The sequence below is a fragment of the Salvia splendens genome, chromosome 6, assembly GCF_004379255.2.
Source record: "Salvia splendens isolate huo1 chromosome 6, SspV2, whole genome shotgun sequence".
NCBI classification, from domain to species: Eukaryota; Viridiplantae; Streptophyta; class Magnoliopsida; order Lamiales; family Lamiaceae; genus Salvia; species Salvia splendens.
Window position 1 is genome coordinate 27,263,403 of NC_056037.1, and position 65,924 is coordinate 27,329,326.

At 36.7% G+C, this 65,924-nt stretch overlaps 4 protein-coding genes across 5 annotated transcripts in view; 1 reads left to right on the top strand and 3 right to left on the bottom strand.

The window, feature by feature from the left end:
* The window catches only part of LOC121806209 (B3 domain-containing protein Os01g0234100-like), a 4,002-nt gene extending 3,320 nt beyond the window's left edge, over window positions 1-682 (bottom strand). Inside the window, exons 1-2 of the mRNA XM_042206168.1 lie at window positions 98-682; window positions 1-25 (exon numbers count right to left, since the gene is read on the bottom strand). The exon at window positions 1-25 is cut by the window's left edge and continues 71 nt beyond it. Coding sequence (XP_042062102.1) covers window positions 1-25; window positions 98-232 — 160 coding nt within the window. The 5' untranslated portion in view covers window positions 233-682. The remainder of the gene's footprint in view (window positions 26-97) is intronic.
* Window positions 683-6,886: 6,204 nt separating this feature from the next.
* Window positions 6,887-9,917, bottom strand: LOC121809816 (uncharacterized membrane protein At3g27390-like). Its single transcript, XM_042210620.1, has 9 exons — window positions 9,729-9,917; window positions 9,544-9,652; window positions 9,149-9,344; window positions 8,938-9,071; window positions 8,347-8,635; window positions 8,160-8,266; window positions 7,899-8,073; window positions 7,386-7,834; window positions 6,887-7,308 (listed from the first exon to the last, which is right to left on the bottom strand). The coding sequence occupies exons 1-9, from the start codon at window positions 9,811-9,813 to the stop codon at window positions 7,086-7,088; spliced, it is 1,767 nt and encodes a 588-aa protein (XP_042066554.1). The 5' UTR covers window positions 9,814-9,917; the 3' UTR covers window positions 6,887-7,085.
* A 26,666-nt stretch (window positions 9,918-36,583) lies between these two features.
* On the top strand, window positions 36,584-44,976 carry LOC121808660. 2 transcript variants are annotated; one of them, XM_042209260.1, is made up of 12 exons: window positions 36,584-37,052; window positions 37,138-37,239; window positions 37,330-37,410; window positions 38,850-38,959; window positions 39,436-39,571; window positions 40,527-40,625; window positions 42,493-42,595; window positions 42,684-43,090; window positions 43,170-43,346; window positions 43,428-43,625; window positions 44,222-44,548; window positions 44,662-44,976. In XM_042209260.1, the coding sequence occupies exons 1-12, from the start codon at window positions 36,807-36,809 to the stop codon at window positions 44,752-44,754; spliced, it is 2,079 nt and encodes a 692-aa protein (XP_042065194.1). In that variant the 5' UTR covers window positions 36,584-36,806; the 3' UTR covers window positions 44,755-44,976. The 2 variants fall into 2 exon arrangements, with proteins under 2 accessions (XP_042065194.1, XP_042065193.1); XM_042209259.1 differs by having other exon boundaries at window positions 36,585-37,052; window positions 42,493-42,601.
* An 8,797-nt stretch (window positions 44,977-53,773) lies between these two features.
* LOC121806947 (heat shock factor protein HSF24-like) lies at window positions 53,774-57,422 on the bottom strand. The gene is made up of 2 exons (XM_042207124.1): window positions 56,911-57,422; window positions 53,774-54,554 (listed from the first exon to the last, which is right to left on the bottom strand). Exons 1-2 carry the CDS (start codon window positions 57,112-57,114, stop codon window positions 53,946-53,948), a joined length of 813 nt encoding a protein of 270 aa, XP_042063058.1. The 5' UTR covers window positions 57,115-57,422; the 3' UTR covers window positions 53,774-53,945.
* Between the last annotated feature and the right edge of the window lie 8,502 nt (window positions 57,423-65,924).

Consider the following 65,924-nt stretch of genomic DNA (forward strand, 5'->3'; position numbering starts at 1 on the left):
CCTTCGGCTTCCTCTTCCTCTTGCCCTAAATCAACCAGATCCGATACATTAACAGGAGAAAAAACATCCACAGCAGCATAAAGTTGGAAAAACTCACGGAAACAAGGAGCGGATCAAAATAAGGAATCCGATCCTCACGAATCTGCGCCGTCTCCACCGCTTCCTTCTTCATCTCCAGCTCCTCGCCTCCGACGCGGCTCTCCTGATTCTGGTGGACGATTTTGAGCTTCATTTCCGCCTCAAGTCAACAATCCAGGGTTTGAAGTGAACCTCTCTCTCACTCTTCTCCTTCAATTTTCAGGTAGTATATCATTATCATTATCTTTATATTTATATGTATAATAAAGAGAGTGATACAATAACTGGAATCAATAAATATGCAGATATTGTGGAGAAGAAGGCGATGGAGATTTGGGATTCAGGATCTGCAATTACAGGCCGCTTTTTAAAGCATGATTCCAGGGCCTGGAAAACTCTCACATTAATATGGTTTATTTTTTAGCAAAGAACATCAATTTATTTGGAATTTAATTGCTGCCAACTTTGAATTAGAAAGAAATCATTTAGCACAGCAGCTGGATTTCTATTGAGATTGAGACGATGTTTCCTATTGAAAATGGTAACAAAACTAAAACAATGTAGGAGTACCAATTTCAAAGGTTTCATTCTACAACAAAGTTTGCATTTTTATGTATGAGGCCACATTTCATGATTTAGAAAATGGAAATAAGGAAATGTTTGATTCGTTACTGAACCAAGTTTTTGGTCCAATTTCAATCCAAAGTGCGTTATGGTTTCATTGTTGTCTTTTTTGTTGATCTTAGAGTTTATTTGTTATGTTGGAGTGTTGGACTATTATCCATGTCTTTCTTCAAACTCCTTGAATTCCTCCAAATACTCATCTATGATAATCATTTCATTAACATATATGATTAGACATGTGACAAAAGCAATGTATGATCTGAGTTATTTTGCATGGGCGAGCCTTCCGAACCACACTCCCGGAGATTGCTTCAACCCATATAAAGCCTCTTTTAGGCGACATCCTTCGCATGTCTTAAAGCCTTCAGAGAAGTCAGGAGGTGCTTAAACCATGGGCGGACGCAGAAAAAAATATCAATAGAGGCTGTGATTTCTAAATTTTGTTCCAAAGTAATATTTTTAGGTGTTTTAGATTATTTGTAATGACTTTTAGACAATAATTTACATTAAATTTATAGAAGCAAAATGTTTTAAAAATATTTTCATTGAGGGCTTTAGCCCCACCCACCCTATTTCTATATGTGTCTGCCCTTGGGTGCTTTCATATATACTTCATTCTTCAACTCTCCATGGAGAAATGCGTTCGTTACATCGAACTGGTACATGGGTCAATCTTTATTCGCGGCAATCAACAACAGAACAAGGACTGTATTAAACTTGACGACATGAGACAATTCTTATGTGAGTGTGTTGGTTTTACTTTTGTCAAATTCCTTAACTTCGAGTACGGTATCCTTTCCTTAACTTCGAGTGTATCCTTTCCCCCTTTGCTTGCACTTCGGTCACTTTTGTCTCTTCAAGGTTAGTTTCAAGTACACTATCATTATCAAAACGTCAATTCTTATGTGAGTGTGTTGGTTTTACTAACCGAAAAGTTATCATTGAAAAGGTTTTATGTTTCAATGGCAAGAATGTTGAGCTGGTAAGTTATGTGGATGCAGACTTGTCTTTCTAATGGTCTTGATGGAAGAAGAAGCACAGGGAATGTATTTACTTGTGCTGGCAATGCTATATAGTGGATTTCGTATTTGCAAGAGACTGTCGTTTTATCTATTATTACATAGGCCAAATATGTAGTTGTCACGCAGGAAAGTAAGGAAATGGTGTGGCTGTAAAGTTTTTTGGGAAATCAAACATTTCACTTTAAAACCAAGCACGTAGAGTTGAAGTATCATTATATTCGAAATTTGTTGGAGATGAAAATCCATCAAACTTGATAAGATATTTGGAAGCACTAGTTAACATTATTCTAAAAATTATTTTTTATGACGTAAATACATGATGATTTGGTTATGAATCTATAATTCAAATTTTATGTTTAAAGTTGTTCTCTAAGTTTTAATGTTTTTTATATTACTTGACCATTTATTCAACTAGCCTTGGTGTCTTGTTACTCGACTAATCAATTTTTTTCAGATTTTGGTTTTGAAAATTCAACTCTTAATTATGTATTTTAATCAAGAGTTCTTATTAGTTTTATTATCTCAATGAACTTATTTTCTCTCTCTCTATGCGAGATCTGGGCTGGCAAGTTTGGGAAATTGCCATCTAACCTAGGTGCAGAAAAAAAGTTTTACCTATTTAGTATTATAATTGCATGACTTTATCCCAAAAAAAAAAAAGAATTCACATCTATAGCAGATAATATTGTAATTTGTTCCATCAAGAAATAGCAATTGGCTAACTTGGAGATAAAATATCGCTGAGTAAAATATAATGCATCAATTTAGTTTTTTTTTTAAACTTACACTCCAAAACTTGAAGTCTATCATTTGATCAACATCTCAAAGTCAAAAGTCAAAGTCAACAAACCAATACTCCTTCAATCCCCAAAGAATATGTACTTTGGGTTTGGTACGGGTTTTAATGCAAAAATGGAAAAGTAAGAGAGAGGTAGAGAGAAAATATAATTAAAGTATTATTAGTGAAGAATGGGTCCCACCTCATTAGAGTGAAAAGAGTTTACAAAATTAGAAAGTGCATATTTTTGTGGGACCAACTAAAAAGGAAAAAGTGCATATTCTTGTGGGACGGAGAGAGTACCATTTATTATGTTTATTCAATTTTATTTTCTAATATGTAGAACATATGTGGAAGGATGTGATCAATTGCTAACTAACTAGTGGTTGATATAATGTTAAGTGGATTATATTTTAAATTTAAATAATTATTAAATAAAATTAAAGGATATTAATGTTAATTCTATGTTATTAAAATTATCCTAAAACTTTAAATTTACGTAACTCTCTCGATTTAAATTATATTTTCGCAAATATATATGAAATTAAAGGTAATTTTATAAGGATTCTAACGAGACTTCAATTGCATATGTTTCTGACGACGTTCGGATGATGAAATTTGATGATTTTTATTTCAGTTTTCGTATATGTTGATAAGCAGATTTTTTATCAACAAATACATCAAAAAATCTCAATATAATGCATGTCATTGTGTTGGTATTTGTATTACACTATGTTGATATAAAAAAATATGAAAATTATGATATAATAACAGAATGACGATCTTACCCTTTTGTTGATATTTTATCTACTATTTATTGAAATTCGTAAGATTTAATCTCATCCACTCATTTTAAAATCTAAGGATGGGGATTTGGTCTTGATTTTGGATTATGATGCTATAAGCAATATAAGAGGATCTGATACGTGGAAATAAGAGGATACGTGGAAATCCAACGTTAAATCAAGCATTAGAATGAGAAAATGCTAACGCATATTACATATACCAAATTAGAATGAAATAATGCTACAATATTCTCTCCATCCTCTATTATATGTTCAAGATTTTTATTTTGCTTCGCCTCATTTTAATTTTACAAAATAGTGAATTTCATATTTTATTAACTCATATTTATTCACATTTTATATAATGTTATTTCTTTCGTCTATTAAATGTTGTCCACATTTGATATGGCACATACTTTAAGAAATGTGAAGAAAGAAATTTGAAAAAGTTAGTAGAACGTGGATTTCACTTTTTATTAGTTTTATAATAATACGTAAGTGTAATGTTTTGGTGGAAAGTAGGGTCCACTTACCAAAAATGGAAAAAAAAACAAATTTGACAATATTTTATGGTCAGATCGAAATGACAGATGTGATGATGTGAATCCAGATATTCAACATTATAGATTACCACGACAGATGTTTGGGGTCCGAGAAGAAGGTGGAGACATGACAAGGAACCAAGACGGAGTTGGAGGTTTGATTCAAACCGGAAATTGCCTATTAAGATAAAGGCCAAATGCCATTCTCAAGGCACCATTTTCTTCATCGTCTAAAGAGTTTCGCGTGAGTACCTTGAACATCTCAATCGGAGCTCAGATGCTGAAGTTATGGCCGTTTTATGAAAGCCGTGCGTGGCTCTAGAAGAAAAGCCAGACCCGGGCGAAATGAGCCGTCAAAAACCTCCAATCGGGCTATGCACTATTTTTTGCGTTTTTCTCCAGAGAATTCGCCCGGCCGAGCATTTTTTCCGGGATGTGACTTTTTGACCAAGACTTGTTTTGCATTTCAATCTATTGTCGGGCTTAGATTAAATGTTAAGGTATGCTTGCTAGTTCTTGTGTTGCTAGTTGGTGGAGTCATTAGGTTGTTGTTTGTGAAAGTAGACATCGAGTTTTATTTCTTGAGTTTCTTATCTAAATCATAAATTCATATTTTCCATCTTTCTATTGTTATATTTCTTGTTTGGGTTGTTGTATATTTTTGCAAAACAAATCTGGGCAACATGTGTTTCTTGAATTCACATGATTCATATTATGTGGACAATATTTGGTGAACGGGTGAAGTAATATATAAAAGTTAGACCAATTCACTTACCTTTTCAACAATTTTTTCCTTTTACATATCTTAAAACCCGGTTAGGGACATATATTGGGGGACAAAGAGAGTATATTATACCCCCTATGTCCCATCTTGATCGATACATTTTTTTCGATACAAAGATTAAGAAATGTGTATTTAGAGGTTACGTGAAGAGGGAATATGAGTATTAAAATAAATAAATTAAGAGGGAGAAATATATAATAGGAGAAAATAATTTTTTGCTATAAAAAAAACAACTCAACTATCGTAGAACATGGGGAGTACTACTTTATATTCCCTTCATCCCACAATAAGAGTCACACTTTGTCATTTTGGTCCGTCCCACAACAAGAGTCACACTTCATTTTTACCATAAATGGTAAGTAGGTCACACATTTCACTAACTCACTTCACTTACATTTTATTATAAAACTAATATAAAAAAGTGGGTTTTATATTTCACTAATTTTTCCAACCTACTATTCTTTACATTTATTAAAACCCTGACCTGAGAGTATTTTTGGGATGGATGGAGCACTAATGATCGCGCACACATAACTAGGCATAATTAGACATGTTACTCCGATGATCGATAGGTGGAGACATTGTGACTAATGAAAGTGAACTCGAACTATATGTAATGATTGAAATAGGGTGCAAAATGACATGAGTATATGGATTCTGTAAGTGGATAGATTGACGCCACGAATGTATGTCAGGGTCTATATGATAAGTTCAACAAATCAAACCAAATATATCAAGTTCTATTTTAAATTATTTCTTTCATCGCTTAAAGATATGAACTTTGAATGACATCGATTTTAATGTACAATTAATAAAGTAAGAGAAAAATAAAGAAAATAATGAGAAATATTTTGTGGAGAATGAGTTCAACAAAAAGTTTTTCTTAAATAGAAGTAGTACATAATTTAAGCCACTAACTAATATGGAAATAATTTGTAATTTTAAGGAACCTAGTGAGTAAAATTTTTAATGTGAAGTGGATAGTAAATGTCAATTAAAACTCTAGTTCTCGTCTACAAATTAGACTGCACCTAGTCTAGGACTATGGCTAAACTAAGATCTAGGAACTAGAACCACAAAACACAACTTAGAAGAATATTCCCCCCCCCCCCCCCCCCCTCCCCCCACACTTTTGCATTAGGGTTCCATAATTGACTAGACTCGAATTTGTTAAAATGTAAAGGAAATTCAGCTAAAACGGATGATTGAATATGTGTCCTACTTTTATATATTAAGCGGATCATTTTTTTTTGGAGTCCCACCATAAGTGAATCATTTTTTTTAGCAAAAATAATACATTTCCTATCTTTTACTTTATTCTATTATCTATTTTATTATCTCTTCACTCGCTCTACTTTTTTCTCTCTCTCATATTTTACATTTTCTGCACGAATTTTTTAAATCTCGTGCCCAGACTAAGTGCCTTACTTATGTCGAGACGGATAAAGTAGTAGTTTTTATAATAAAATATGAATAAAACAGGTTAGTGGAATTTGAGGTATACTTGCTATTGATAGCAAAAGTGAAAATAGACTCTTGTCATGAGACTGACCATAATGACAAAAGTGAACTCCTTGTTGGAACAGAGAAAGTATGGCATCTCTTATCGACTCATTTGCAAGTAATTATACAAACTTTTAGCATTTTGTTATTTTCTTTCCTACACCTTTTTTAATAAAAATATTTGAATTTTATTTTTTTCTTATTTTTTCTTTAAATAAAAAATTAAAGCAAACATTGTAAATTAAAGCTTATGTGGCCGTAAAAATTACACCGATATAATTTTATTAATTAAAAATATAAATTTAAATTCCACATCATCGCATCTACTTCTCTATCTCTTGCAATACTACACAAGCTGCATAAAATTTCGTGCCACCCAAGAAAAGGGTCATCTTCCTTGTAACGGAGGGAGTACTATATCCGTCCATAAAAAATAGACTAATTTTACTATTTTGGAGTGTCCACAAATAATTAGACCAATTTTAAATAAGAAAAGTTTAAAATAAATACTAACCATACACATCATTCTAAGCGTAGACCCTCCCTCTATCTTGATTGGTATATTTTACCAATCGTGGATTATAATTTGTATCATTTGTATGGACGAAAGTAGTACTAAAACTAAAACTAAAACAACAAGAAAAAGGTGAATGGATAAATGTGAGTGATAGTGATACGAGGTGTCTACAAAACGAAGAGCAAAAGCTAGACAACAACAAAGAGAAAAGAAAATGCATTGAAATCATACCAAACTTAATATGGGGCAAAAATAATAGAACAAATATTGTCATATAAACATTCAAAAGAATAAGTATATAAAAGACTTCTATACTTCTCTACCTTTTCTTCATATACATAATTTCAGTATTAAATAACCATATGATAATATACACACACTAAAGAGACTGCATCCTATGTAAATGGGGACTATGCTAACTAAAAGTAGAAACAAGAAGGCATAATTCTCACTCAGACAATATCAATGGAAGCAACTGATCTCGACGACATCGATCCCATCGAGCCATCCTTCTCGTGAGACGAGTTTATGGACCCGTCTTTCACTAAAGGACGGGTAACTGACATCATCGAGCCCCCTTTCCCACCCGCATGAGCCATTAGTTCCTTCACAACGTGACGGTATCTCCTTCTATAAGTCGGAAACTTGGCTACACTTCTATTCATCCCGATCATCCTGCAATTCATCGACAATAGACTCGAATCAATCACACAAAAAATGGCCTTTCATGTACGATGGTTGTTAGTTGTTACCTACGACTGATCCCCTCGATTTGTGCAGCTCGGAGGGCATCATGAGGGACAAAGCTTCCGTTTTCCCAGGATTTAGCACGACCCATTTTGTCACCGAAGAGCAGCACTTTCTCGAGGTACCTTATCTCGCCCTCTTCCAACTGCATCGCCCGTATCTGCTCCTTCAGGACCATGACCGGGTGGAAAAACCAGTCCAGTAGCCTGTCCTGTGGTCGGTTCAGATGGTTCACCTCCGTGCCATCGAACAGAACCAGCCCGTTTGATCCAGATTGAATGGAGTCGAGAAGAGTGTGCAACAACGAGAAACAAGGCAATCCAATCCCCACGACCGGTCCATCAGTTGAGTGTTTCGCTTTCAACCAGTCTGAGAGGTCGGATTGCGTTATCACGCCTGCCTCCACTAGCTTCATTCCCCTCACTTCACACGCCTTCATTATGCTTCCCCATATCTAAGCGCATAGAGCACGGAATTAGCGACAAACATGAAAGGATATCGTTTCAGAGAGGCCTTACCTGAACCATCTTCACTTCTTTTATCGTCTCCCTGACAGATCTCGATGCAGTCAGGGTCGGAACGAGCACTCCATGGGCTTCAGGGAAAATCGACCTAAACCTCTCGTGTATAGACTGATTACGCCCAACAGAAGGCTCTGATGCACTGGATGGCTTCCTCTTCCTATACCGGGGCCTGGTTGTGAACGACACAATTAGTCCGACTGACGGACTTAAAAACACACAAACCTAAACGAAAAGGAAGTGAAATGTTTCAATTACTTTGGAAGTATTGAGCCCTCGCGAAGATAAAGCCAGTCGTTGGTGTACTCATCGAACTCTGCCACCATAGCGATCACATAGGCAACACCTCGTCTGAAGGACCTTTCCTGCAACGGTATATACATAGAGTCACTGGTAAAATGAACCACGAGCGATGACAACAAACCTGTCAAGGTGGAGCACAAACCTGGTATACTACTACAGATGCATATAACCCGACAAAAAAGCTAGTGAATATGGCCAGCAAGATGCTCCCTACAACAACGAGTGGCCACATGATGATCGCCAAGCCAGCAACGGGGATGCAGGCCGTTTCAAGAAAAGGGCCTTCCCGGCTGATGAGATCATGTAGTAGCCGATGCCACCCCTTGAACAGCATATACGGACTCTTTACTATGGCAATAGCCGTGTAAAGAGGGATTTCAACTATAAGGCCCATTAGGCCAACAATGATGCACGCGGGCACATGAATGAACCTGGATGATAGTTTCACAAGAGCACGGGCGTTGATTACTACCAGCAACCAACTTCTTAGAAAACAATCTTAAGAATCTAATACGTCGAATTCATGGTATCTTTCCATCATAAAACATTCACATACTAGTTAACTACGCAGAGTTCTGTAACAAATCATCACTAAAGCAAGAAATTGCCACTGCAACTCGTAAAAGCAAGTTCACCAAGCTAGACGATGGTCATCTAACACACGAATCTCCCTAGCACGCGAACGAAAGTAGCAAGCTGAATTGCAACATCAATGGAAAAAGTTTATTATTACCTCAGAGGCTGCAGTTCATTAGAAACAGGATTTTCTCGAAGCTCCTTCAAGTAGTTCGGGTAAGAATAGTAACACAAGTCAGCAAAATCACGAACAACGGTGCAACTTCCCTTGATAACTCCCCATGTCCCATCCTAACACATCCAAAACCATATCAAAACAATGACAAAACATATCAGATTGAAGGGAAATCATTCAAGTTTAACCATACCACAAGGCAGTGGTAGAATTTCTTCGATTCATCCTCGAGCCTAAAGGCCTCGAAAGACGAAACCCAAGGAGTGAAGAAGCCATACCCTACTCCCACAAGGCAACTACCAGCTATGCTAAGCCCCAACCAAAGACCAAACAGAGCAGGCAATCCCAACAAGATTGCAACTTTGAGGGGGGCATCAAACTTATGTGTTCTATAAACAAAAAAAACCATTAAATCCACCCCAATTAAGAACTAAACACTAAAAATGAATATTCTTGAAAATGCAATCCCAACAAGATTGCAACTTTGAGGGGGGCATCAAACTTATGTGTTATATAACAAAAAAAAAAACCATTAAATCCATCCCAATCAAGAATTAAACACTAAAAATGAACATTCTTGAAAATTACTTGAGAAGGGTGTAAAGAGTCCAGGCAACATGGGCAGGGAAAAGGCCTAAAATGACCCCTAAATTCCCCAAAATCAGAAGCAAACCGGCGATAGGGCCCACCAGCACACCTGAAGCAGTTAATCAAGAAAGTGATGAGCTAGGAAAAACACAAGAGAATTTATGGAATTGGCAAAAAAAACAAACTTTTAAGGGCGCCAAAGCAGAGGACTGCAGAGAAGGTGAGGAGCACATAGAGGGTTTGGAGGCAATCTTGGAAGGTAGAAGGCATGCTGAGATCAAAACTGAATACCAATTTAACATGAAGCTTTCCAAGAAGGTTTGAAAACTCAATCCAACTAATTTTGGAGGAAGAAAGATGTTTTTCTGATATGACAAACGAAAATGTCAAAAACGCCAGCATATATATATTGAAAAATTCAACGGGTCGGGACCCAAAAATGCTTATAAAATTATTTAAAATCTGGAATGGAAAAAAGAGTAATCTTTCTTGCATGGTGTTAAATCATGTGAAAAGTTGTACATCATGAATGACATATTACCTCCGTGCCCAAAAAAATATACTCCCTCCGTCCTATTGAATATGAAATATTTGGAAATTGACACGAGATTTTATATAGCGTTATTTTTATAAGTTAATTATGCGAGATTAAAGTAAGAGGGATGAAAAAGTAGAAACAAAGTTATTTCTATTTTAGGAAACGTTTCATTTTTAATGGGACAGATGAAGTATATTATTTCCTTCTTGGTCCGTCCCCTAAAAATAGAAACTTTCTATCTTAAGAAATTTGAGTATATTATTTCCTTCTTGGTCCGTCCCCTAAAAATAGAAACTTTATCTCTTAAGAAATTTGTTTTCTCTAATGATTTAAGACTCATTTTTCGCTAACACGTTTTTCTTTTTGTGTCTTTCTTATTTTACTAATTTTATATTTCCTCCATTCCACAGTAGTGGAGGCATTTGTTTCATGTACGAATATTAAAAAAATTGTGTTAAGTGAGTTAAGTAAAAAAAGAATAAAGTAGGAAATGAAAAAAGGTAGAGAGATGAAGAGAGAATAAACTAAGTATGAAAAAATATGTTGATTTTTACTAAAAAGGGAAATAACTTCACTATTATGAAATGTACTAAAATGACAAAATAACTTTACTATTATAGAATGGAATGAGTATTAAAACTCTGTGTTATTTAAAAAAATTTATTTTTAAGGGACGAAGAGAGTATCAGTAGTAATACGGATTGGCCGTGTTGTACACGAAATCAAGATTTAAAGAATTTATACAAATAGGATACATTTATTTTTAAGGAACACCCAATGAAATTCAAGTATACAATGATTCATTATTGTACTCCCTATTTAACAAAAAATATTTGACTTGAGCTTTAATTTTATGGCTCTAGTCGGCCAAGGGCCCAATTAAATATTCACATTGGTCGTGGAAACCATCATGTAAAAGTTTGACCTCCTACCTCTTTTCTTCTACAACTGTACTTGTCTTCTTATTTTGAAATTTTCTTTAAATGTTTTATCTTTTTAATAATATAAGTTCATAAATAAGAGGTCAGAAATAGAATTTCTAATTGCATCTAAATTACATATAAAAAAATAACACTATCTTTGAAAGCATGATGGGTGTGTTATATTACTAATTCACCTTAAATTTGTTAATTATAATTAAATGATAGACATAAAATTTTCAAATTAAGGGTTATGATCATTTAATCCCAAGTATCAATAAGTGTCAATTAACAACCAATTAGTTATAACTAATTTTTAAAAAATATCTCATAATTTTAAATGCACATAACTATCTCAATTTAAATTAGTTTTTCACACAACATATATCAAATTAAAGATAGTTATATAAGGATTTTAACGAGATTTCACTTGCATATGTTTCGATGTCAAAATTTGAAAAAATTTGATTTTTTTTTGTATTTTTCATGAAACAGTTAATGTCAATATAGATATCATAATATGTCAACATAATACATATAAAATGTTAATTCAAAATTGTGTTGACATATTCAAGGCATCATATTAATATGTTTAATAAAATATATTGACATTTTGATCAAAAACCCTAAATTTGGTAGATATTTTCATCTTTTTAAATTTAAATAAGTAATAAAACGAATTTACACATGGCAAATTATAGACCACTTGATCTCTAAAGGTCATATAATCTCTTATTAGTTGTGGTTAGCAATTTGGGTAGAGTTAGCAATTGATCACATCTCAATTTTGATGCATCTGCAACATTAATTGTTCAAGCTTGAAGCTTAGGATCGTCGGTGATCGGAAAACTGCCATTCATAATTCAATTGAAAAAAGCCTAGAACTTCCATAGTTCAAACACATATCTAGAATAAGAATACTTGTATAATTTCATTGCTTGGATGCGTACATTTCCTCCTTCAAGTAGTAAGAACTTCTGTGTGATGCCGCTTGTTCATCGATGATGTTGCATAGAGATCTCTCCCCAATTCTTCCAATTTGTGCATATCGTCGAAGTGCTTAAAGGTTGCATAACATAACTATTTTGACACAGAGTTGTTAGAGAGCTCGTGATCAACAATAACCGGAGAACAACCATTGAGAATTCACTCGAAAAAGAGCTACAAATGTTATGACCAAATATTCGATTGAAAAGTTAAAAAAATTATTATTTTAGTCCTATACTCCCTTTCTCTCCTAAAAATAATTTTTTTAAACGCCACGGATTTTAATGCACAATTAGTAAAATAAGAGAGAGATGGAAAGAAAAAGTGTTAGAGTATTGTTAGTGGATAATGAAACTCATCTCATTAGAGAGAGAAAAGTTTACTTAAATAGATTTGGTCTATTTTTAAGGGACATACTACTAAATAGCAAATGTGGTCTATTTTTAAATGACAGATGGAGTATAAAATATGACTCGCATTCCACTAACTTTTTCTACCATTTTCTTTTATAAAATCAAACAATTTCTTAAAAATCAAGCCGGTAAAAAATAGTACACCTATTGACGGACGATGGGAGTATAATTTTCTACTCACTCTGTCCCTTAAAAATAGACCACATTTGTCATTTCAGGATGTCCTTTAAAAATAGATCAATTCTATTTAGGAAACTTTTTTCCTCTCTAATGGGGTGAGTCTAATTCTTCACTAACAATACTACAATCACTTTTTATTTTTAGCACTCTTTTACTTTACCAATTATACCTTAAAACTCATATTGTTTTAAATATTTTCTATTTTCTAAGGACAGAGGGGGTATTAAATAATTTATAAAAATTGATGTGCAGTTGGACCACTACTCCTTTATACTCCCTCCGTTCCACAATAGTAAAGTCACTTCTTTTCGGCACGGAGATTAAGAAAGAGATATTAAATATATTACGTGAAGAGATAATAAAGTAGGAAAGAGAGAAAAGTAGAAAGAATAAAGTAAGAGAGGGAAAAATGTTGCTTTTTATTGAACTAGTGTTAACACCCGTGCTATGCACGGACCAAGGAATTTTGTAAATAATTTTAAAAATATATCATTATATACAATTTATAAAAAAAAAGAGAAGAATGGTCCTAAACTAAAATATATATTTCCTATTTGAAATAAAATTTAATATATTTGTAATTTGTAAGAAGAAACAAAAATTACTCACACAACTTAGATTTTCAATATACATAAATTTAAGACCACACTATGGAGAGGCAGAGAAAGTAGCCGAGAAAGAGGAAGAGAGTTTGTGTACATTTGTTTAGTGAAATCTTAGAGGTAAGCTTAGTTAATGTAAATAGCAATTGTGCATGAATTAATTTTACACCAACATATTATTATTATTATTAGTTCTAAAGCATAATTTTTAAATAAAGCATAAGAGGAGAATTGAATAAGAAGTATGAAATTAGGGATGTTTAAACCATAATTGAGATAGATTTTGGGATAAAATCTTGTGGAGAATTAGGCTGTGTATTCTGCCGCCCCCTAGTTTGAATTATTAAGCATGTTTAGACAGGTTAAAACTTTGGTTTAACAATTTTTATAATAACTCTGATGAGTCTAGAGGTTTTCTGTTTTTTTATGGAGAATTTAGGAGTTCGTTTACTGTATGTATAAATTGTTTGAACCATATGACCATAAACTGTCGAAATTCTGATAAACTGCCTTATTTTCGTACGTTTTATCATAATTATTCTGGGTACTTGAACTAGATATAAAATCGAATAAATAATTTTTAAATTAACTATATGGTGTCCAGGTGTTCTTGGAATTTTATGATGAATTAAAGAGTAGAAATACCATTTATAAATATTGTTTAGAAAATACTGCCAGAAACTGTCTGATTTTGGTAGTATGTGGGAAAACGAGAATATCTCCCAAACTATTAGGAGTCTTTAAGTGAATCTTGTTGTATTGTAAATTAGACTTCTATTGGTATATTAATATGTTAAGCCAAACCTCTAAATGTTTCCGAATGAATTAATAGCAGTAGGTAAAATGTTGGTCCAGTGCAGTAAGGATTAGAAGCTAAAAGAATAATAATGGAAATACTTTATGTTTTATATCTAGGATGTTAAAATAAGGATAATGAAAAGAGTTTAGCTTATAGTAATATTTTTCTTTATCAATTAAATGTGTACTAATTGTATAGGATCAAGGAACGTAGATCGGGAATCAAGAGCTAGTATTTGACCAGTTGACCTATCGTGATAAGGTGTGTATAAATCACACTTTTAGTTTTACATGTGTTATGTGGTTGATTGTTATATGTTGAATTGGAGTGAATTATTGGATTATAAGGTGTGAAATTGATATGATCATAAATTATTTGATTTTGATGGTCGAATATGATATGAATATTTGATTGTTGAAATGGACATGTTTGTTAGATATATTGGATAATTTGATGGAATATGATATGGATATGTTATTAGTGCAAAGGATATGTTTATGATACCGATTATGTGAATCATTGGATTAAAGAGGATCTGTGGCGGTTTTGCCATGGATCTGAAATCACAGTGGATATATTGGGACCTTCGGGTCGATCATATTGGGACCTTCGGGTCAAATCATATTGGGACCTTCGGGTCAAACATATTGGGACCTTCGGGTCAAATTACAGTGGGACCTTCGGGTCAAATCATAATGGGACCTACGGGTCAATCATATTGGAAATCTCGGGCAGATACCGTGCTTGACTGTTACAGAATAATAAACTGAATAGAGTGGCATATGCATATGAATATGAAATGGTTTGTTTTTAAATTATGTTATATATTGTTTCTGATTATATGTATTGATAAAAGAATATGCTTGATGTTTGTATCATGTGAGATTAAAGGTGGAAATTTATATATACTGAGTTGTGGCTCATATAAACCACTAAATTTTTCAGGAATAAGACAGCAGTAAAGTTTTGACTGACGTGGGTCATAGGAACTCCACGTGTTATCAGGTTCGGCGGCTGACGCATATTGGCAACCTTCTCCTCCTCATCATTTTGCATGTAGATAAATGTATAGTATATAGAGTGGTGAGAAGGTTCCACTACTGTGTAGAATGTTTTGAAATATGTCCTGGATAAATGTTGAATTTTAGAATTATATAATATGGGTGTTCTATGAATTAGACACGTGTATTGATTGCTTTTATGATAAGAGATTTATTTTTTAAAAGAGTATACGTCAGAGGGGTTGAGGTGTGACAGATACAGTAAGATATCTTAGTTATTGCAGGTTGTACTGTATATTCTGATTGTGATAATTTGAGTTTGTTTCTCCTACTTGGTTTTTGTTGCTCACTCATCATCTGAGTTCATTTACTAATTATGTTCATGATTGATTCATTAAGATATCTGAGTGATTGCAAGTTGTACTGTATACTATACTGATACGGGCTGGCAAATACTTGAGTTCTTAATGGATCGACCCTGCTTTTAGCACTTCCTCAATCTATCACACACCATGTGTATGAAACATTTATCCATAATCCTATTTCTGTATGATTTATGGAGTGACCTATGTTTTAACCCTTGCACATTCTCATGTTTCTAATAATATGCTGCATTAAATTTGTATTTCTATTTATTTAAAAGCATGGATTAGAGATATAGTGTTTTATGTCTTGTAATTTGCTAAACTGTTTCCCGGCCCATCTATGCTGACCTTCTACACCGACCCATGCACGACCTGCAGGAAACAAAACAAAAACTAAAATTAAAAACAAAAAGTAAATTCAAACTAGCAAAATAATTCGTTGAAAGAATATTTGTTACTAGCAGGTCTCGCGTCTCCGTGGCAAACACATTTGTGGTGGCTCTTATTCGAACTATGGATGTGCTAATGCCAAATACTTTAGTAGGAAGTATAAGGAAGACATTCGCATTTTCCCCGGGATGAGCATTGATCAATTCATTGAAAAGGTGCATCAAGACATGAAAATCACAATCAACTCGGGAAAAGTGAAACGTACTATCAAATATGCACGTTCTTTCATTGTGTCTGACTTGATACAACAATACAAAAGATTGCATGAGTACAAGGCATAATTGTTAAGGGCGAACCCGAGTAGTACTCGTATTGGCTACCCGACCACTAGATGACGGAAATTAGAAATTTAAGGCTATTTGCATAGTATATGAAGCTTGTAAGACATCATTCAAACTTCATTGCAGACGCATTGTTGGCCTTGATGGGTGTCATCTCAAGGGACAAGCAAGGGGTATTCTCCTGACCGCCATTGGTTTGGATCCAAATGACCAAATATTTCCCATTGCATTTGCTGTTATGCAAATTGAGAATACATATACATGGAGTTGCTTTATGAGGCTTTTGGTAAAAGATTTAGAGATTACTGATTCCAGCAGGTGGACCTTTATCCCAGATAAGCAAAAGGTATAATTATTGTTTATACTTCGTTTTATATTTAGGACTATATTGACAAATATTCTAATTTTTCTTTCGTAGGGACTTACAATGCAATTAAGAACTGTTTTGTGGATGCGGAACACCGAATGTGTGTATGGCATATGCACAACAACTTTAAAAAGCAGTTCCCTTGCAGTACATTAGAAGATAAAATTTGGGAGGCAGCAAGATCGAGTAATTTCACAGCTTTGAGAAAGCAGTGGAAGAAATTAAGGACACAAATGAGGGAGCATACAAGCGGTTGATTGAACACACCAACAAGAAGAACGAGAGTCGTGCTTTCTTTGGATTTCATGCAAAATGTGATATCCTCGTGAATAACATTTCAAAATGCTTAATAGAGTATTGTTATTTGCTCGTGAGAAACCATTGCTTGGGATGTTGGAGTGTATCATGATGTACATGATGGATAGATTCACAATTAGAATGAAGTTTGCTGCAAGGATAGAAGATTGTTTTGGTCCGAAGATAAGAAAGTTTATTGAGAAATTGAAAGAGAAGACATGATTTATCAAGTAAACACGGAGTGGAATGAACAATTTGTGGTTGACTTGAGGGATAGAAGATGTAGTTGTCGGATATGGATGCTCACAACATCCCGTGTCATCATGCAATTACAGCCATAGATATGGCATGTGAGATGGTGAATCAGTTTGTGGATACTTGTTACTCAAAAGAAAGTTTAAAAAAGGTTTACCAACCAATTATTTATCCACTTGAAGGTCCCAACTTATGGCCCAAGACGATGGAGCATGTTGTCATTCCACCTGAAACCACCAACCTTCCTGGCCATCCAAAAGGAGCAAGACATAAAACATCCGAAGAGAGAAAGGAAATACACAACAAAAAGGCCAAAACAAAAAAGGTAAATATGTGAGTTATCACATGGAACGCAAAAGATGTCTAGGAGTGGGATGATGCCTGATTACACATGTCGTAACTGTGGTGAAAAGGGTCATAACAAGAGAAAATGTCCTCAACTCCATCCTCTTGAATCAGAACGTGTAGTTGAAGCTAGCACCCCCAAAGATGCACAAGGTAGTTACTTTTTCTATTCAAAACTTTCTTACTTATATTTAACAAGTATAAACCATTGTAATTCTATGTTATGCACAAAATGCGGGAAAAAGCGTAGGCGTAACCGTCCACAACATTGTAGTTTGTGTTATCAACCAGGTCACAAGAGGTCACAGTGTACAAGTACGGTTGCTGCTATGCATAATAATCCTACTTTTTCAAGTGTGGCAGTTGCATCTTCACGTGGGCAAGCTGCTTCCTCAAGTGTGCCGGCAGTTCCATCAAGCGTATGGGCAGCTTCTTCATGTGTAGCAGTTGCATCTTCAAGGGACAGGTTATTTCCTCAAGTGTGACGACAGCTCCATCAAGCGTACCAACAACTTCTTCAATTGTGGCAATTGCATCATCAAGGGGGCAGGCTGCTTTGAGAACTTCCTCAAGTGTGCCGACAACTTCATCTAGAGTACATGAGAACCTAAGAATATGATTGTATTTTTTTCTAACTTTTTGTGGTGGTTCGTTGGTGCTATGAAACTTTTCTAACTTTTGTATGCATTCAATATTGTGTAAAACTTTTATACATTGGAATACATGTTCACTATCAAATTTCTGTTCAATTTATTAATTTGCTTCATCATTTTTTAGGTTGATGGTTGAAGTAAATTTTACTCAAACAACTAATGTTTTAGTACGTATTAATGAGATTAATTTATAAGATAATTTTTTGTCCAACAAATAAAGAGAATTTCCAGTTATGTAACAAAAATAATTTATAAATTTTTTAATGTTAAATTTAGTAAGTTAATTAAATTCATAATTAAGTCATAAATTATAGTCAAATTAGATTTGAGGTTTAACTGAGGTGTTAACTTTGGGCTAAAATATAATATTTGAGACGAAAAGATAACAGACTTAATGTAAGGGACCAAATTTTTTTTAAGGTAAAATATAAAGGACCAATTATGGAGTTTGGTCAAACATTTAATATATGCTGTATGACTTAATTACCCACTAAGAGCATCCACAATAGCGGACGTCCCGAACGGACATCCGGCCGGCGAGCGGCTCGTCCGTCGATGACGTCCACTATAGGGACGGACGAGCGCACGACGGACTTCTCGGACGGACAAGAGGTCATGCGCGGACGTCCGTCCTCTCGTCCGCTATGTGGTGAGTCGACGGACGTCCCGACGGACATCCATTTTTTATTTTATTTGATTTTATTTTTTCAAAAGCCTACCCCGAAGACTGTTAGGCTCTGATGGATATGCACGGGACGGTGCACGAGTTTTCCGGAATGTTGGGAAGCATAGATTGTATGCATTGGGAGTGGAAGAACTGCCCCACTGCCTGGAAAGAGATGTTCACGACCGACTTCAAAGGCAAGAATCCCACAATGATACTCGAAGCCGTAGCTGATTACCGCCTATGGATTTGGCATGCGTATTTTGGGGTAGCCGGGTAGAACAACGACATCAACGTCCTCCAGTCATCGCCCCTTTTCAACGAGCAGTGCATGGGCGTTGGTCCGGCCATCAATTTCGTCGCCAACGACAATCAGCACGATATGAGATACTATTTGGGGGATGAGATATACCCTAGGTGGCCCGTCTTTGTGAAGACGATCAGATGCCCAACAGATCCAAAGAAGATCTACTTTGCGCAACGACATGAGGCGGTGCGCAAGGATGTGGAGCGGGCATTTGGTGTGCTCCAAGCTCGATGGGCGGCGGTGAAGGTTTCAACACGTTTGTGGTATGCAGACTACATTGCTGAATGGGGATACCTCATGCGGAGGCCGAAAGGGTCCGTGCATTTGCCGATCTTCAACAACATCAAGCCCATATTCGACTCCAACAAGATATAATTGAAGAGTTATGAGCGCGGAGGAGTGCACGTTGAATTTTTTTTGAACTATGTAATTTTTTTTATTGAAATATGTATGTTTTTTTTTGTTTAATGAAATTATTATTATACCTTCTCCGTCCGTATTCGTGTCGAAATTTTAATTCCGTATTTTTGAATTTGTTTTTTTATTGGTATTGTGCTAGGCTATTGAGATGTCCTTGTGCTAGGCTATTATTGTGCAGTGGAATGTCCTTATGACATGACAGAAGGTGTTTTTGAGATGTCATAGTGTTAGGCTATTGTGATATCCGTCCTATTGTGGATGTTTCTCATTTACCATTCCTTGAGAAAATGTAGTGAGGCTAAAATGAAATGGTGTTTCTTGGTTGGTACTAACTAGTAAAGTTGTTTGCTTTCTCATTTAACATTCCTTGCTATTTGTTATATGGTGTTTGATTGGTCCATCGATAACAACCCATCAAGTATGTTGATTTGTCCCTTTTACCCTCATAATTTGCAAATTTAAATAAATAAAATTTTAACTCATATTTTTTTATTTTTAGAATTTCATATTATTAAAATTCAATAAAACCAACTAATAAATAGTTTAATAAACCAGTAATTATATTCCATAGTTCTCGTTAGTATACATTAAATTATATTTAAATAAAATAGATTCATTAAATTGGGCTAATTTGTAAGAGAACCAACTAATTAAATTAGGTTAAAATCATCCCATCTCCAATCTCCATCGCATTCCCTGCGCCTCCTATCGCTCTGCACGTATTTTTTTTCTTCAATGTTTTCTCTTCTTGTAGTATTTTTTGCCTCTTCCTTCCTCTTTCTTATGGTGAGAGCATCCACTATAGGAGGAGGGGGGGACGAAAATCTGGGGCGAGGGTGGGGCGGTAGTGTAACGCCCGTACTTTTAAAGTACTAAATTAAAGCATGTCATGAAATAATTAATATAAAATATTTATGTATGCTATGTTTCTCGTTAAAATGTGCTTTGGAAAATAGTATGGTTTCTATGTGATGATGTGATTTTTTTGGAACGTCCCCTTTTTTTTATGAACTTTGAGAGACATGTTGAAGGTCTCGTTGGAAGAATGACGACGATATTGCTATATTTAGCAAGACGAATGAAATACGTGGAGATGAATATTTTTTTTTGGAAGACGATGTGCGTAAATCGAGGAATGGTTGAAGGGATTATATTTGGGACAACACCAAATATAAGTTGTGCCGTTAAACGTACTTTTTTTTTGGTTGTGTAGAACGAGATAACCAAAATTAATAAAGACCCGTGAATTTTAATTATCGAAGGAAAATACGAAAATATAAAGTATGAACTTATTTTGGGTTTTTCAAAATAAATTAGAGTCCAATTATTTACAAAATAGTTTGGATCCTAATTATGTTAAAGCCACCAAATAATAATAGTATACCAACTTGGGCTTTCAATAATATAAGCCCAAAACCAATTTAATTAATGCTTGAGCCCAACAAGCATGGAATTTAATTAAATCAAGCCCAAACCCCTTTCCCCCGTTCTCTTCTTCTTCTTTTCTTTCTCCTTATGGCCGACGGTTTCCTTCTCAAAGAGGAGACTCTCCATTTTCTCCACCTCTCCATCTTCCTCATCAATGCTACCATCCAAGAGCCACCACCACTCCTCTTTAATCCATTCTCGGACACTTCACATTACACAACAAAGAAAAAAAAGAAAAAAAAGTGAGAGGAGCCGAGAAGGAGATTGCCGAGAGGAAGGGAGGAAGTTTTGGCTACCATCTTTTGTGTTTCTTCTACCAAATTCAACCATTTTGGAGGTATAATTCTTTCCTATCACCAAGCATGAGATTATTATAGCCTTGCATATTTGTTTTTACACCTTCGTATTCCATAACCCAACTAAATAACATCAACTAAGAATCAACCAAACGATCGCCGTACGTAACCAAAACTACGAAAGAACTTAATGAATCGAGTATTCCACCCCTACTTGGACTGACAAATGCACCTGCAGTATTTATGGACTTAATAAATCGAGTATTTCACCCCTACTTGGACAAGTTCGTCCTGGTGTTCATAGATGATGTGCTGGTTTACTCGAAGAATGAAAAAGAACATGAGGAGCACCTAAGGATCACGCTGGAAACACTAAGAACGGAGAAGTTGTACGCCAAGTTCAGTAAGTGTGATTTCTGGCTAAAGGAAGTAAACTTTCTGGGGCATATTGTGACGGCCGAAGGGATTCGAGTTGACCCCGCAAAGGTGAAGGCCGTACAACACTGGAAGGCGCCAAAAACCCCAAACGAGATTCGGAGTTTCCTTGGTCTGGCAGGGTACTACCGGAGATTCATTGAAGGATTTTCTAAAATCGCAAGGCCGATGACTCAACTGTTAGGGTTAGTATACTGAAAAGCATGCTTCGAGCGAGTTTGCGATGTTTCGAGTAAGTTCGCACGAATAAAACGTTGCTTGTATACGGAAAAACTCTACAATCCACTTTTGACCCGATTCAGTATTATTCGAGTCGTTTGCACGAATAGAATCAGTATATTATTACATTATGTTTGCTTGTGCGTTTATAAGATGTTTTATAAACATTTAAATGCATAAGAAGTAAACAAAGCCTAAGTCTTTTGCTTAGTAGACTGGTTGTGGGCATCGTCCACTTTAAGGTACTACAGTCGGTTCTAAGCAATGCTTTGCAAAAGAAAAAGAAGAATTTCACAACCTAGATAGGCTTTGGCTACCTATCGTGAAAGGTTGCAATGTCAGTCCGATTATTTCTAAGCCTTATTGAAATAAGATGACGTTGGTGTGGTATAGCACTGAATGGATCTAACAACAAGACGAGTCTTTATGCTATCTACTGAAAGACGAGGTCTTGATAATTAATTTCTTAATCTACATACGCTAGCATTGAGCATACGACATTGAGTATCTACTACTTTGACTTACCAAAGGTGCGAGTTTTTCGTCACCCAACGATCCAGGTATATTGGGTAGTGGTGATCATTATCTAGTGGTGCTAGGATTGCTATTATGTTGAATCGTGCACGAGGTGAGTCTCGTTTGATAATGTCCTCAAGAGGAGCTTGAACAAGGTTTTATTATTCGGAAACTGGCCAGTTGGAGTTTTATCACTCTATGAATAATAAATAAGTGTTTCTTGCTAAGTCTACTCTTGGAATTAATAAGATGTTAATTAATTAAGTCCATAGCAGACTTTAATTAATTAATGGGCATTTATATCTTAAGCGCGGGAAATAAATAATAAACAAAATGGAAACCCGGAATACTTATAATTTCGGATTTGGATGGGGAGTTCAATATTACTTCTGTAGTGGTTGCTCGTAATATTCCAATATAAGCTTGTATTAAATTGTGGGTTCAATTTAATTAGTAAAAAGCTAATTGGGGGAGCCCATATCCAAAACCTTCCATAGATCCCTGACTGGGTCCAATATGAACTATTATAAATAGGAGAATAAAAGAGACAGAAAACACAATTTTTAGAGAGTTAATTTTCGTCCCCTCTATTATTAAGTGGAGCTCGAAAATTCTCTTAGTTTCTCCTCCGTGAGTTTTTCAGCTCTCCTCCGTGAGAAAGATCTGTCTTCTTTATTCGAGTCCTAGTGTTTCGATAAGATCAGCCCACCCTGATGTCGAGATACAGTTCGGGACACCAGTCAGAAGATCTGTGGTCTAGTATTGAAGATCATCGTGGAGAAGGCGCAAGTAATCGACGATTCTTTGGAGAATCAACGAGGTAAATTGGCTAACTCCGTAGAATTCATGTTTAGGATTTATATTCTATGAGCATGAATTATTTGCGTTCTAGCATGCAATTCTGTGTTAACATGTGAATAGATTAATTCCATAATCGGTCAAATAGATCCTACGTCTGATTTATTTGTTTGTACAAGTCTTCCGCTGTGCAAGAGGCTCCAAAACCCCAACAATTGGTATCAGAGCCAATTTTTAGCTCTGATTATGTGGATTAATTTCATGTTATGTGATTTGGTAATGCATGTTTTTATGCGTTTGTGCGTGGATTGTCCAAATATGATTACATGAAAATATTAATCGATATATGCATGTTTAATATATGTAATCATAGCGCTGCACTTATTGGAGAAAATCAATGTATACGTGTTTTCTCCTAACATGTAATCATTATTCTCGCATATAATAATTACATAAATAATCATTGCCTTACGTGAATTTACATTCCAAGTCGGCAATTCAAGAATTTCGTTGCGATACCGCGTTGATACAGCAGCGACGACAGTTCTTGGCTACCGGAGGCGTTAGACAGCAGCCGCTGAGACGAGCTACACTGTCACAACAGCGTCGACGGGTGCGGTAGCGACGTCGCAGCAGCGACGACGATGTACCTGCAGTGACGGCTGCGTGAGACGGAAAGGGAGCAGTGACTGAGCTTGTGTGCTGGTCGAGACTGCTCACCTGGTGGAGCGCAACGGCTGCGGAGTTCTGGGCAGCAGCGGCTGCGTAAGCGACGTCACAGCGGTGACGACGACGCAGCGGCAACGACGGTGACGGGGCAGCGGTGGCCGTGGATTCAGTGGGAGTCCAGCCGAGCCATATTACGGTTTCGTCCTATGCGCGACGTTCGCGCGACGTCGCATCGCCTCGTTCCGTGACTTCGATTTCCAAAAATTGATTAGGGTTTTTCCTTGGATTCAATTTTGGAAATAATTCAAGATAAATATGGAAATAAGATTTGAATATATCTTTTGTGGATTTTATATATTATGTGAGATTTGATTATGAATCAAATCATGGATTAATTAGATTCTTTCCTTATTTAATGGATTTATTTGGATTTTATTCCTAGATTAATCCTAGTTATATTTGGAAAATAATAATATAATTTTTTATCTATATCCTATGGATTTATTCCTAGATATATCCTAGTTGGATTTAGATAATGATAATATTATTTTATTCTTATCCTATGAATTTATATGAATTTATTCATAGATAAATTCTAGATGGATTTGGACAGTGATAATATAATATTTTATTCTTATCTTATAGATTTATATGGATTTGTTCCTAGATAAATCTCAGATAGATTTGAATAATTATAATATAATGTTATCATATTCTATGGATTTGTATAGATTTACTCCTAGATAAATCCTAGATCAATTATGATAAAGATTTATATTAATTTATTTTATCCTATGGATTTAAATAGATTTAATTCTATTAAGACAAATCCTAGATGGATTAGAATAAACATTAATCCAAGTTATCCTTATCTTATGGATTTATATCCTAGATAGATTGGGATAAAGATAATATATATAAGAAAATCCTTATTTAATTGGATTTAGATAAACTTATTTATCTTAGAAATCCTAAGTAATGTATGATATATTCTAGATATCTATTCTAAATAGAATTAAGATTTGTATAAATCTTGGTTGGTTGGATTTTATTTATCGTATGGATTATGATGGAATCGTTTCTGTCTAGCAATATCCTAGAACGATTTAAATAATGATAATCTTAGATCAACGCCATCTTGAATTGAAGGATTTGATTTTATCAAAATAAAATCTAGAATGATCCTAAATGGATTTAGATAGTTAACACTATCTTGATAAATCCTAAATGATTAAGGATAATAATTATCCAAGATAAAACATAATTATTTAATAGAATCTCCCTTGACTAGATTAAATAATTATCATTAATTATCCAGTGTGTTTAAATGTCATGCATTAAATGGATTTATCTGTTTATTTGGTGTTTATCCTTGTAAATGGATTATCTGCTTTATCTGCTTATGTGATAATTATGCAAAAACCATATAAAATATCTAAGCGATAATTACAACAAGTGCGTTGTATATGGTCTCCATCAATTGGTCTGCAATTTATGAAGCTTTTTTTCTAATATTATCGCCACCTGCTCTGTGGGGACAATAATCCTAAGAAATAGCGAGTTCATGAGGGCGGATTTCTCGAAAATAAATAGTATGAACTAAAATGTGGTTTCCAATATTATCGCCACCTGCTCTGTGGGGACAATAATCCTACGAAACTGCGAGATTCAGAGGTTCACACAGAATTTATGAGATAGCTTGATCTTGTTAGCAGCACATGAGCATTGTTATGGGAGTGTGTTGTAGAAATGAGACTCTGTAATGCTAAATTCGGTGGTCGTGCTTAGGCAACATTAGGCGGTCATGCCACTCTGTGGTCTCTGGACTATTCGTCGGTGTTGTGACCAGTGAAATTGTAAGATTTTAATGCGTATTGACTTCCTCTGGAGGGTACAAAATTTTAATTTTACAGTTGCAAGATACATAATTATTTTGTGGTTATTTGCGATTATGTATTGAGCATGAGTATGTGATAATAAGTTTATTTGCCAAATCTTCATTATGTCATTTATATTTTGTCTGCGATCTTAAAGGTATAAACTCGAATGCCAAAATTATGTAGACTGGAAATGTAAATGGATAAGATTCTCATCGCTAAAACTGGGGAGTTTATACTCAATGATTCATGTCCTCCATTTCCTCGGCATAATTCCACGAAGATTGTTCGAGAATGCTTTTTGCATGTACTTGACGAGTTCTTTAAGGAATACGGTCAAGCTATTTTCTTATAAGTAGCATGACAAGTCTTGGTTATTGACGATGAAAGATGGATATCAGTAGAATCTGTCAAGATGATTCGATAGGAATATCCTAATGGGACAGAATATTTTGAGGAATCGTTTGATCACTCAAATAGTTTCTGACTCAAGTCATCGCCAGGAGTAATAAGAAATGACTAAAAGAAGGTTTAACCAAAAAATAGAAAACCTTCAGAATATTAGTCGTTATATTACTATTAGAGGAAAGTAACATGATTGATGACAAATTCATCAAGGCTGCAGTTTTCCTAAGTCCTAGTTCATTTGAACAAAAGACTAGATGTGGAAATAGAAGAGTCTGATTATTCATCAAAGTTTGTTTAAAGCGAGTGCAGATGCTTTGTAAGTTGGATTGACCTCTTTTAAAGAAGGACAATGACTTACATGACAATGCAACTTCTAAGTAAGAGATCTTGATCCAATTAGGCTTTTGTTGCAGTGGGAGCTTATAATGCTCAATTATTGTTTTATGGTTGATGATTAAGGCATCATAGTATTGAAACAATATAAGTGCAACAAGATTGAGTATGAAATAACACACCAACTTCTTAAACAATGAATGATAAAGTATTTATGGCTCTTAGTCTTAAGGCCAAGAAAATACTTAGCTATTGTTCAAACTGATCTAGACTATCAAGATTTTAACAATTTGTTTGTTAAATAGATTGAAAGTCGAGAATGTCTATTCGATGCACTATGAGTTAGAATCATTTGATTCAGAATAATTATAGAAGTGCAACGTAGAAAGACTAGCAAGTCTCAATGGTTTACACCAATAAGAAGACGAGCAAAGCTTTATGATCAGTAGTGGGAGTCTAATCTCCATTAACGAATCCAAGCATTCTTTAAAAGAATGGGATAGTTATGTAAGAAGGAATCGAAGTCTTTCTAAGACAAGTTTGATCAAGTGATGAGTTGCACTCATGAAAATCTTATCATTGATGGGATAAGCATTAGATATAACGAGATACTCCTTAAAGAAACTACCATCATCAGTACCTTCTACAAAACACGAGTTGTGGACTAGAGTGACTCTAGTCTAGCACATCTCAAGGTGTAATGTTGTTCCAACGCATGTTGGAAAGGTATCCAAGTAATTGGAGTTGAGTACTGAGGTATGTTTTAAGGTTGTCCCAAATGATGTAAGATTATAAGTTCTGTAATCTTCAAAGATATAATTCTTGTATGAAGATCAAGAATAGAACTAAAAGCCTAACAGCGTGATAACTCTCAGGACATAGAGAGATATCGGATTTTCCATATTACCAAAGAGTCATACCATTAGAAACTTTTGCACTAATAAAATCAACTTCAACACCTAAGATTGTCAGAACAATGTCGTAGTGGGAGCGTTCCCAGGAACATGACAAGTTCATGGGTCTAAGAGTGTCGAAAGACTCGGTCTTAGATTAACTTGAACATAATTGCTTTAACTACAATGTATAATTGGTTCATTTGGATATTCATCCTTGGAAAGGTGATAGATTACAAACTACAATCTTAGATAGACAACATGTTTTACAAGACTTGCAATACTACCTACAAGCTGTGTCAGTCAGTGGGAGCTAGTACATTTGCAAGTGTAAATGTGGATCTCAAATGGCTAGACAATGACAATGGGCTATGCCCAAAGAGAAATATCATCTTCTCGCTGTCGTTGTGCCAAGATTTGTTCGATCCTATTATCTATCAGCGCTTACATAATTAGAATGTATGTATCATGATTGTCAAGACAGCTTTCTATTAATAGAAGTCTTGAAGAAATCATCTACATGGAACATCCTAATAGGTATGTAATAGAGGGCAAGAAACACATGATTAGAAGCTTATGAAGACCTTTGTGGTCTTAGGCAAGCATCTAAATCAGAGATAAGTGTTTTGTCGAGATTGTCAAATGTTTGGAATTTGACATGTGCTCTTTAAGTGTGTAGTAAGCACAAGGAAGTTGAAAGTGCATTAAATATAGTATTATTGGTACTCTACGATGATGAAATCTACAAAAGTTGCAAACAACTAAGATTGGCATCTAGCGTAGGAAACTGGTTGTCTACCCAGTTTAAGATAAAGGATTATAGACAAACTAATTACATTCTAAGCAACTAAGTCTTTAAGATTGCTAGAAAGAATGTTGAGATTCTCTTAGGAATCCTATATCTACACATAGCTTGGAACATTTTAGCATTAGAATTTCCATGCAAGGTTTTTACCTTTCAAGATGGAATTGTCTTGTCTCTAATCAAGTGTCGTTTGACGCTTAGTGGGAACAATAATTATGAGACTAGTTCTGCAGATAGATGTCTCATGTATGCTATGATGTGTACTAAGTTTGATATTAGTTGTGCTTTAGCATAGCAAGTATATATCATATTAACCATGGCAAAGGACTTTGATTGAGGTAATGAATATACCATAGTACTTGAGAAAGACTAATCGCTATATTCTAGTTTACCAGTCATTCATGTAATGTCCTTAGGGTTACACTGACTAAGTCTTATGACTAATCAGTGATCGAGCAAGTCATCCTCAGTATATGTGTTTACATTAGGAGTATACTCCTAGTAACTTTGATCGTAAGTTTGAGTATGCCTATGAGTATTTTTACTCTAGCAAAGGCTAACTCAAAGGACACACGAGATCATAAGCTAAGAATTCACATAGAGAGATGAAATTAATTAAAGATCAAGTATGCAGCAAAGACATAGTGATGGAAAAGATATTATCAGAGAACAACCAAGCAGATTTTTCACTGAAAAATGCCTTTGTGGCAACATGTTTCCAACATGATGTGAAATGAATGGTAGTTCGATATATCTAGCTCCAATACCTGCTTTGTGTATAAGTGGGAGAGTTTTTTGCAGTGGGTATACTCGAAAACATGTTTTGAGTATAAGTGGGAGATTGTTAGGGTTAGTATACTGAAAAGTATGCTTCGAGCGAGTTTGCGATGTTTCGAGTAAGTTCGCACGAATAAAACGTTGCTTGTATACGGAAAAACTCTACAATCCACTTTTGACCCGATTCAGTATTATTCGAGTCGTTTACACGAATAGAATCAGTATATTATTACATTGTGTTTGCTTGTGCGTTTATAAGATGTTTTATAAACATTTAAATGCATAAGAAGTAAACAAAGCCTAAGTCTTTTGCTTAGTAGACTGGTTGTGGGCGTCGTCCACTTTAAGGTACTACAGTCGGTTCTAAGCAATGCTTTGCAAAAGAAAAAGAAGAATTTCACAACCTAGATAGGCTTTGGCTACCTATCGTGAAAGGTTGCAATGTCAGTCCGATTATTTCTAAGCCTTATTGAAATAAGATGACGTTGGTGTGGTATAGCACTGAATGGATCTAACAACAAGACGAGTCTTTATGCTATCTACTGAAAGACGAGGTCTTGATAATTAATTTCTTAATCTACATACGTTAGCATTGAGCATACGACATTGAGTATCTACTACTTTGACTTACCAAAGGTGCGGGTTTTTCGTCACCCAACGATCCAGGTATATTGGGTAGTGGTGATCATTATCTAGTGGTGCTAGGATTGCTATTATGTTGAATCGTGCACGAGGTGAGTCTCGTTTGATAATGTCCTCAAGAGGAGCTTGAACAAGGTTTTATTATTCGGAAACTGGCCAGTTGGAGTTTTATCACTCTATGAATAATAAATAAGTGTTTCTTGCTAAGTCTACTCTTGGAATTAATAAGATGTTAATTAATTAAGTCCATAGCAGACTTTAATTAATTAATGGGCATTTATATCTTAAGCGCGGGAAATAAATAATAAATAAAATAGAAACCCGGAATACTTATAATTTCGGATTTGGATGGGGAGTTCAATATTACTTCTGTAGTGGCTGCTCGTAATATTCCAATATAAGCTTGTATTAAATTGTGGGTTCAATTTAATTAGTAAAAAGCTAATTGGGGGAGCCCATATCCAAAACCTTCCATAGATCCCTGACTGGGCCCAATATGAACTATTATAAATAGGAGAATAAAAGAGACAGAAAACACAATTTTTAGAGAGATAATTTTCGTCCCCTCTATTATTAAGAGGAGCTCGAAAATTCTCTTAGTTTCTCCTCCGTGAGTTTTTCAGCTCTCCTCCGTGAAAAAGATCTGTCTTCTTTATTCGAGTCCTAGTGTTTCGATAAGATCAGCCCACCCTGATGTCGAGATACAGTTCGGGACACCAGTCAGAAGATCTGTGGTCTAGTATTGAAGATCATCGTGGAGAAGGCGCAAGCAATCGACGATTCTTTGGAGAATCAACGAGGTAAATTGGCTAACTCCGTAGAATTCATGTTTAGGATTTATATTCTATGAGCATGAATTATTTGCGTTCTAGCATGCAATTCTGTGTTAACATGTGAATAGATTAATTCCATAATCGGTCAAATAGATCCTACGTCTGATTTATTTGTTTGTACAAGTCTTCCGCTGTGCAAGGGGCTCCAAAACCCCAACATCAACAACTGAAGAAGGGGACCAAGGTCCATTGGACACCGGAGTGTGAGGGTAGTTTCCAATTGTTGAAGGAGAAATTGACCACCGCACCTATTCTAGCCGTGCCGGAACCGGGAGTAGACTATGTGGTTTACACTGACGCGTCTAAGGTTGGACTCGGATGTGTTTTGATGCAGAATGGTAAGGTGATTGCCTATGCTTCACGGCAGTTGAGGCCACACAAACTGAACTACCCCACTCATGACCTGGAATTAGCAGCCGTTATGCACGCATTGAAGATTTGGAGGCACCATCTCTATGGAGTTCGGTGTGAGATTTTTACCGACCACAAGAGTCTGAAATACTTCTTTGAGCAGAAAGACTTGAACATGAGACAACGCAGATGGCTTGAATTGGTCAAGGATTATGACTGTGGCATTAACTATCATCCGGGCAAGGCAAACGTAGTGGCCGATGCATTGAGCCGGAAAGCCCAACCACAATTGGCAACCTTTCTCACTCAAGAAGCGGAGTTGATTCGCGAATTCAGCAAAATGCGATTGGAAGTAGTGAGAGCTCCGGAGACCGTGAAAGGAAAGATCGCCACCTTGGAAGTGGTATCCGATCTGCGAACGAGGATAATAGAAGGACAACGAAATGATGAAAATTTAGAGAAGGTTCGACTGAAGGTGAGGAAGGGCGAGCAAGAGAAATTTCGAGAGGAGGCTGATAATGCTCTCACTTATGAAGGGAGACTTTGTGCGCCAGACGACGAAAGACTTCGAAATGAAATTTTGATCGAGGCACACGAGACTCCATACACCGCTCATCCTGGAAGTACGAAGATGTACCAGGACTTGAAGGGATCATTCTGGTGGGATGGAATGAAGAGGGACATAGCTTCGTTTGTGGAAAGATGTTTGGCGTGTCAACAAGTAAAAGTTTTACATCAACGACCCTACGGGAAGCTGCAACCGTTGGAAATCCCGGAGTGGAAATGGGAACATATCGCCATGGATTTTGTGACGGGATTACCAAAGACCCGGCAAGGGAATACAACCATTTGGGTAATCATAGACCGCCTCACCAAGAGTGCGCATTTTATACCTATCCCTATAACTCATGGATCCGACAAACTGGCCCGGATTTATGTGAAAGAAATCATTCGGCTACATGGGGTGCCAGTAACAATCACGTCAGACTGAGATACAAGGTTCACTTCAAGGTTTTGGATAAGTCTGCAACGAGAGCTTGGTACACGACTGAATTTTAGTACTGCTTTCCATCCACAAACCGATGGACAGTCTGAGAGAACGATTCAAACTCTCGAGGATATGTTGAGAGCCGTGGTTCTTGACAGAGGAGGAAATTGGGAAGTTGTACTACCGTTGATCGAGTTTGCCTATAACAACTGTTTCCAGGCGACAATAAATATGGCCCCATATGAAGCATTGTATGGGAGGAAGTGTAGATCACCACTCTACTGGGATGAGGTTGGTGAAAGAAAAATACTCGGGCCAGATTCGGTCGAAGAGATGATTGAGGTCGTGCGACAAATTCGACAAAGGATAAAAGAAGCTCAAGACCGACAGAAGTCGTATGTTGATGTCCGGCGTACAGATTTACAGTTCAATATGGGAGATAAGGTGTTCTTGAAGGTATCTCCGTCGAAGGGGGTAATGAGGTTTGGTGTAAAGGGGAAATTGAAGCCACGATACGTAGGGCCTTATGAAATCCTTGAGAAGGTGGGACCCGTAGCGTATAGGTTGGCATTACCGCCGAGTTTTGGGACTGTGCATAATGTTTTCCATGTGTCACAATTACGAAAGTATGTGTTCGATCCCAAACACGTGGTTCATCAAGAGGAAATGATATTGAATCCCGACTTGAGTTATGAGGAGAAGCCCGAAGCTATTCTGGACAGGAAAGTGCAAGAATTGAGGAATAAATCGATCGGGTCCGTGAAAGTACTTTGGAAACACCATGGCCACGAGGAGGCTACTTGGGAACTCGAAGATAAAATGAAAGAGAAATACCCGGAGTTGTTCATTAGAAATGAGTAAATTTCGGGACGAAATTTCTGTTAAGGTGGGTAGAATGTAACGCCTGTACTTTTAAAGTACTAAATTAAAGCATGTCATGAAATAATTAATATAAAATATTTATGCATGCTATGTTTCTCGTTAAAATGTGCTTTGGAAAATAGTATGGTTTCTATGTGATGATGTGATTTTTTTGGAACGTCCCTTTTTTTTATGAACTTTGAGAGACATGTTGAAGGTCTCATTGAAAGAATGACGACGATATTGCTATATTTAGCAAGACGAATGAAATACGTGGAGATGAATATTTTTTTTGGAAGACGACGTCCGTAAATCAAGGAATGGTTGAAGGGATTATATTTGGGACAACACCAAATATAAGTTGTGCCGTTAAACGTACTTTATTTTTTTTGGTTGTGAAGAACGAGATAACCAAAATTAATAAAGACCCGTGAATTTTATTTATCGAAGGAAAATACGAAAATATAAAGTATGAACTTATTTTGGGTTTTTCAAAATAAATTAGAGTCCAATTATTTACAAAATAGTTTGGATCCTAATTATGTTAAAGCCACCAAATAATAATAGTATACCAACTTGGGCTTTCAATAATATAAGCCCAAAACCAATTTAATTAATGCTTGAGCCCAACAAGCATGGAATTTAATTAAATCAAGCCCAAACCCTTTCTTCCCCCCCCTCCTCTTCTTCTTCTTTTCTTTCTCCTTATGGCCGACGGTTTCCTTCTCAAAGAGGAGACTCTCCATTTTCTCCATCTCTCCATCTTCCTCATCAATGCTACCATCCAAGAGCCACCACCACTCCTCTTTAATCCATTCTCGGACACTTCACATTACACAACAAAGAAAACAAAGAAAAAAAGTGAGAGGAGCCGAGAGGAAGGGAGGAAGTTTTGGCTACCATCTTTTGTGTTTCTTCTACCAAATTCAACCATTTTGGAGGTATAATTCTTTCCTATCACCAAGCATGAGATTATTATAGCCTTGCATATTTGTTTTTACACCTTCGTATTCCATAACCCAACCAAATAACACCAACTAAGAATAAACCAAACGATCGCCGTACGTAACCGAAACAACGAAAGAACTTAACTTTATAATGAAAACGCGTGTTGCGGGTTGATTCAGGGTCGTTCGGGGTAGTTTCGAACGAGAAGAAGTCACTGCCGGCGACGGGCAGCGGCGGACATGCCGCGCTCGACTCTCCCGGTGCCGACGACGTCCCGGAGGCTGGACCTCCCACGGCGACGACCGCGACGTTCCTCTCCCCGGCGAGACAGCAGCGGCGCTAGAGCAGGCGGCGACGGCGGGTGAACGGCGACAACAGCTTCTTCCCTGCAGCCCTGCGACGGCGGCGAACCGAGGCAGCACGGCTTCGCGACCTCCTCGGCGGTGACAACAGCTTCCGACGGGCAGCATCCCTCCCGGCGACGAGCAGCGGCGGCTGCTCGTGGTTTCAGTCGAAGAGAGAGAGAGGGAGAGGAGATAGAGAGTGAGATAAGATTGGGCCATGTTTTTTTTCTCTTTTTAGTTGGGCCTCACCAATTATTTTTTTTGGAGGAATAAGGTGGGCTAAGTAAATATATCTTTTGGCCGTCAATTAATTTAAATCGCGGGAAATTATTTAATTAAAGCTCGGAACGTTTGAAGAATGAATAATTTACCCTAAGCATGAAATAATACTTTTCAAAGGTAAATAATTGCGATAATTAAAGTATACGCTTAAATAATTCTTTTTTTTTGAAATTATTTTCGACGTCACGGAAAATACGATGAACCAACGGAGGAAAGAACGAGCGTAAGCGGCCGACTAGCGTCACACGCGACGCCTTGGGCGGCCGACGAATAACCTAAAATGCACGAAAACCGAGAAAGAGAAATAAAAGATTCTAATTAGAGTGCATGCATTCTAAATGTCTTCGTTACCGAGATTGATGTGTACTTTATGTATTTTCCGAAAAAGGTGGTTCGCACGGCCGCTAAAAGTCGGAACGAGAAGCTACTTAAGGAAAACTCTAAGCTTTTGAGGTGGACTTTATTACTTAAACTCTTTAATTGCAATTGATATATTTATGGTGAGATAAGGGTGGTTTAAATATTATGTCATGCCGTACTTTATGTTTTGAATTGTCTATCTGATTGTCTACTAGAATAATGTTCTACTAGACTCTGATGGTTAACGAATTCAGGTCTAACTAGGGTCCAAGCCCTACTTAGGCTAGTGCACTGATGGGGATCGTGAGCCGTCCCTTAGGTCGGCCGGTCCACATTCTCGTTTCACATGATGGGGATCGAGTTTGTGGCCACATTCTCGTTTCACATGATGGTTCAGATATGGTATATGATGGAGGATGACGATTGTCCGCGCGAACACTATTTTTATTAAAGGAATGATTTTAGTGTTTCTCGGCCTTTTAAAGAAAAACCCGAGTTTCACTCAATGATGGCTGACATAATTCTATCGATAAATGTATTTCGGGCATGAGTTCACTGGGTGCATCAAGTACTCAGCCCCTGCATATGTTTTCCCTATGTGCAGGTTGAGCGAGGACGGGAGGCGGAGGATGTTGAGCAATGATTCCGGAATTGTATTCAATAACTGTTCCGGTTACTATTGTGTCTTCATACATAGTAGTAGCCAAACTCTCAATTGCTTCCGCTACTCTACGTTTTAAGAATTTCTTTTATTTTCTTTGAACTGTTGAACTATGTCATTTTCGTTATGTAATTTCGGGATTGAACCTTTGGTTTGAATAAATGAAATTTTGCCTTTTGATCTACATGTCGTACCCCTTGATTGTTTTCCCCCCTTCTTCCCCGCTTCTTAATTCCCCCATTAGTCGTGATCAACCGTGTTTTCTATCCTTAGAAAATGCGGTCGGGGCAGGTAGAGGCTTCGGCTCCTACGGGGCGATGGTGGTGGCGGCGGGGCGATCTATAGTGGGGCGACGGGCTATGGACGTCCGCCCCGTTTGAGTTTTTTATTTTTTTAAAAAAAATTCGAAAATTATATCTATAAATACCACTCCTCCACTTCTCATTATTTTCACACCAAACATTCCACCTCTTCACACACATATTTTCTGTCACTATAATTTTTAGTCTGAAATGGACGATTTATGGAAGGACGCGTGTAATTATCTGATCCAAGAGGTGGAGTACGAGGCCGAGGAGGAAGAAGTTTGGGCACGTAGGGGAGGTGCCGGTGCAGTGTGAACACTATTATGATGTTTAATAGATTAATATTTCGTTGTATAATTTTACCCCCACTTTAATACAACGAAAATGTAGTGTTTAATTTTAATTTCCTCATTTATACCCGTTTTTTTATAATTACGTATAGTGCGATAAATATAATTACTTATTATAATTGAATTAACATTAAAATTAAAATTGGTTATTAAAATTTCAGAGCTATTGAAAGTGTCCGCCTATAACGGAGCAGTGGAGGAAAAAATTAGGGCTATGGACAAAAAAGTGGGGCCGTGGATAAAAAAAGGGGTGAGCCTATTGAGGAAGGCCGCCTATACTGGAGGCTTTGAATATACAATGATTTGGACTTTGAAGTTTGAATCCAATCTGTTGGTGTTTCTTGTGGGAGGCAATATTCCTGGTCGGCCCCGGCGGTACTGCATCCTCAAATTATGGTCGAAGCCGGTCTGCAGGGAGTTGGATCCCCTGCGGTGCACAGCAGTGCACCTCACACCACAATAAAAAAATATTTTTTTTTTATTATTAAAAAATTATGTTGTGAGGTGCACAGCAGTGCTGTGCACCGCAGGGGATCCAACTCCCGGTCTGCAGTTGGAGAGATAAAGAATTGAATAAAATCTAAATAGATTTGTACAAAGAAATGGGTAAATAAGTAATTTCAGTTATGTATCTGGATCGCACCCAATTTGACTGATAGGGAAACCACTCATTTCAGCCTCCATTGCTTGGGCCTTGGATGTTTGTTTCATCAGCCCTTTAAATATCATTTCATGCAAACCTAAAATTCATTTTATTGAATGCCGACGTGGCACAACAATTGCCAAATTTATCCATCCCTCCGCGCCGCCTCAGTGAACCCAATTTCCATTTTCATCCAAATCCAAATCCGAAAACCTATTTGCACATTTCATTTCTATCCATCTAAAAGATCACGCCTTTCTCAATCGTCACGCACACACACACCCCAGAGAGAGAGAGAGAGAGAGAGAGAGAGAGAGAGAGATATGTTACCGTACACACTCACAATTCAGACTCAGCGCAGCGAATAACAGCAACGAAGGAGATTCCACTAGATACGATGGATTCCACGCCTGTAAATTGGGAAGCGCTCGACGCTCTCGTCATCGACTTCGCTAAATCGGAGCGATTGATCGACGACTCGCCGCCCTCCTCCTCCTCCTCCTCCTACCGCTGGCGCCTCCTGATTTTCCAGATCAGGCGCTCCGTCGAGTCCGGCGACATCGACTCCGCTATCGACCTCCTCCGGAGCTACGCCCCCGCCGTGCTCGACGATCAACGCCTCCTCTTCCGTATGCAGAAACAGGCACGCGCTCAATTTCGCTTCACTTGTGAGTTTTTAATCGCTGTTGCGTTTTGTAATTCGATTTTTTGTTTAATTTTGGAATTAGAAATTCATTGAGCTGTTGAGGAAGGGAACTTCCGGTGATCGTGATTCTGCGATCGACTGTGCGCGGAAATATCTCGCGCCGTGCGCATTAGATGCCTATCCGGTACCTTTGCTTATCCGTGTTAATGAGTACTAATAAGTTGAGTGTTGAGGAGTTAGTCGGTTGCTGATTCAATTTTGTTTCTAATTGAAGGAAGCATATGAGGAATTTAAACATGCTCTTCTCGCCTTTATTTATGACAAAGATGATCAGATGTCTCCTGTGGCAAATGAGGTAACCTGAAATACGATTTCGTTATGATGATACTGCATCCTCTCATGTGACAGAACATGCTATTTATTTAGTTTATGTTCATAGTTTTGTTGGAGGACAGATTGATTTAAAGAGTTTTTATGTATAAATCTTCAAGTACTCTGCATAATCAGTGTTCCAGAATGTGGCCAGGCAGCCCCAGCCTCAGCAAATATGGCCCAGTCGGCCTTAAAATGTGGCAAGCTGCCTAGGCGGGCAAGGTGGGCTAGGCTCCCATTTAAATTTTGATTCAAATTTAATGACCAAGACCGTGTTGCTCTAAAACTTGTTTTTATTGATTGGCTGAAGCCAGAGCCGTGTTATTTTGGGACATGCTTTTTTTGATTAAAAGGTGTGTAATTGTTATTGTATAAGATATTATGAGCTTGTGGCATGTCTTTTCCGTTGGATTGCATGTTATAGTTAATCAGTAAGAGAATCAGTGTAAAATGTGAAATGGATTACGCGAATGAATACTACATGTACTTAGATATATGGTTCATGTTTTAGGTTTCTAAACAGTGTGGAGAATGATTAGGAGTATTGTTTTATGCTACCTTGTTTTATCATTTGTCCAAAGTTCGGAAAATTTCTTGTACTCCATAAAGTAATAGTATTTATTTTGCTTTTCGGCTGCATATTCATTTCTGTTTTGATGATCTTATAGCTAAAGACAAGTATCTGGATGGAAGTTCTTATATTCAGGGAATTGATAAGAAAATTTATGAACAATTCTCTTGAGAGAAGTCCAATATTTGAAGTTCACTTTCTGATTAGTAGTATTATTCATTACCTAAACAGCACTTTGATAAGTTAAAAACTAGTTTCTGCTTGCTCAGTGTTAGAGAATTAGTCCTTACTACACCCTGACCTGCCATTTGTAGTTGGTATACTTTCATTTGTGGTTTCAAGTACAAAATAGATTCTAATTTGAATGATCCAATATTTATTAGGAGCTTTAAACCTTGTTTTTTATCTAAATAATAATTTTGAAAGTAAAGTTCGTCATCACGTCTTTAACTCAATTATCTTTTATATGTTCAAAGTTCTGACACCCAAACAATATTCATGTATTACTATTAACTCCAAATTGAATTTCAATGATAAAAGTGGTAATATGTAGGTCATATCGCGCTTAGTTAGCATGTGTAGGTCATATCACGCTTAGTTAGCATGTGTAGGTCATATCACGTGGAAGAGGGTTTGTGTTTCATAGCAGATGCAAAAGTACATGCTTGTTAAACAATTTCTTCTATCACAAGCATTTGATGTTGCTGTTTGGAAAGCCAGTGATGTTTGGATCATGATGTTAAACCTGAGTAAATTCCAACGATAAGAGTTATCTGTACGACTTATTGAGCAAATAAATGACATTAATATATTCTGTATAAATGCTTATGTGATTTTTGTAATTGTTTCAGTGGTCTGAGAGAAGAAGGTTTGAGATTGCAGGGCTTTTATCTTCTATATTACGGGCCCATTTACAAGCATATGATCCTATATTTACCATGACATTGAGATATTTGATAAGGTATGTCTTAAGTCTTTTGTTCATATAATAATATAGGGAGTTTGACTTAATTACACATATTGTAATTGGATTCAAAATACCGTGCGCAGTTTTGTGTACTGCACAAATTCATACTTGCCAATGTTATCAAATAGCGGATATGGTGGCGCCATGGCGCTATGGCATGGTGTTCGGTGGTGGAAACGCCATAGCACCATGTCGCTGCCATAGCACCGCCATATCCGACATTTGACAACATTGCGTATGTACTGCATTTAGGAATAGGGCATTATGCAAGAAACATGGTTGTTAGAGTGGTATATTATGCTTTATTAATTATTTAAAGTGTTTTAGATGTTATATTTTTAATATTTTTTAATTTTTGAATTATATATAAATATATAAGTATTATTTTATTTATTTAATTTTTGACCGCCATATTTGCTCATCTTATTTTGAGATTAATGTCACTTTGTTGAATGTTTGGTGATATGCAGTATACACAAAGGATTTTGCCTTCATCAAGGAGTTTCATCACCTGTAGCCAATCTTACAGAGAGGCTGCTCCTTGAGGAACGTGACACTCCTGCTACACCACAAGAAAGTTTGTTTGAGGTGCCTCCATTTGATGAGGTATTGTTGCACTCAGATAGTTGGTTTAGTAATCCAAAGTCAAAGTACCACATTGGCCTCTTTAGGAAGCAGTGTTGTGAAAATCGCGCTTGGGGCGTGGGGCGGTCAGGGCGCGGCTGTAGTCGCCCCAGCCACCCTGGGCCGAACGATATTCATGGGGCGGGCTGGGGCGAGACTGGGGCGGGTTGGCGCGAGCCGGGGCGGTTGGAGCGGCTGAAGCGCACGCGGGGCGACGGTGGGGCGTTGGCTGTTTCATGCTCAGAATTCCGGCGTATTTAATAAAGAGGGAAGAAGGGATGAGGAAGATGAAGGGATCACTCATATTTTAACGTTACAATTTAAGCACAACTTTTTTAGGTGTCTTAAGTGATCAATTAGTGGCAGTGCTGCAGCGTTTTAGGTCTACTAAATAAATAAAATAAGTCATCTCTCTGTTTCTCTCTTGAAGAAAGCATTTAGTACACTCTTCCTTATAGGTGCCTACTCGCCTACTGGTAATATTATATATTTATTTATTGTCTACTGATAATATTATATATTTATTTATAGTATTATGCTTCTAGGAAATTTTGAAAAGGTATTTCTCTCTTACTTGAGGCCTAAAGGCACATACTGTTACACTTATACACTTATACTACTAAGAAATTTATACAAAAAATCAGTTGCATGCACTACAAATTAGTATAAGAAACAGCAAACACCTATATAACTATATAAAATATATATTAAAAATAATGCAGTGGTACTAATTCTATTTTTTAAGTATCGGTCGCCCCGATTCGTGGGTCTCTCGCCCCGTCGCTCCATCGCCCCGCGGCCCAGATTTTATAGAATCGCCCCAGAGCGCCCCACGCCCCTAACAACACTGTCAGGAAGCCATCTTTACAGAAGCTCATTGTTTGATCTAAGAATATACTCATGTTTTGGATTTACTTATATTTCGTTTACACACCAGGTGGACATTCAAGCCCTTGCTCATGCAGTGGAGCTTACCAGACAGGGTGCCATTGATAGCATGAGGTTTGCCAAGGGTGATATATACAAGGCATTTCAGGTCAATGTCATGTGACTTAATCATTTAAGCCATATATTGTTTACTGGACTATTTTATTATGAAGTGGTTGTTTACCTTAGGGCCTGAGGAAAACCCTGTTTTACATAAAACATTTTGACCAGGCTTTTTAACCATGTGATTTACCACTAGATTTGTGTATTACTTCTTGTGTGGGTCAGTGTTAATGAAGTGAGGAAATAATTGAAGGCCCCTATTCCGGTCCCCCCCCCCTCCCCAAACCCCATATCAGCATCAAGGGCCTGATATCAGATGAAATGGAGAACTTCTAAAGTTCATTTCTGTCAAATGATAATTTTAGAAGCTCATGATTGCAAATCTGCAAGTAAAAGTGGCTTTTCTGTGTTGTTGTGCTACCCTTATTATCCCGATTCCCTGAAGACTAGTTTATGGTGAATTCTTATCGCCTGGTTTTAAATGGAAAATTACATGTTAAATTATATTTCTAAATCCCCCCACTTTCTAGTAAGCAGTGTTTTAAAAAAACGGAGATGGCGGCGCCGTGGCGGATGGCGGTGGCAGTTTCTAGGCTCAACGCCACCGCCACCATGTGATATGGCAGTTTACTCCCTTTTTTGAATGGCAGCCGCCATTCGCGAAGCGCCGTGGCAGGCGGTCGAGATGCCTTTTTGCCTTGTAAAACGACCCCACTTACCCCACTACCCGGCCCATTTGACGTGTAACCTAGCCCATTGGCCATTATAAACAGTCTATTTATAGGGCTTATGGGAGTTTCTGGCTTCAAAATCATAACCGCTGTTGTCAATCCAAGTTATCGTCTCTCCAGTCTCCACACGCACAAGGCTCCAGATTCTAGATTTTCATTCACGATTCAAGATAACTGAAAATTTATGTACTACTACTTGGACCATCCACAATAGCATCAGACTAGTCTAGCCAAAAACTCTTCCTGCCACATCATCATGCCCTTCCTACAGCCTAGCCACTTTCCTAGCCAAGTAACAGCCTAGCAATAGGCTAACAATAGCCTAGCCAATGCCCTAGCCCAACAAATAAATTGACAAATACGATTTAATTCATTTTAATTATTGGTGTTTATCAAATATTAAAAAAATGAAATGGAATGAGTTGTAAATATAGAGTATAAATAAAAATAAAAAAATAAATAAATAAATCGGGTAGCCTATTGCTCGCCGCAAAATAGGCGGCCAGCGATCGGCTAGCCGGTTAGTCCATGCCCAACCTCTCGTCCGCTCCGCGCTCGTCCTTACCGTTAGCCGATTGCAATAGTGGACTAGACGCCCGCCCTAGCCACAAGCCTGTGGCTAGGGCGGGCACTAATCCACTATTGTGGATGCTCAGTTTGTATTAATTCCACTATTTAATTCTCTCTCTTTTCTTATAACTGTTCTACTCGATGCATGGATTAATTCCACTGTATAATTCTCTCTTTTCCTATAACTATTCTACTCGATGAAAGCGTCTCCATAATTATTGTCTTCCACCATTTAATTTTCTAATTTTCCTATAACTATTCTAATTTTTTTGCATCTTATGTTATATATTATATTTTATTTATTTGTTAATTTATCGACCGCCATTTACGCCATAATACTGCCATGCCGACCGCCATATCCCTATGGCGGTTTTTTGACCAACCGCCATAAGCCGCCATACGCTATTAATAACACTGCTAGTAAGTGAATAAGAGATATCTCTCACAGTGAGTTACCAGGTTATCTTACATCTTTTCTGTTTTTAAATTGCTCGATGTAAAGTGGAAGCTCAATGTGAAATGAAGTATATTTCTTGCTTTGAGTTCATAACTCTTTATTGTTGTAATATTGCATTTGAGGCTTATGAATCGTATATTTGTTGTTTATCACAGAATGAATTATGCCGGATGAGAGTAGACATCTCGGTGCTTGATGAACTTGTTCACGAATATTGCATTTATAGGGGTATCGTGGACCCTGATCCAACAAACCCGGGTGAAAGTTAGTTTCTTTGAAGTTGGAAGTAATATACTATTGAATATTCTTTTAGCAACTGTTCTAATAATTGCATTATCAACGACAGGATTGCATGTTGCAACTGAAATGGAAACTGCGGATAAATGGGAAGCTGGCAGCAGTTTATCTGAATGTTCCATTATTACCGACAGTGATAAATCAGTAAGCAGTGCTCTGATGGAAGGTTCTCATACTAAAAAAGATCCAGTTAGCTCACAATATTCTGATATGGATGTGCGATATCCCTGTGAACCAAACAGTCTTAGTGAAGATTGTAGTACCACTAGAGTACGCCAGCTGGAAGACAACAGAGCTTTTCAAAGAAACAGAAGCATTGGAACTGTGGATAGGGGCAAACGTAAAAGATGGAGGGGGAGAGATGAAACTTTTGAAGTTGCTTCTGAAGCTTTCACTGGAAGCAGCTGCAAATATGGTGTTGGTGGTGCTACTGCCTTACTTGGTTGCACAAGCCTGGTAAGATCTCATGATTAGGTTTCTGCTTTCAAAAAAAATTACTATGTCGGAACTTCTCGTCACTGCTGTTATTGTGCAGGATCTCGAAAAGTCCATTATAAAAAATGTAAGCAGCATGGCTGACAAGTATGAGATTATTTTGGGTATGAAGGATTTAGCTAGCGAGGGAATGGCTGCAGAGGTTGTTGAAGAAATAAATGCTCTCGATCCAGATTTTTTCCCTCAGAACCCAACGCTACTATTCCAACTGAAGCAGGTTTAGTCTTTGTCCAGCTTTTTAATACTTCCTTTCATACATCAGATGTAGAGGTGTTTACATGCCTTTGCTTGGTTGCAGATTGAATTCCTTAAGCTTGTCCGAGCGGGTGATCATTCTGCTGCATTGAAGGTTGCCTCATCTCATTTGGGGCCTTTGGCTGCTAATTATTCAGCCTTGCTTAAGCCCCTGAAAGAAACTTTGTTCACTTTGCTCCGCTCAAGTGAAGAACCTAGCGGCAAACATTTGCCCTTAGATGCTCTCGCAACTTCCCTTCAGGTATTGTGTGCTTTTAATATGGGATTCCCTCGTGTGTTTTTTTTGTTAGTTTTACATCCATTTTCTGTATGACTCATAGTTGTTAAATAGCGGCTATGGCGGTGATATGGTGCTATATTATATCGGTTAGTAATGAAAACGCCATCGCCAGACATTTTTCTGTATCGGCCGCCATGCCCGCTGGCGACATGGCAGTGTTTTCATGTAATTTTGACTTTTTTTGGTTCGAATTTTGACTTTTTAATGGTTTTTTTTACTTTTTAATTGAATTTTGGTATAAGCCCAAATTGAACCGGCCCACCCAACCAACCATTCTTACCCATTTTATTTTATAATTAAAATGAAAATAGATTAAACTTAAAATAGAAATTGAAACCCTAATTATAGTGATGAAGCAATGGATGCCGATGATAGTGATGAGTAGAGGTGCCACCGATTCCAGAACCGGCGGTTACGGTTCCGGTTTTGGAAATTGCCGAACCGGAACCGAACCGCGAGGGTGTTTCGTGGTTATATCATTTCTTAATGTGTTAATGTCTTGGCTTATATTGCGTTGTCTTATTTGTGAAACTTACGCTTAATCACCTTGAGTGAAGATTGCAATTGGCCAGAGGTTTGGGATCGAAGAACCCCAGCTTATGAAGATCATAAGGGCGAGCCTCCACACTCACAATGAATGGTTCAAGCTTCAAATGTGTAAAGACCAATTCGAGGGGCTCTTGTGGATCAATTCGCTAAAGGAACACGGTGGTCCTTTGTTAGGAGATTCTGCTTCTAAGTCGAGTATTGACACGTGCACTCAAGGCTCCTCTCCAGCCACAATATCCTCCAGTAACACGAGGATGCAGGAAGACGGTAGTAGCTCTAATCAGATCTCATCTAGCGATATCGGATGTGATGAAAATGCAATACTGAAAGTGATGGTGAGTCCTCGGCTTCATACGTAACGCACGGCCTCACCCACCATTTAAATCCATGAGTATATCAGGCGATCTTGTGATGCAACGGTTATTAACACATGGTGTTACTGTTTCAGGAATTTCTTGCTCTACCGCGAGGAGACGCAATTCATCTACTTGCCCAGTACAACGGAAATGCAGAAACAGTGATCCAGCAAATATTTGCTTAGTGTAAAAAAAGAGTGTATGTTAACACCTGAAAATAGTCCCTTGTTATTTAATTGGACTATTTATTTCATCGCACCTCAATTGTGTAATTATGGAACTACACTACACAGATAGGGAAAGTACCTGGTTTGATATTGTAAATAGACTTGGTGGAAAATTGTATGTTCGTTTATCTTCTGGGATTTAATTTATTTATTTATAGGAATAAACAGGTATTCTTTACCCCTGAATCGCCTATTTGGCTAGATATGTTGCCAGTTCTGTGAACTGAAGACCACCTAACCTAAGCACTCCCTTTGTCTGTCAGTAAATTTTCTTTCATCTTCGTCCGCCAATAAATATTTCGATTTCACTTTTACTATATTTATTAATTGGATCATATCTTTCATTAATTAATTTCACTCATATTTTATTGACTAAAGTCCATTTTTGGTCCCTTCCATTTGGACAAAAAAACTTTTTAGTCCTTTACATTAAGTTTGTCCCAAACAATATGTTTTGACTCATATTTAACCTTTTTCGTTAAAATTAACGGTCAAACATGTTTGACCAAATTAATAACTTAATTATAATCTAATTAACTAATTAATGATATTTTAACGATATTAATAAATAATTAAGCAAAATTAAAATTAAATTAAAAAAATTCCAAATCGTTTTCCCAAAGGTTTCCTTCTCCTCCTTCTCACAATTGCTCACTAATTCCCTAAGGTTGTACAATCAAACTCATAAAATCTTAAGGCAGAAACCATAATCGACAAAAAATGTCCAGCCCTTGGGTATTAAATTGGAAAAAACTCCAACTCCTCATAGTTTGTTCGAATGGCCGAGAGGGAGTGTATGGTGAGAAATCGAAAGAGAGAGTGAGAGATAGAGACCGAGAGTGAAGGGGGTGAGACAGCGGTGGCGATCCTTGGCAAAGGCGGACAGCAAGCAAAGGGCATGACAACAACTGATCCTTGGCCGCGATCCATTAGGGTGTCCACTATAAGGCGGACACCCTAATAGCCCCGCTCCAGTTTTTGTCCATAGCCCCAAAATTTTATTTCCGCCACTATGGTGGACACATCCAATAGCCCCCAAATTTTATAATCAATTTTCATTTTAAAATGTTTTTAATTTTAATCAAGTATAATTAAAATAATTGCAATGTAAATAATTAGAAAACGAGGTAATTTGGTCGAATATTCGTTGTATTGCAAAAGGGTAAAATTATACAACGAATATTTAAAATAAAATACAACTAAAAACTCCGCCACCGTCTACTCAGTGTCGGAGTCGGCTTCCTCGTCTTCTTCTTCTTCTTCTTCTCCTCCTCTTCCCTCGCTGCTGCCGGCCGCGGTTTCCCCAGGAGCATCATCAGCCAACCCTAGTCGACTCTCAATCCGAGTGATGAGCTTCCTATAGACGTTCCTGACGTACGGGTCACATTCCGCTGCGTATTTGCTGCATACGTCTTGCAGTTGTTGCATCAACTGCACATCTATGTTATCCCTCAAGACCTCATGGGGACCTTGCACCATGTGTTGTGGGATTGGGGCGGGCTGGGGGATGCGAGATCCAGACGCGGCCGACGATAGGCGGGAGGCACTTCTAGCCCCTCTGGCGCTGCGGATAGAGGCCTGTTGTCCCGGGGACCGTCCTCGCCTAGTGTGTGTAGCGGCTGGCTCTTCGACTTGCTCGTCGGGCTGCTGTAGTCCCCGGCAAGGTTGTGCCTTGTACGCTTCGGCCCAGGAGCTGTGTTGACTTCTCGCGCCATGATGGCCTTGAATTTCGGACAATCCGCGAGGACTAGATACTCCTCCCACAATGTGAACTTCGGCCAGCCCTCCGTGTTGTATTGGCCCATCGACAGGGCCTTCACGTCTGTTTCGCTTCGGCCACTCTCAGCGTGGAGAAGGTTGTTCTGGTATATGGACGCGAACCGCTTGGTAGCCCGCAGAATCCTACCCCACTTTTTTCGGAGCTGTTCTGGGTCGCGCTAATCGGTCCCGTCGGGTTTGAACTCGTCGTATGCCATCATGACGCGCCTCCAAAAGCTCCCATCGGGCTGATCGGTGCCCACCATGGGGTCCGATGTGATGGCATCCCACGCCCTCGCCACCGCAATGCTCTCCGATTTGGTGTAGAGCTTGCCCCGGCTGGAGCCAGAGCCACCGCTACCGCCGACGACGCTGCCCTCGCCACCGCCACTGCCGACGCCGCTGCCCGAGCCGCCACCGACGTTCCCCAAGCCACGGCTGCCGCCATTGCCGCTTCCGCCCCTACCGCCACCGCCCCAGCCCCGCCAGAGCCTCGGGCCAGAACCGACGTTTCCACCCGTGCTACCGGCCTATCCGGGACGCCGGAACTGAGCAGACCCATCATAGTATCCAGTGCGTCTTGATCTGCTTCGGTGAAAGAAGATTGGCTGGATTGGAAAGGGGACTCCGGACGCGGCTGGTTAAGCGCGTCGAGGTTGGGTCTGTAATCTCCAAATGCGGAGCGACTCAGATTCCGCTGAAAAGGTGGGGGCGTTGGAGAAGACCTCCGCGACTGAGATGGAGGTAGGTTTGGACTCGATGCCCACGGCGGGGGAGATTGACTCCAAATCCACGGCTGGGACGGAGACCCGCCATATCCCGACGGCTGAGAAGGATAGCCGCCATATCCCGATGGCTGTGAAGGACAGCCGGCCGACGGCTGTGAAGGATTGCCGCCATAGCCCGATTCCTGTGAGTCGGGTGATGCGTCGTCTCCACCGTGCATTTTTAGAGAGTGAAAGTGTAGATAGTGAATGGAGGGATTGTGTGAAAATGGTGAAAAAATAGGTGGTGGAGAGTGGTATTTATAGAGGTGATTAAAAAAATAAATAAATAAGAATTGGACCGAAGACCGCCGGCGCGGCGAAAGGATGCCCGGCGCGTCCTCGCCCTGGTTTCGCCTATCCGTCGTCCGCCGCCTACCGCCCCCCATTTCCTAGTCCACCCCGGGGGCGGACATCTTCTTCACTATAAACTGCCCCGGGACCGCCCCGCCGTGGCTATAGGCGCCGCGGTCCCATAGTGGATGCTCTTAAAGGCGGTGTCTCTGTGCAGCGACCCACCAATGCGAGAGAGAAAAGAGGATGGCGAGTGACAGAGACAGCTGTAGTTTGATGATGAGACGGCAGCGGCAGAGCTCCACCAGGCCGCGCGATGGGAGGCGACTGAATTTTTGAGCACAAGTTTTTAGGAGAAAAAAATATGAGAGAGGATAAAATGAGAGAGATAGAATGTTGCTTTTTACCATAAAAGGAAATGTGTCACTTATAGTGGGACGGGCGAAAAAGAAATAGGCCTCACTTATAATGGGATGGATGGAGTGCTAACTTTTTCTACCTACTTTATTTTATAAAGTTAAACAATTTCTTAAAATCCATGGTGATCAAATATACGACATTTAATTTTAGGGTTTAGTATAATGAAAGGATTTAATCATGAAAGGATTGAAGTATTAGAAGTATTTGTTCCCTCTTTTGATAAAATTATACTATAATAGTATATTGTATTTTCTAAAATAGAAATAACATATCTCTACTTCTTTCTCTTTTATTTTATATTCTCTCTATTTGATTCATAAAACACAACATACAGGCTCGTGTCCAAAATGAATATTCCCTTTGTCTCTCATTAAGAGTTATATTTTTTCATTTTCGTACATTTCTCAAAAGGTCTTATTTCACTTTTGTCGTAAAATGAGAAGTATATCTCACATTCCACTCACATTTTATTATAAAATTAATATTCATATTACACAAACTTATTTATCCAACTTTTTTTTAATATTTTAAAAATCCGTGTAGAAACTAAATATGATTCTTATTAGGGATGGAGGGAATATTTTATATTTAGTGGAGCGGAGTGAGTATAATCATAATTTGATGTGTCAACTTTCAAGAGTTATCTCATCTATGTTACATTCTTCATCTCCTTTATTTCTTTATAATTATGCCCCTTTGCAACACCATCTCCCCAAAACCGTTATGCAAAATATAACTACTTTGAAGCTTTTCGTATGAGGTGTTGTACATGGTTATGATCATATTGGTGTTAGCTGGCTCTTATTTGTCACGTTACATATTTTATTTACTTGACAACACGTAACATTGGTATATCGTGAAATAAATTTGAGTTTTTCATTTATTGATAAAATTTATACTCCGCTTTGTTTAAGACGATATGAGAATTAATGCATGGTAAAGCAAGAGAGATGAGGAGAAGGGTAGATAAAATAGTTTAGTGGATAGTGAGACCCATATTATTATTAGTATTTAATGGTAGGCTCTAGTGGTATAAATTGTAAATAAATTAATATATATGAGTAATGAGTTTGTTTCCAAAAATGAAAATGAGATATTTTTATGGGAATGATGAAAAAGGAAAGTGCCCTTATTTTATCAGACGGATGGAGTAAAAAATATTTACTCCATCCCTTAAATTTTGTCTCGCTTTGACTGAACACGAGTTTTAAGAAATGTAATGAAAAATGAGTTGAAAAGTCAGTGGAAAGTGAGTCCTACTTTTATATACTCCCTCCGTCCCACATTACTTGAGGCGTTTCTTTTCGGCACAGGATTTAAGAAAGTTGTGTTTAGTGAGTTAAATAAAGTAGAGGAGAGAATAAAGTAAGAGAAAGAAGAGAGAGTAAAGTAAAAAAAAAGAGTAAAGTAGGTGAGATTAGATGTTTTGTTTTTAGTCAAAAATAGAAATGACTCAAGTAACTTGGGACAACCCCAAAAGGAATACGACTCAAGTAACTTGGGACGGAGGGAGTATTAGTTTTATAATAAAATGTGAATTGGAATGAATTAGTGGAATATGTGGTCCAGTATCAAAAATGGTAAAAGTGAAATATGACAAATTTAGTGGGACAGATAAAAATAGAAAAATGTGACAAAATTGAAGGGACGGAGAGAGTAATAAATAAATGAACAAATTGTCATTATTTTACATTGTAGACTGATCGGTAGACCTATGGTTATGATAGATCCTTCATTCAATATCTTGTAGAAGTTAGTAGTTGACTTTCGCAATCTTAAGAGCATCCACGTACATGCTCTTAGGCAAGAGCATGCTCAAGAGTCCTACCATTCTATTATTCAATTTAAATACTTCAATTATTAAAAACATTTCAACAATATTAAAATGCATTAAAAATACTTGAAATATTATTACAAATTACTAAAAAATTAAAAATTACATAATTAAAATCCTAAAAATTAAAACTTACATAATTAAATTCATAAAATTTAAAAACCCACTACTCAAGGCCGAATTTCGCCAAAATGTGTTGGATTATGTCTTCTTGTAGCTCAATGTGGGTTTTTGGTATCGCGCATTGTGTGTCTTCTTTCGGTCCTCTCGTTTGCACACATCGGCGTGGGGAGACCTTGCAGTTGAGCTTCCGGCTTCATCCTCGTCGGAAAAGTTAGTCGTCCTCGGTCCTTCGTCAGCTATAATCATGTTGTGCAAGATAATACGCATGTACATGATGTCAACAATATTCTTTGTGTTGGATTATGTCTTCTTGTTGGATTATGTCTTCTTGTAGCTCAATGTGGGTTTTTGGTATCGCGCATTGTGTGTCTTCTTTCGGTCCTCTCGTTTGCACACATCGGCGTGGGGAGACCTTGCAGTTGAGCTTCCGGCTTCATCCTCGTCGGAAAAGTTAGTCGTCCTCGGTCCTTCGTCAGCTATAATCATGTTGTGCAAGATAATACGCATGTACATGATGTCGACAATATTCTTTGTGTACCACAGCCGAGACGTGGTCTTCACAATGTTGAATCGGGTTTGAAGGACCCCAAAAGCTCTTTCGACGTCTTTCCGAGCAACCTCTTGACATTGCGCATAAAGAGTCCGTTTCGGGTCTTGCAGCATGTTGAGCGTCTTCACGAAAGTCGGTCACCTTGGGTAGATACCATTGGCGAGATAGTACCCCATGTGGTATGGATTTCCGTTGACGGTGAAGTCGATCACCGGTGCTACACCATCCAAAAGATCAATGAAGAGGGGTGAAGAATAGAGCACTTTCAAGTCGTTGTTGGATCCGGCCACACCGAAATATGCATGCCAAATCCATAGGCGATAGTCGACAACCACTTCAAGGATAAGCGTTGGGCCGCCGCCTTTGTGGCCTCTTAAGTGTTGCCCCCTCCAAGCATTCGAGCAATTCTTCCACCTCCAATGAATGCAGTCAATGCTGCCAAGCATACCAAGAAATCCGTTGACTGTTTTGTGAAGATGAAACAACCGTTGACAATCTTCGGCGGTGGGTGCCCGAAGGAATTCCTCACCGAAAACAGAACGAACACCGGCGTAAAAATTTTTGAGGTATAGGATTGCAGTTGACTCACCCACATGCAAATACTCATCGAACATATCAGCCGTTTGCGCTGTAGTAAGTTGTCGGAGGGCACAAGTACACTTTTGCAACGCCGAGAGACTTTGCCGACTGGTACGTGATTGGAAGTATTCAACACGGGCGGACAATGTATTGACAATACGCATAAACAAGCTTTTTGACATGCGGAAACGGCTGGAAGTAATCTGCCGGAAATCGCGGCTCGTCGGAAAAATAGTCGTCAACGAGTCTTTCATGGGCTCCCTCCCGGTCACGAGGGATGTAGCGGTGATTTGATCTCGTTGGTCGAGGAGGAGGGGCGGCGGCGGCGGCGACATAGGCTTCATAGGCGGCACAATATTGTTGATAGTATTCTTGTTCTTCGCGCTCCGTTTCCGCAATGATATCGTTCGGATCCATTTTTGAATTTAAAGAATGTTTGAGTGAGAGAGAAATATGTAGGTGAGTTGTATGAAAAAATATGAGAGAAGTATGAGTGAGAGATAATTTGATGTGAAAAAGAGATGATAACTGTGTGTATTTATAGATGATTTTGGGATTAAAAAAATTTAAAAAAAATAAAAAAAAGTTCAATAAAAGGCTATATTTTTGGGAATCCAAAAATATAGTTTTTTTCATTCTTCGGATTATTTTCGATGGGTATAGATGTTCTGTTCAAGTTTATATTTTGTAGAAACCAACTATAGATAAGGTTATTTCAAAACTCTTAGCTTTATTCAAAACAAAATAAATTAAATTGAGCTACATAATGAATTAATGATTATAAAATATTTTTAACACAAAAATTGAAATTAATTATAAAGGTTTCATGATTACGCAATCTAATGGTAAATCAACATGATTGCGGCACTTATCCTTAAAAATTAGACAAGTTTTATTATTTTAGGCCACCCTTCAAAATTAGACTAAGTTTAAATATGAAAAGTTTTTAATTATTACACACCACTAATAATATAGATCCCACAATCCATTAGAGCATCCACAGTGGAGGCCTATCTCCGGAGCCCATCTCAGAGCCTATCTCCATTATTTACTGCCACATCAGCAGGTTCATCCCAGAGCCTATCTCCCTGCAATGAGAGCTCATCCCAATGCCTATACCAGAGCCCATCTCATTTTCATATCATCATTTTTATTTTTATTATATATTTTATTTTTAAACAAGATGATAAAAAAAATTCATTAAAAAATGAATGTGTGAAATGATGAGGGATGAATTATTGGATAGAAGTAAAATGATGAGAGATGAATGTGTGAAATCAGTGGCGAAGCCAAAAATTTTACGATGGAGAGCCCAAATTACTATTAATAGTTATAGGATTTTTTCAATGTTCGTGATGTTGGAAGCTCGAAATAATTGATATTTTCAATCTTTACATATGTATAATGGATGGAAATAGTTTATTTTTAATGTTTAAATGTCACCATAGCAAATATCAACAAAAATATAAGTTAGTATAACAAATAGAATACAATAATTATTTTTTTAAAATTTTTAGTATGAGTATAATGATGAAAGAAAACAACTACAAAGTGATAAAAAAAATTAAAATTAACATAATTAATGATGTAAAAGAGAACAATTAGAAATTATGTTTAAAAAAATAGAAAGCAAAGAGAAACAAAGTATACACATTATATTGCATAAACATATGGAAGAATAAAAAAGTTGCATTAATAAAAAGAATGAGGACAATAAGTTGTATGAATAGAATTAAAAAGTTGCTTAATAGAAAAAAATAGTTGAGAAACGAGGGAAGTGGGAACCAATCCCTTGCCTGTTGGACAAGAGGCAAGAACTCCAACCAACTACACTACCTAATCCACATATAATTTTACCTTTGCATATATAATATATACTAAAACGATAAATTGATGGGGGACAAGGGCCCCTGGCCCCAACGTGGCTTTGCCACTGTGTGAAATGGAGGAAGAAGGTATATATAGAAGTAATAAAATTATAAAAATAAAAAATAAATAAATAGAAAATCGGCCTGAGCCTCCGCAATGGAGGCCCATCGCAGGGCATATGCGGAGCCCATGCGCTATCGGCTGGGGCGATGTATCGGTCATGGGGCGGAGGCGTTGGGGAGGGGGAATCGGCCCTCCCCCCGCAATGGGGACTGCTGGGCGCCGATGGGGGAGTCGATCGCTCGGCCCTTGCGATCGGCTCCCATTGCCAATGCTCTTAACACTACTACTACTACTACTTTTTTCACTCTCTTTTACTTTTTCCCATCTTTCTCTTACTTTACTAATTTCATGTTAAAACTTGTGTAATGTGTAACTTTGTTTAATTTTTGAGGTTAGATGGAGTATTTCTTAAAAACTTAACTAAATTGGATTGATTTAATTAAGTAGAAGTCTATTTGATTAAGAGCTATCTAAATCTTCTTAATCCCTAACCAAGTTCAACAAGTGCTATGTAAAAATGAGAGGAGAATCAATCACTAGAGACTATTCCTAGTGCTTGAGATTTCAAAAAAATTCATAATCTTAATAACGAAATTTCTGAAATTCCATTTTTCCTTCTCTTATGATATTTTCTCCAACTCAAGTTTAGAAATTTGCTAGTTTATTATCCACGCAATATTAAAACTTTTGAGTAACGAGAGGAATGTCTACCGATTCGAGAGCTTAAGCAGAAAGAAGGCTTCTACTACATGATATTGTTCATTTCTTCACAACAGATTTACACAACCATAAACTATGCGTTAAGAAAAAACCCCATTTTCCTTTGATCTAACTAACAACAAACAATGAAAAAAGAGTAGCTCTGTTGAAAACTCCTCTTATTTTGATCTAAACATCAGTTACACACCTTATTGCTCTCCATCCACGCCCTCATCTGCTTCTTATGGGGCCCACACAAATCGGTGCTACCCCCGCATCCCCGCTTCTTCTTCTTCACCACAACTCCGAACAATTTCAAGCAATTCTCATTTTCATCACCATCATCATTACCATCATCGTCGTCGTCATCATCAGACTCAGTGTTCCCATCGTCCCCGGTGGTATCTGCCCTGAGGTTCATAATGCGGCTGATTTGGTCAGGCACCACCTTCACGCTCTGCGTCAGGAAGGCGATCAGCTCGTCGCATTGTTTCTTGGTCTGCGCGAGTTCGGAGCTGAGCAATTGGTTATCTTTCCGCAGCTTCTCATTCTCACCGGATAAGTCCGAGAGCTGGGCCGTCGTCTCCAGGTTCTTGGAGTTCGGGGATGAGGTTGAGCTAGACCCTAGGCCTTCGCCGGAGGATTCTGGGGAAGCCGGATTGTCGCTGGCCGCACCTTTCCCGTTGGCCGGATTCTGGATGATTGCGGTTTTCCGGCGGCGGATATGGACAAGGAGCTCCTTCTGCCCTCGCTTGAAGTTTTCGTTGACAAATTCCCATTTTTCAGGAACTGATTTTCGGAAACCCTGAGGATATACTCGTCTAGTTAAGGGCGGTTCGATTTTCAAGATTGTATTCCGGGATTAAATATGTAGTGTGTTTGGTTCGTTAGATTGAATCTCACAACTCAATCTAAGATGGATAATTATGTGATAATTAGTTATAACAAATTCCCTCCAACTAAAATAATCTCACAAAATCTTAGATTATACTATATTGTTATATCTAGTACACTGAAAACCACCTTAAAATACCAATTAGTCAGCTCATTTGGCTCAGAATCAACTTTGTTTTCTTTACAATAAAAGTAATTTTTAATATGACAGCACAACTAAAACCATTAAACATGATCATTTCAAAAATATGAATGACCATTGATGAGATTATGCTAGTTGGAAAAATATCCAATAACTGGTATTTTCAATATTCAAAATAAATTCCACTAATGTTCAGGTCAAACAACCTCATAAACACTAGGTTCAACGTTTTTCAAAAAGCAACCCAAGGAATAAAAGCAAATTCTAGAAAAGCATCTACTTCCATCACAACAAGAACTAGTCATGCATGTGCTTTTATTAAATGGTTTTAGAATACTATCACCATGTCATAGATTTTACTATCTAAGACTTGACCACACCCAACTTTATGCCAAATGATAATATCAAAAAATTATGCCAAGTAGTAGTAATATTCTTATCATCTCATATTTTCCATTGGCCCGTTTTTAATCATATATGATCAAACAACATATTTTATAAACCAAACACTAAATTACTAGCAGCCTCCAATTTAAATTAGTTTAGATAATTGGTCGTAATTGCATCAATATACACTGGTCTTCCACATGAACCCATCAATATGTGTACACGTTCAATTTATTCAAATTTTTGTAGATTATTAAATCGCTCCAAATTTATGGTGAGGTGGACATCTCAAATATATACATGTCTTAAACAACAAATATACAGGTAATACAGTCTACACCACTTTTGCTATTCAAGGTGGCATTAATTTATCTAAATTCGACTTACATAATATATTTGGTGGCAAAATCTTTATTTCCTAAAATCGATTAAAACTTAATGCTCCCACTTCCTCGTAAAAATAGACAGTATTTATATTTTGGTCTATTCTAAAAAAATAATCCACTAATATTTTTGGTAACTTTTTTCTTTTTTCTTTCAAAGTCTTATCCTCTCTGCTAACAATATTCTAATTTCTAATTACTTTTTTTCTATTTATTTCTATTTTACCAATTGTGCATGCTAATAATACTCCAATTATTTATTATTTAATTATTTCTTATTTTACCAATTACACATTAAAATTAACATACCAAAAATATATATTTTTACATAACAAAAATAAGTACCCCACTTATATGCAATTACTACAAGATTATTCTAGCCCGTCGTGGGAGATTAGTCTAGTCCTAGCACCAATTAGAAGACTCTTGCACTATTTTAACAACCCCTTTTGACGACTTTAATTATGGTAGAAAATCTGGCAACCGCCTAAATAAACACACCCGACTTTAGATTCAGTATTTAATTATTCTTAGATATTTTTTTATTTAGCAGAAGAAATCGTTGGACAATTCCAGCAACACGTTTAGACTTTAGATATTCCACCAAACCCAATTGAACTCATCTACATCTCTTTTCTAAAGCAAAAATATTGTTCAATCCAAAGTACTAGTATTACCAACTAAATTGAGCCCGTCCCAATTAAGTTGAGAGTATTATTTTTTTAGATGTCCTAATTAAATTGAGTCATTTCATTTTTTAACAAAAAAATAGAATATCCAATTGCTCTTACTTTATTCCATCACCTAATTTACTCTCTCTTTATATTTCCAACTTTTCGACACAATTCCTTAATCTTCATGAGCACGAAGGAAATATGTCATATTTCATTTTTTGTCTATCCCATAGAAATAGTTCATATCTATTTATGACAACATTTTTCTCTTCTCTTTTACTTTATCGTTTATGGGGTCCACCATCCACCACACAATTTTAACTATTTTTTCTTTTTTTTATTTTACTGATTATATATTAAAACTTGTAGCAACCTAAAGTTCATATTTCTATGGGAGTATTAAACTATTGCTATTGCTATTGCTAGATTATAGCAACAAGTTATTGAGAATAAATTGGGGAAAATTTTGGGTAACGTAACATGTTGAAACAGGTTGGAGATTGATATCAAGCCTACTTTTCCACCTAAAAAGCTTATCCCTCACATCCACAGAAATCGCGATGCTCTGAAGTTGGACTTATTAAACTAATTCAATTTCTGTAAATACCTAAAACTTCAAATGTATCTAATTTGATGTAAAATAAAACCAATTGAAGCGTCGAGAAGGATTTAGAAACTCACATAGGTGTTGAGCTGCCGAACGAAGCTGGAGAAATTGTTGTGTTTGAAATAATTAGGCAACAAATCCTTAGCGAATTCCGCAGTTTTCCAGACGACGAAGGCCGTCCCGGCTTCGTTCCACGAGACGACGTCGTCGCTCGCCGGATCGTCCACCAAATGATACGTCTTCGTCAGAAACGGCGCCGGAACTGACCGTTGCGCCATTCCCCCCAATCGAGAAAAACAAATTGGAAAAAAAAATTCTAAATATGCTGGAGAATTTGAATTGGAATTGGAATTGGAATTGGAAGGGGAAAGGAATTGAATGAGCTCAGCAACTAAAGAGCAACAAGGCGGTGAGGAATTCCCAGCCCCAGCAGTAGAATCCGAAGAGGAAAACGCGAGAGTGAACGACGTCGTCAGGCGATTCCATTTGGCTTGTCATATTGGAGATGGATCGTTCATAATCATTCCTTCACTCTGCTCTGTAAATATTCTTCGATTTTGGGGATTTTTCTTCGGGGAATTTTAATCAATAAATAATGGGAGGCAAAGAAAACATGGCGCATATATTCATATATATATATATACACTAGTTGGGGGGGGGGGGGTTGGGGTGGGGTGGGGTAAAGAAAGTGAGGAAGAGTTCTAGAAAATACTTGGAAACGTGGGGCCCGCTGTGTGTCGCCGGTGATTTATAGAAGTTTTGACTAAATACTTTTCTTAGATAATGAGATAGCTTCCTGCGCCTATACAAACTTTCGATGTATGCTTTTTGAGGAATGATTTAGGAAACCACCATTTATAACTAAAGAGTATAAATTTCATTACTTTTCTGTAAGAGTTATTAAACGGATGGGTGAACCAAAATATCATTACCGTGAACTAGATCATTCATGAAATAAATACTTCACTATAATGGTGTTTTGGTTTAGTCATTGTTTTTAAATTCTGGTTGTGAACTAAAACGCTCATATAGTGAGTTAGATCATTTTGATCTAATGGCTAAGATTTGTTATCTACTTATGCATTTAATATTAGTTATACTTTGATCGTCTTCATGCGCTCTTATTTTTAAAGTTAATAAAAAAGTGGGCTTGGTTCATCTTTAACTTTTAGTAATTGTTAAAGTAAAAAAGAGATATAAAAAAATAATTAATATTGTTAAGTGGAAACGGATCCCATCTTATTAGAGAAATGAAGAGAAAAGTGTAGAGAGAAAGTGGTTGCATACAATAATTGAAGAGAGGAAATTTTCAAAAATAGAATGTGTCATCTTATTTAGGATAAATTAAAAAGAAAGTGTGTCATCTTAAATGGGGCATGATGAGTAACATTTTGTAAGCTTCAATTATTTTCAAGACTGAAATTCACGGAATATCACATGCAATTTTGTGAGTTGTTTGGTGTTTATTGAAAGTGTGAGCTAATGCAATTATGTTAACTGATTTGATAAGTTTTGGATAAAGAGTACACAATCTTTACTAGGAATGTGATAAGTTGCTACCTTTTGCTAATTGATAGCTATTTCAATGTAAAGATACTTTTTTCTACCATAGGGTAATTCGTCACCATTTGATCCGGTACAAGTTTTAAGAAATATAATAAAAGTGGATTGAAAAAGTTGATAGCATGTGGGTCCTACTTTTATATATTAGTTTTATACTAATAAAATGTGATTGGACGAGTTAGTAGAATGTAGGGTCCATATCAAAAATGGTAAAATTGAAAGGTGACAAATTTTTAGGGACAGACAAAAAGGAAATAAGTGACAAATTTTCAGGGACGGAGGGAGTACTTGTATGTCAATAAAATCTAATTAATATATAAATATCTTTATGTTAGCGTTTATATCGTAGTCTGTTGACATAATTAGCAGTTAGCCATTACCAAATAGTCCCTCCGTTTATAGTAGTGTAGTTATTTTTCTCATTTTCAGACATTTCATCATAGTACATTTTTTCTCTCACTTACTCTCTTTCCTCTCTTACTTTATGCTCTTTATTTTTCTCTTTTTTCTACTTTATTATCTTATTTACTTAATATGTTTAATATTTTTTTCTTAATCTCGATGTAAAAAAGAAGTGACTCTATGAAATCTATTATTATGAAAGGGATGGATGGAGTGGTTAGCAATGTAACGAGACCCACCTTTCCTATATACTCCTATATTATTCTTTAGTACTACAAATTCGGTCAAGTGTATGGACTAGAAAGTGGAATCGTGTCTGGTAGAGCACACATGTATTGAGTTTGTCCCTTGATTAATTTGGTTATGCATCCATTACAATTTAATGATCTATAATGCCATTTCAAATTTCATTACAAGACTCGAATGGACATAAATTTCAAAATTGTATCACCGTAAATCTTTGATTTCAAGCATTATCACTTTACTACTTGACCAACTCACCTAGGGCATCAATGCAGCCGCCGCAATCTGTGGGCTGACCCAAATAACCTGCCAAATTTATAGGGTTAGGGTTGAAAATTTGTAGCCCGATAAAATTACAACCCGATTAGCCCACACCTGATTAACCCACAACCCGTTAGGGTCAGACCCAAAAACCCGATGGGCTGGCCCGAAAACCCGATAAAATTTCTATTGTTCTATTTGTTTGACTCATAATTGGACACTTTCATTGATTATTTTTATAATATAGATAACTAAAAAAATAACATTCAATTTTATATTAAATATATATATTATATGTTTAATTTTTATTAATATAATAATAAATAAATAAATTAGAAACTTCTAATTCATTAATAAATATTTAAATTTGTAAAACATGTTTTAAAACATGCTTTAAAATATTTAAATTTATGTTTTATTTTACACAAATCTCAAATATTAGTATTTGATCATGTTTGTGTTTGAGTTTAAGTATATATCTCAAATTAATCATAATTAAATATTTATATTTTATAAATATAACTAATTTTCGTCATTATTTATTGAATTGATTATATATGTTAATTTTATCGGTAGCAACCCGATTAACCCGCTGGGCCAGCCCGAAACCCGAGCGTTTAGGGTTAGGGTTGAACTTTTATAACCCGAAAAATCTCAACCCTATTAGCCCGTAACCCGAGTAGGATTGGCCCGAAACCCAGTAGGCCGGCTCGATTGACATCTCTAAACTCACCTAAACTAAACAATGCCATTTTAATTGTTATTTTGGTAGAAGAAGTTGAATTTTAATGCGTTTTTGAACACTTGCACTAAGGAATAGTTTCCACACTTGAAAAAAATAATTGAACTATATGATATTTTCCGAACTTTATAAACATGGCATAGAGAGATTGGTGCAATTTAAATGGAAATTAAGTGGAAAATTTCGTAGTGTAGGATAGTCAAATCATGGGATGACATGCATTCACTTTGTTCAACCTTTTACTTAAGATCACTATCACTTTGCTTCTTTCCACAATGTCAAAATATGACGAAATAGATACGAACGCAATAAGATTTGTGAAAACTGCAAAGTAATTTTTTTTTCCTGTTTCGAATTGTTGACAAATTCATTTATTTCTAGTTTCGAATATTTTCATGATTTATAATGAAACTATTGATCATTGATGAATTCACCAATTTGACAATTTCGGATCACAAACCAAATTAACATTCTGCCTATATCAAAACAGATGTGACACTGAAATTAACATTCATGGTGTAATTTTATTTATAATGCCAAATCACACTTTAGCAGTATATATCAACTTTAGTTGGTCAAAAAAATTGATACTCTACTACGTGTTATTAGGTGACAAGGGAAATAAATTAAAATGACGTTAATAATTTTTAAAAATTTGATCTGAAATTTTTAAAACGGGATAAATCAAAATATAATTTAAGAATAATACCACATTAATTAAATTCAAAATATTATAAATACATGTAATGTACTAGAATAACGATACAAATATAGATTATAAGTAGTGTGATCATATTTTAAAGTTACTAACTCCGCTCTACTTCATTACATGTGATGATTTTTTTAAATACTGAATTTTAAAAAATGATATTTATTGAGTTTAATGGAGATAAATAAAATATACAGAGAATAAAGTAAAAAATAATAGGCAATAAAATATAATAAAGTATACTAATTCTTGCTAAAATTAAAAATTGATAAGTTATAATGGGACAACAAATAACAATCACATATAATGGAGTATATTTCTAGGTTCGTTGCTAATCAAAGTGGTAGTAAAAATTGTTTTTCAGAATAGATGCTTACAAGCCATTTTTAATTTCTAACTAAGAATCACCGAATTTTATGGTGAAGAATATTATAAAATGACATGTATCGCAATATTCACATCTTGAAAATGTATAAAGGCTAGTAAAACAACACTACTTAAAATATCGTTACAAATTAGAAATGTTCCACTCATAGTAGAACAGAGGAATAATTTAATTAACACTATTTTCTTTGGGCAATAGTCGAATTCTACGAGTATTCATATCTAGAAAATAGCTCTATATTCATTCACTAAAAATAGTAGCGAATATTTTTTTTTGGCAGTATACCACCAATTGGCAATAGATAATTCCGCTGCTAATTGTCATAACTCCACTAGTAAAATTAATTAAGTTAACAATAAACAGATTTACACCTTTGTTAAATTGTTTGCTGCTAAATTTTAGCAACATAATAAATTACGCTACTAATAGTTTAGTGACAGATTAGAAACAGACTGAGTCTGCAGATAACTTCGGCATAAAAAATGGATAAAAAACTTAGAGCATCCACATCCATGCTCTTGATGTAGGCCAGGACCCACTTTTATTCATTTTTACTCACTGCTCTTCCGCAAGAGCACAACACCTACATCCATGCTCTTCCACAAGAGCATGCTCAAGGGTCCCACCATTCTATTATTCAATTTAAATACTTCAATTACTAAAAACATTTCCACAATATTAAAATGCATTAAAAATACCCGAAATACGATTATAAATTACTAAAAAAATAAAAATTACATAATTAAAATCCTAAAAATTTAAAATATGTAGGTGAGTTTTATGAAAAAATACGAATCAGGACGCGCCACGTATCCCTGCTTTTCGGCACAGCGGTGCTCTTGCTATCGAGCAGGGCCGTGATGTCGGCAAGAGCACAGCGGCGAGCAGGGTATTCGTCGCACCGTCGGCACGACGTCTGCTCTTCTGCAAGAGCACCGATGCAGATGCTCTTAAGCAATAAACTTGTCATTTACTCATTGTAAGGAGAAGATTAGTAGCATACCTAAGTCACCCCTAAATTGTTGACATAAAAATGGGTCTAAAATTTTAGCAATAAACTCAATTATCTGCTAATTATTAGTATTAGTCCCGCTCAATCCGCCTCTAATGTACTCTCTCCGTCCCAGCTAGGATGACACACTTTCCTTTTTAGTTTCTCTCAAATAAGATGACACATTTTCTATAATTTGAAACAATAAAATCGATAACAATAACACCAAAGTTCGTGATGGTTACGATAAAGTTTAAATTTTTTTTGACAAAATTCGAATTAAACCAAAGTTTGTGATATTAGCAACCAATTGTCCAAGACATTCAGTATCAATACCCTATTTTGGGGCATTAGACTTTGTCCATCACATATATATATATATATATAGGGGAGCGTTATTCTCCTATTCATCCCTTAGATCATGTATTCTTCTTAATATGGGCCGTTAGATCTCATTCATCAACGGTCCAGATGATCTGCATTATTACACTATAATGGTGCATTATTAGTCGGTGTGCATTATTCAACTGAAAATTTGCATTATTACACTATAATGGTATTAGTCGGTGTGCATTATTCAACTGAAAATCTGCATTATTAAATGACACGTGGCACCAATCTAACCGTCGGATGAGAAAATCGTGGGGCTGAGATTAAAAAGAACAAAGAACAAAAGATACAAAAAGGAAATGAATACATCCCTATATATATATATATATATATATATATATATATATATATATATATATATAGGGATGTATTCATTTCCTTTTCTCATATTTCCTCCTTTTTCCTTCTTGATCTTAACCGTCTATTTTCATCATCCTAAGGCCGACAATATTCAACTTAAATATTTAATTTTAATCAGATTTAATTCGAGTAGGGGCATATTAGGGAAACGGTATGTTGGTGGTTATGGAAATTTCCATCAAATCCTCCCTTGAAGATCTTACGGTTTTTTGAGTAATCTCTCGTGTTCCAGAATCAATTTTTGTCGTCTTCAATCTTCGCAATTTTATTTTAGTATTCCGGACGTTGCAATCTTCGACTTTTGGTTCCCGAATCCTCTGATTGTCTATATTATTTCGCTGCGTTTTTGCAATCGTTAGACTCCGAATAATGGAAGAAGGTAATTCAGATTTTTTTTTGCTGCGTATGCGTGTCTGTGTGTATGAATCTCCGGTTTCAATACCAATTCAGTTCCGTTCGTATACTCGACACTTGTTGAAACACTAAGTGCGTGTATTCTTGTACTTTGTAAAAAAATTTGTGCTCACTTTTCCGATGGGGTTCTTGTTATGGTCTGTGATTGCCCAATTTTGGTGGATTGGTGATTTCGTATAGGGTGAGAGACAAAACCATGATGATGGCCCTGTAGTTTTGACGGGTATCCTGTAATTAGTTACTAACAATACACCAACTAGTAATAGATAATGAATTATACAGACTATATAATGCGTACTATATGAAGTGCCATGAACAAGATAGAGTAAATAATGCGCGACCGCGATGTTTGCCGCACGTTTCTTGTTTTCCGTAAGGGTTTAATAATCCTATGGGCTAGGGTATAGTACGTAAACATTACTAACAACGTTTAAGAGTAGTTTGTGTTTGACCTATAAATAAATCACGTAAGTTTCCAATGCACATAGTATACCGAATAAAGTTCGTACTATTAATGCACCAAATCAATATGCGTAATGGATTATATTGTCTGTATAATGCATAACATCTTATTTGCAATGTGTATGTTGTACCAATTAAGATAGGACCGCTAGTAAGAGCAGTTTGTCTAGGGATTAGTTATCAGTTATTAGTTTTGATGTTTGGCGCACGTTTCTTGTTTCCCCTAAGGGTGTAATAAGCCTATGGGCTAGGGTATAGTACGTAAACATTAATAACAACGTTTAAGCATAGTTTGTGTTTGACCTATAAATAAATCACGTAAGAGTCCAATGCACATTGTATGCTGAATAATGTTCGTACAAATAATGCACCAAATGAATATGCGTAATGGATTATATTGTCTGTATAATGAATAACATCTTATTTGCAATGTGTATGTTGTACGAATTAGCATAGGAGCGCTAGTATGTCGCGTTTGTCTAGGGCTTAAATATCGGTTATTAGTTTTGAATTTTGGCACATGTTTCTTGTTTTCCCCTAAGGGTTTAATAAGCCTAGGGGGTAGGGTATAGTACGTACACATTAAAAATAATGTTTAATAATATGGTGCATTTTACGTATACATAAATCACGTAATTATCCAATTTAAATATCTTACAGATTAAATTAATGAAAATCGTGCATTAATTGTCTACTTACTATGTAAACGATGAGACAAGGCCTCTTAGACGGTGTAAGGCGTGCGATGAGATGGGTCATCACTACTCCAGGAACTGTCCACTACTTAAAGAGATGACGATGGAGAAAGATGCGCGTAAGGGTAAAAGAACAGCTTGAGTTGTGTTATTTAAACAGCGCATCACAACTTTTGTTTGGGCTCTAGTAGTATTGTTGTTCAAATTTTTTGTCGTACTGTTATAAGTTGAAACGGGTGGTTGTTGCATTAGTAGAATTTTTCTGTTAATTATTGGATTATATAAAAGTCGAGTATTGAAACAGGTGGTTGTTGCATTAGTAGAATTTTTATGTTAATTATTGGATTATATAAAAGTCGAGTACTGTATATATGTGTGAAGTTAACTCAATGACGCCATGGATACTTGTGTTCCCTACTGCATGCAAAATAATGAGCATTTGTTGATGCATAATGCACTCTTTAAGTTAAATAATGCACATATATACTCTCTGTATCTATATCCACTTTTCAAAAAAAATGCAGCACATAAGTAATGTCAATTTTTATTTGTCTGATGCGGACGGGATACTTCACTAATGTAATATACCAAATACAAAAGTAGGTAAGAAACTAAACAATTGCACGCCTGTTAAGGACTACAAAAATCGAATTTACCCATATAACCAGGATAAATCTCATAATGCATAATATATAGTAAATAATGGTTTACTATTTATTTGTAATGCACTGCATAAACAAACGTACTGCACATAATACATTTCTGAATAAGTGCATTATTTGTGTTATACCGTGCATTATTTACTGTGTTATTTTGCATAACGTGGAATACGTTAAGGATCCTTTAAGTAAATGCACATCATCAAAAAAATAAGGCACACATCATTTGTTGATGCATAATGCACTCTTTTAGTTAAATAATGCACATATCTAGTCTCTGTATCTATAACCAATTTTCAAAAAACAATGCAACACATAACATAAGTAATGTCTAATTTGATTTGTCTGATATGGACGGTGATAATTCACAGATGTAATATACCAAATACAAAAGTACGCAAGAAACTAAACAAGTACACGCCTGTTAAGGACTACAAAAAACCAACTTGTGCATATAAACAGGATAAATCTCTTAATGCATAATATATAGTAAATAATGTCTTTGTATGTATACATAATGCACTGCATAAATAAACGTACTGCACAGAATACATTTCTGAATAAGTGCATTATTTGTATTATGCCGTGCATTATTTACTGTGTCATTTACATTACTTGGAATACGATAAGGATCTTTTAAATAAAATTAGACAACATCAACAACGTTAGGCACACAGTATACGGATGAATAATGGCATGCACTCCATTCATAATCCATATTCCCAAAATCATTGTCCAATATCAAAAAGCTACTAAAAGGTTGTGAAAGCTGTTAGTTCCAATGCAAAAAAGTCAACCAAGCAATCAAGGAA

Coding starts and splice junctions, on each gene's coding strand:
- LOC121809816 (XM_042210620.1), bottom strand. CDS start 9,813: ATGCCTTCTACCTTCCAAGATTGCCTCCAAACCCTCTATGTGCTCCTC. Junction 9,653..9,728: donor CTGCTTTGGCGCCCTTAAAA/GTTTGTTTTTTT, acceptor TAACTGCTTCAG/GTGTGCTGGTGGGCCCTATC. Junction 8,267..8,346: donor CATCTGTAGTAGTATACCAG/GTTTGTGCTCCA, acceptor ATACCGTTGCAG/GAAAGGTCCTTCAGACGAGG.
- LOC121808660 (XM_042209259.1), top strand. CDS start 36,807: ATGGATTCCACGCCTGTAAATTGGGAAGCGCTCGACGCTCTCGTCATC. Junction 37,053..37,137: donor TCTTCCGTATGCAGAAACAG/GCACGCGCTCAA, acceptor TTTTGGAATTAG/AAATTCATTGAGCTGTTGAG. Junction 38,960..39,435: donor ACATTGAGATATTTGATAAG/GTATGTCTTAAG, acceptor GGTGATATGCAG/TATACACAAAGGATTTTGCC.
- LOC121806947 (XM_042207124.1), bottom strand. CDS start 57,114: ATGGCGCAACGGTCAGTTCCGGCGCCGTTTCTGACGAAGACGTATCAT. Junction 54,555..56,910: donor TTCGGCAGCTCAACACCTAT/GTGAGTTTCTAA, acceptor GTATATCCTCAG/GGTTTCCGAAAATCAGTTCC.